The sequence below is a fragment of the Lepeophtheirus salmonis genome, chromosome 3 (genome assembly GCF_016086655.4).
Source record: "Lepeophtheirus salmonis chromosome 3, UVic_Lsal_1.4, whole genome shotgun sequence".
In the NCBI taxonomy this organism is placed as follows: Eukaryota; Metazoa; Arthropoda; class Copepoda; order Siphonostomatoida; family Caligidae; genus Lepeophtheirus; species Lepeophtheirus salmonis.
In genome coordinates this window covers 33,243,183-33,315,271 of record NC_052133.2, presented here as the reverse complement: position 1 = coordinate 33,315,271, position 72,089 = coordinate 33,243,183, and the positions used below count along the sequence as shown (strand labels likewise).

The window sequence follows — 72,089 nt, the reverse complement described above, 5'->3', positions numbered from 1 at the left end:
TCTTTAATTTGTCTTATATTTTGAAATTTTGTGGAGATATCGACCAAAAAGTTCCTTTTGATAACAAAAAACAAAGAAACAAAAAAAATTGTGCCCTATTGATCAATGTTTAGAGGTTGAGCACAGCCATTGAAGTGGTAAATTTCACAATTTTATGACAAAATATAATTCTTACCTGAAAATAGTCTGCAAATGTTCAAATAGAGCAATTTATAGCAAATGACTATTTTAGATGAATAAACAAACTTCCAAGAATTAGTAAATAGGTTTTTCCGAAAATGGTTATATCTTGTTCAAAATGACAAATAAAATATATCCTTCCTTTTTTTACCCATGACATGTGTATAAAATAAAATATTACTTTTTTTTAAAGCGTTTTTCTAGGGGAAATAGTTTATACTTTTATTGAATAATTATTTCATGACACCCAACTGGAATAGTTCAATGCTCCTATATGGCTAAATTGAATTCCTTTAACGTAAAAAGTTATAAATTTTTCCTTTATAAAACAAAACAAGTATCGCATAATCAACTGAAATTTCTCCCCTATACATTACCTCAAACAAAAATCCTGTGGACGCCCCTTTATGTATATGTGAATTACACTTAATTACATTTTTGTTCTATAAGTTTCCAAGTGGAAAAAGTACGAGAATTCCGATTCCCTAATTGGCATCGTGACAACTCTAATAGGTACATACCACGCGAATTGACTCGTTGTTAGTGAATAAATTAATCATGGATGATGGAGAAAGATTTGTTTTCCTACATAAATACCAATATATTATATTAATTAAATCATAAAAATATCATTTATTTTTTGTCAAAAACAATTGACATAAAACTGTCATTATTTTAATCACAATATAACAACAATGTGTAAAAGAGAAGAAGTGAATAGAGAGAGAGAGAGAGAGAGAGGAATAAGGAGGAGAGGGAAGAGAGAACATGGTTTTCAACAACCATTCAATGGTTGTATATATAAAAGGAGCAGGTAAAATGAACTACAGGATGTTTCTTTTATATTTTTTTTTTGTATTCATACAAGAAGGAAAGGAATTGAAAACAAATCTATAGACATTCATAAAATTAAATGATTATTATATCTGTATATGTACATATATACCATATTTATTTATTACTCTTTCTCTAATTGAGAAAATCCTTGTGGCCATAACTGACTGACTGACTGACTTCGGAATCCATTTTAAAATAATGTTTAAAAGCCTGTAATTAGGAAACGGACCCGGTATCAGACAGTGTGTGTTGTAGGTATCTCTTTTCTTAATGTATTACTGGTTATACAAGAAACAAGGACTGTTGTAACATTTGGGTGTCTTTGATGTAAGAGTTGGGCTTCTAACTGGCCCCAAAACTAAAATCCTGACTCACCCCAACATATTGATACCAAAAACTTGCTTCTTGAAACGCTATAGGCATTAAAAGATCCTATAACTGTTTTAAGGAAAAACTCAAATGGATTTGAAGATTATATCGTCTGTAAAAGTGAGCCCCACCGAAACCAAAAATTGGGATTTACTTTGGTTTTGAAAAGAGTCTCACATTAGACTTAAACCTTGGATCTGAAGCTAATTGCTCTCCTAAAGAGATGTACATGTATATTAAGGAGCGTTTAAGGGATCCAAGATCCCCTCTATAAATATAGTTGAAATTGTACAAAGTAGAAATGGGCTTTGATATTAAAGCCCAGAACAATTGCGCAGTTAAAGAGTCTTATATAATGGGTAGGTTTTAGGGACTTCAGATACCTCTCATAATTTTTAAGATCCCCAAAAGCAGTGAATATTCTAAATATAATAGAAATTTTACGAAGTCCAGCCTAATTTTTTGTTCTAAAACCGTAATTGATATTATATAACAAGTCCAATTTTTAACTTTTGACCTGTAAAGATATTACCATTATTTGAGGGACTTATTTTTCCCATTCCAACTACTCTGAAAGTTTTTTTTGTATGGAGAAAGATTCCTAAGAAATTTCTTTGTATTTAGACAATCCAATTGTCCGAATTTGAAACATTCTTTCGGAAAAAGTATTTTTACATGAAAATTTAACAAAATTGACCTACAAAAAGAGTACATTTATCTGCATCATTGAAGGGGCTCCTCTGCCCCTCCCCATTTTGACTACACTGTATATGAAAATATATTTCTACATTATGTTTATCCAATAAAAATGATTAAAGTTGTAGAACATACGAGTTAAGGCGAGTGCAATATTAATTTGTAGTACAACCTGAAGAGTTATTACTTATTTTCAAAGCTCTTTTCCTTTTATTCTTGAAGAGAAAACATCCAAGTTTCAGTGATCTCTGCAGCGTGGAGGGTTTGTTGTGGGGCTATAAATAAATGTTATCCTTGTTGGAATCAAAGTAAATAATGTAAAAAAATATATACATTTATTTTTTTTATTTTCAGGAAGTTGAACAACAAGATTTTAGTCAACGGGTATGGTTAAAGTTGTATAAAGTATGACCGGCCGGAGTTTAAAAATAAAAAAGATAAAATGGACATGGTAACCCTGAAAATTGGAATTGGTAATGTTTGGGAGAACAGGAACTTTGCTCTCATGACGTTTTATTACATTAGGTGTCATTATAGGAAATAAATAAACACAAGTCCAACTCCGTATCAAACAATGACTTACTATGTTGTCAATCTTTAATTCTACTCTGCGCCCAACAAGGACTCAGACTCGCGATTATACTTTAAATGAAATGTTATCTCCTTAAAACAGCATTAGAAAATTTAAAAAAAACACTCTTCACAGGAGCTTCCGCAGGGAGAGGGGGGGGGGTATGGTGATCCCCAAATTGGGATTTTTTTAATATATAGTTATCAACTTTTCTAAAAAAAAAAATTAAATATCCAATTTTCTTTAAAAAAACGTTTTCAAAAAAGTTATTTGTCAAATTTAGTATACATAAAAATGCAAAAACATGACAATAAAATTGTCAGAAATGCCCAGATCAAAGTAATGTTTTATGCAACTATAGGTGTAGCATATTCTCCTTGTAAAGGTGACAACTCGAAAATTTGAATCCTCTTTGGGGCCGTTTAGACTCAGTTCTAAAAGTCGGACAATTTTGTACTGAGCACCATTCGAAAGAGCTGACAAAAAGCTACAAATTGATGTTTGTATTGTTTTTGTGCGATTAAAAATGTCCGGACAACAAGCAAAACGGAAGAGGGTATGTGATCAGGTCATGGTCCTCGGTGTCGTGGTGTCCGACAGCAGCACGATACCTCTCTACTTCTTCAAGGCTATCGAGAAAGTCAACAAGGACGTCTGTTATAAGTTCCTCATGTACAATGTCTTGCCAAGATTGAAGAGCATGTTCCCCAGGGACAACTTTATGTTTACCCAAGACGGTACACACGTCCAAGAACCCGCAGCAATTCTGAAGGGAGAGCATGATTACCTTCTGGCCGACGTGAACTCCCTAGACTTCCTTGTTTGGTGCGTCTTGGAGGGCAAAACCAACAAGACTTTTAGCCTGAATGTAGATGCCCTGAAGGCCGTAATGACAGAGGAGTTGAACAACTAGTCCTCGGACTTCATCAAGGCCAGCTGTTTCTCTGTTCGTCCCTGTTTTCTCATTCAGAATGGAGGAGTACATGTTGAATAAAAACTGTAGAAAATTGTTGAATCACCAACTTTTGCTTTCAAATTTTCTCATTTTTGAGTCCTCATCCTGTATTATTGACGGCCCTGATCGTCATTACACGTCAATTCTCTACTTCTTTCTTTTAGATGCTCCAAATTCATATTTTTTACAACTCCAAATATTTCCCCATTTAACACATATTATATATGAGCCTGGTTTTCAGATGTTATAATCTACGTTCATATATTATTATTTTATACGTCATATCGTATTCCTTCAGCTGATCCCTTTGAACTCCCGCTGCGATCTCCTTTGTGAGACTCACTCACTCTGTAGTGTATATACAAAAAGTACTGGGAACATTCTATGTAGTACTAACAGAATTTATTTTTTTACAACTTTTTGTTTTATTTGATTATTTGAGCACTTAATAAACGTACTCTACTAATTATAAATAATGAATTAAAATAATATATAGCTTGACTTTTGTATGTATGAATTTGTAACTAACCAAAAAAAAAAAATAAGTAAGTTAGAAAGAGATTCATTCAATGTTGAAATATTTTAAATATTTGTCTTTCTTTTTTCACTCTTTTCTCTCTTCCCCCCTTTTTCTCCCTTAATAACATCAATAAATTTAAATCATCATCACCAGGACTGTCAATAATAATAGGCTTATAATCTCATCATACAGAAGCATACATGACTCAATGCATAACAATTCATAGTGAGTAACTGTTTGTTCCTTCCTTAGTCGTTGTCATATTATGATATTAGGAGTGTCCATTTTTATTGTAGACATGTACGAATAGATAGATAGATAGATATCGACAAAATAAGTTGAGTCATTAGCTGTTTTCTATATATGCATTATTGTCACTGAAACCAAAGGGGCTTTGTTGCTAATTGTAATATTCCCATAATAAAATTGTAAGGTTGTGTTACTATTACGTCACTATTATATAGTTTGCCCCTATCAAAAATGACTCATCCGGACACCTATGATGACGTCAACATTATATAATTCCCCGAACCCCACTTGAAAATATATTAGAGCGCTAGTGGGGTGTTATACAACAATCTGGAGTTCGGGCATATGCCCAAAAAGGTAGTTTAAAACCTGATACTTTGTATTTCCCCGATTAAATCTGTAAGACAAACTTAGCTTGAGTAGATTCATGTTCCTTCTGAAATCTTTTTCCCATGTCAGATGTTGATTATTATCATACCAAAGATGACGTCACAAATCATTTTTTGTCATTCTCCCTATTGCCGTATGGAACTTTTTGATTCCTTCGAAGACTGTAACTTTTTATAAATTTAGTTTTAATGCAGAATTCATGAAACTTTTTTCTTTTCTTTTTTGCAAAATGTATGAGTTAAAATTTTTGGGCAGGCCCTGAATTTCACCAAAATATCCCCAAATTAAAATCTATCCTGCAAAGTGATAATTTTTGCGTGATACAGACAACAAAAATTCCTTGATTTTGTTTGGGGGTCGGATCAAATCTCTCAAGCCCACCACCTGCGGACACTCCTGAGAACAATTGCTTGTCAAAGAATACAAATGTGGAATCCATTTTCAACTTTGAGATGAATCATTCTATCTTTCTTTTGTGTTGACAGGCCGCCTATATAATATTATTTTTGTCTTTGTTTTGTGTAATTATCAATGAATCGTTCTTTATTTAATGTACTCTAAGTGCAAACGTACTCTAAGACTATTTTCTGAATAGGTTGCTCACATTTCGTGTCCAACATGGATATATTATCATATTATCTACAGTAACTGTTTAGCAAGTATATGAAGGATCTTTAGAAAGACGAATCATATCAAGGACCAAGGATTCTCAAACTCTCCTCCCATATACAAACATGGAAAACTTACATCTTTTTTTTAAAAGATACATGTTAAAAATCTCCAAGGTGGGAGCAAATTTTATAAATATCCAGCCTCGAGGCGGAAATATTTCCAGATGTCCCATCACCCTTGAATGTCAAGTTACTCCCCTCTTAAGTTGTATCATGTCTCTCTTACACGCAATTGTTTGAAAAGTACTGTCTTTTAAACAAAATAACATATATTCTTAAACTTTTTAGCCCTGCATTGAATTTATCAAGGATGTCAAATGAAAAAAAAAATTATTTGCTTGAAAACGAAAAATTGTAATTTTTCGTTTTCTTTTCAAAAAATGAAAGTTAATATTTGGTAGTCTTGGGTTGCTAATACTTATAGAATTTAATTTATAGCCCTATTCCAAAATAAATTTGTCCCCTCCAGCCCCCTTCCCTGCGGACGCCCGTGGAATGATACTAAAAGGGTCAAGGATGGGGTTTAAAAGGATACTACAAATTTATAGAACACATCGGTCTCTCGCCCTTGGTAATCTACCTTTTTAATACGCTCTTGGACAAAAGGAACTTGCTTATTTCTATGCTTCAAAGTTCTCTTAATATGACACTTTTGAGTTACTAATCCCCCTTCCGAGCATAAAGTACTGTAATTCATTTTTTGTTTCAAATAATTTGAAATGTGTTGCCCATCAACACAAGAGCAAATTAGAACTATTTATCTCAAAATTCAAATGGTATATCAATAAATTATTCTGATTAACTTTTCTTCGCCACAGCAAATTGGACTTAAATAGCAAAAATTCGCTCTTAGCATAAAATCTAACTATATATTTGAAGAGGCAATATAAAGTTTCATAAATCAAGTAAAGATTTAAACTATAGTTGGTATTCTTAGTTATTTCAACTCATCCTATAAATTTGAATACAAGGCCTATAAGTGTTGAAAATATTGAGTTGTATTATATATGACACATACAAACGTATGAAGAAGAAAAAATATTGGGTATTTCTCACATTTTCTTAATATGTGTTCAATATTGTTTTTATGCTAACTCACCACATTGACAGAGCAGGGGCCCAAACACGGAATTAAGCGACAAGTGGAACACAAAAAAAACTTGTGTTTTATCCCATGTTTCTAAGTTGGAAAATGTCGGAAAAACAACACAAAAAGCAAAGCGTGTGTATTCTCTTTGCTGATAGTGAATCAGCCATTTGGCATGTCCATCCTGACTGCCTAAAACAACAAAAAGTCCACTACAGCCCCATACAGACAAGAAGAACCAAAACTTCTGCAGCAACAATATGGCTGACTTCTGGTCAGCGCCCACGAGGCCCTTCTCCGGCTGTGTTTCAAGGCTTCTTGGAGAATAATGTCTTCTGTGGGTCTCATCCAAATTTGGATTCCCTCCGAGATACCATCATGACAATGGGGTACGCCTAGACAGGGTTTTTATCGTTTACAGAGCTGTCAATCAGTTTACAGGCAAGTCGCGGCTGTTATTGATTGGGAAGGAGGGAATTTGTTTGTGAGTTGTCTCCATGAAAGTAACTTTTTTAGTGCCCTCCTTCAAGTTTTGGGTCCCCACTCTGTATACATAGATTTATTCTTTATGTATGATCTCATCATGGACATGGTTGGTTATGATGACAGGTTATAGGCAAGGTGGCAAATATTTGAATTTTTGGGATTACTCATTTTCCTTAGATTCCATTTTATTGTGTCTAGTAAATACAAAGGGGATAATATCTAAGGATTCTTTATCTTTTCATGTTTTTTCGTTATTTTTGTTGAGAAAGCTAAAAAATAGACGACGAGAACTCTTGTTCCATCTCTCTCTCTCTCTCTCTACCTCTTTCTTCTGTTCCTTCATACATACAAATAAATAAAATTATGTATATTATTTTATGGGAGTTTGTCTCTATTAGGGAATCATTGCTAATGATGAATAAAATGACGAGATTTGACGCGTCATTGCCACTAGTAATATGTGTCTTGTACATACATACTATGTGATGAAGAAACATAAAAGGCGCTATAATTCCATCTTTTGTATCTTAACAGATACCCTTTAATTTATATTAAAGACATTTTTCCATTTACTTATTCTGGGCTCAAATATTCAAGACCAAACTCTTTTAAATTGCAAAAATATGACATAAAAAGACTATAAAAATATAAAAAGAAGTGACTTTGTCTTTAAAAAAAAAAAAGTTAATTAAAGCTCTATTAGATAAACATGATTAAAAATTATACTAAAAAGCCTGTTCGAAAATATTGCATCAAAAAAAAAAGTCCATTATAAATATTTGAAAAAAAAAAAAAACTTTAATGAGGGAAAGTAAAAAAAGAAGCTTATATATTTTCTTCAACTCACTCAAAAACTGGGCTTGTTTAAAGTTATTAGAGTATAAATTTATATTCATATTTTGTAGAGAAGCTGAATTTTGCTTTTCAGTAGTCTTTTTGTTTTTTAATGAGGGAGAAAAATATGAATTTGACTCTTTTCCTTGTTATTTGTAAATAATTTCCTTTATATATTTTTTCTCACATATTTGTAGAATGTGTTTCTTTTCTTATTGCAGAGCTTTGGAGTTTCTAAGTTAATTACCTGTTTAGGAGAGGAATAAATCTTCTAATGGGTTTTTAGATTTTAAAAAAAAAAACTCCAAAAAATTAATTTTTTAGTAAAACAATTTCAAAAATCCACAGCCGTTGACAAAAATAAAAAATTTCGGAGAAAAATTTCAAAAATTAAATTTGTAATAAAAAAATTTTTGAAAAAATATTCGCATATTAAATTGTTTGAAGATAAATTTCAAAAATTCATATTTATTCGCAGAAAATTAAATTTTTTTGTAAAACAAATTGAAAAATTAAATTAAATATTTTGAAAAAAAAAAAATATTAAATTATCTAGTAAAAAGCACAAAATTCTTAATTGGGGGAGGCTACATCCCCTCCAGCCCACCCCCTACGGACACCCCAGCTAATAGGTATTTAAGGAACAAAGGTTTCGCATAATTCATTATAATGTTATTACTTAATTATAATTATATACATTGATTATTGAAAGGGCATGATTGGGCATTTCTTATGTATTTTTTACCATAATCCCAAGTGTTCCTTTACAGTGGCATTTAATACCATAATGTTTTTGGTGTCTAAGGCACAGGCCCGGAACTCTGCAAGTGACCAGAAGGTGGTTTCTAGAGGGTTGGTGATGGGTGAATACGGGGCCCTATTTCTTTTGACCATAAATGGATATTATTGCTCAACAATCTTTGATCAGCTTTGGCAGAATTGTAACAAGCGCTGATTGGTAGCAGGGACACATCACCATTCGGGAAGATAGCCTCCATATGTTATTTCCTAATCAAGAGCAGAAGAATCTTCACGCAATTGTTACGTTCTGACCCCATTTTTTGATAACTTTAAAAATATAAACAAATAAAATTTCTACACAGTCTTATGGAATGCTCAGAATGACTAGCTTCTTTTTTATGTCACTCTCTGAAAAATCGACCAAAACACCGCAATTTGCCCATAACTTAGGGTTCAGATTTATAGGGCCTGTACCCAGTAGTAAATACGGGATTCTAAATTATTTATTCAGTTTCTGGTTTTTGAAAGTGGAAGGGCCATTAAATGTATATTATGTATATATGTTGGTAATCAACAGGCCTCATTTTCCAGAGATTTTTTATAAATTCATACAAAATCCGGGTTTTTAAGGGTTAAGTTGATTTTGAAGATGTAAAAAGAGAACGGTTGATCTCTCTAATTTAATATACAAAAGGAATTTCCTGTAATGATGAAAAAATATAAAATCAAAATGTAATCTTAAATTTTACAAATTTCAAAATATTTACCTTCTTCTCCCCTAAGAATGGACCTAACTTGGCCACATGCCCTTTTTTAAATCAAAATATGAACACTCTAGCTATATGATAATTGTCATTGCGCCCCTGTTGCACGTCCTCTGTTATTATATTTTGAGTGTTTTTGTTGAAATATTTCTAATATGGACCTGAGCCGGTTTTACCGTGTCTGGGGTCTAAGACAAAGCGAAATCTATTATTCTATTTTGTTTTTAAAATATTTTCGACCGGGGATGGTAAAGTATTCCCAATGCCCCTCTGTAAAATCAACATTGATCAACTATTATGAGCCAAGGTCCAGTTAGACAAATTTTAATATAGGCATAGGCCAAAAAATCTGCCTGCGAGTTGAATAGTCATGTAATTAAGCCATTGTTCTCCAACGTTTGGTGTAAGATTTACCATTTAGTAGTACGGTTGTTTTTATTTCTTTTAAAGGTCACAGGTAATAAAATATGCCTTTTATTGATAAAAAGGTCAGCAAATATTCAGTATGGAGATTTCTGCTGTTTTTTTTTTCTTTGAAGTAAAAAGAGACAAAAAATCATCATTTTTTCTACTTTTTTTAGGACATTTTTCGTTAAAGTTTGTTCTTCCTGACATAATATGTACATATAACACGGCGTTACCTCACTAGCACAAACATGTACATGGTATATTGTTGCCCGCAGTGGATGTTTCTGCTTCCCCCCACCCATAATTCTTGTTCTGAACGTTAGTTGAATTCGAATGATCTCTTGTTAACCTTTGTATAATTACCAGCAATTATAGAATAATAATTCCTTAGTTGGTAAGACCTATTGACTAACCAGAACCAAAGGTTGGGATTTGGACTCGATACTCACAACATGTCTACTTTAACTTGAGTCTATATTATGAATGAACTTTATCTCACAATCAAAGACTCTATACTTGACTCAGACTAGATAAAAATATTTACGTACTTGGACATGTGTGCAAATTACTTGAGGCTCGATTTGGACTCTATAGCTAATTTATACTGAACTCAAGGAAATATTAACACTAATAAGGACCCTATATTTTAATTACAGGCTTGAAATGAGTTCGAAAGAAATCTGAGGCCCCATAAAAATATTTAAGGACTCGAACGGGACATAAAGAAAATAATAAGTAATTGAAATAATTATTTGTCGATCTTTATTTAAGACTGCATATCAATCCTAAAACTGATAAAGTTTGGGTCTTGACGACGTCATACAACTTTATTTCTTCTCTTTTAATAAGTTCTAGAAGGGATAATATTTAGATAGCGGTCCAAGGTCTGGCAAACCCGGTTTTAGGACTGCACTGAACTAAATAACTAAGGACTGGCACAACACTAAATTGGACTCAAATGGACTTTTGAGCAAAGACTTGAAACTCAATAGCTAAGAATCCGGACTCGACCACGATTCGTTAGCTGATGTATACTTAACTAAAGAAAAGCCTCAACACAAACTATGCACTTGAAATTAACTTCAAAGACATCTGTGGGTTCAATCTGGACTTGAGACTCGGGTTGATCTTGCAGTATATGGACTTAAACTACCAAGCTGGTGTTAGGCCTTTTTCCTTTGTTCTTTTTTAAGGGGGAAAGGTTGCGGGGTACACATCAGTTAACAGCGTTCTATGTTTGTAATTGTATATAAATCAAATGAACCTAAATCCATTTTTTAAAGCAAAAAAACAAAATAAAAACTACAAGTTGTAAGTTAATGAATGTTTCATGTTCGATCTTCTCTCGTTCTTGTTTCATGCTTTAACGCACTCCTCTTTCCTACAGACTACAGTGTGTATATATATGTATATATTGTGTGGATAATAATAAATAGCTCAAGGTTTTTTTCTATTTTATTTTTTCTCTTTCTCTCTCTTCCTCGCTACTTCTTTTATCCATTAGAATGTGCTTATAAGTCATATGTTGTAGGACTAGTGACTACACACACACACACCAACTATTTCACCATCATTATATTATAATCTTCATTATAATCTGTATTAATGTTCATCATTCAGTCATATTTATAGAAGGACTTTAAAAAATAGCACTTTTTGTTCAAGATATAGGATCCAGTGTTTTCAAACTCAATGCTATGTAGTGTAGAAGTGTCAATTTCGTACAATTTGTAACTTGTATAACAAACAGATAGTTAGGAATGACCTAGGGGCACTGCAGGGGACTTAGGGTCTTTGATTAAATCACAATCCTACTCGGATACTCAGGGCCAACCCTAGGCCATTTCAGTCCTTGTGACCTTCGCACTTTACTCTGGCTCTTTGATTGAAAATTCTCTAGTACACTTTAAACCTGAAATTCCCACAGTTATTTTTCTAAATAAGTAATTTTATTAGACAGAAATTATATGTTGGTAATTGAAAAGACTGACGTTCTAATTAAATCAGACATCATATATATTAATTTCCAAATGTACAAATTATACACAACATATATAATGTCTGCTTAACCAAAAAGACATGTCTCACTCACAGAATAAATCTATACATATATATTAAAAAATGCTGAATAGGATTTAGGGGATTTTTTGAATCAAGGCTACAAAATAATATTTTAGAATCTACAAATATGTTTACATGGTGAATTTTGCCATTACAATGAAGGTCTGTAAATGACAATCTCGATTGTAGCAGTGAAATTTGGACTGATCCGGAACAAAACAATGGTTAATTGTTTATTGACGCATATATTCACTCATACAAACTTATACAAGTTGAATACTAATGCCTTATTTAATTACAACAATAGTTATTTTAATTACTGACTTTATATTGATACTATAATTATTAATGATTGATTAATTTTACATATTTATTATTAATGATTACTTTGTGGTCTAACTGAACTTCCATTTGAGTGTTCTATAGAAAATGTATCTTTTTAATTTGTTGCTTTTGTTATAAGTAAAAAGTAGTTAAAAATTATAGCCTTAACATATCCAACATCTACTAGGAATAGTTTAATCACAAGTGCAGTATAAATTATTCTTTTTATAAAAGCTTCATTTCGTGTTTTTTATTGCAACTTGTATAAGCAAAAGTTACAATTTATTTCTTCGTCTTCAAATGCTTAATTTAATCAATTGAATGGACACCAACTAATAATTAATTAATGCCATCATTTCATTTTGATCTATTAAAATTACTTATTTATTACGTATTTAGAAATAATATAACTGTGAGCAATTCAACTGAATAATGATTAAATTAGTCATTGTCATCAAAAGTGTCCTAAATTACAGCATTAATATATTGATGACCATCCTTGGAATTATTACATTATCACAAGGGCTCTAAATTCTTCATTGCATTTTTGAGCTTCAACTTGCACAATTTGCTCGTACAAATTAGAACGTGTATAGAAGATATATATATATATCAGTAATAGTATATTTACTATATTTGGGAAGTAAAGACTCCACCCCAATATTTAAGAAAATCAAATTCCCTTGAACCACCCTGTCGCGATATTAATTTATCAACAATTTTATTATATCTGAATTATTTTAATAAGTATGGAAATAAAAGAAGATAATTCCGATTCTAACAAATAAAGAGAAGAAAAAAAGAGAGAGAAAAAGGTTATTTTTCTTTATTTTTCCCGGTGCGCCTTCTCATAGTGTAGACATGTTGTGTACACATATCATTTAATAAAATACAACTATACATACACTGCTTCCCTACTTTTTATTTTACTTTCTGTAAGTTACAAAATAAATATATAGATGGATGCAATTGCATTTCTAGCGTGTGTTTAAATGAAAACGCAGGATTTCTGCTTTGATCTGAGAGGAGGTGTTTAATAATGGCCAGCAGTCTAAATATCTCATTATTTAAGTTCTTTCACACATAGATAACCAGGTGGTTCGGGTATTATTAAAGCACTGTTATACATCGCCTCCAGGGCGGAGAACCTTTTTCTTTTCTTTTTTGAAATAGAAGAAGCGATGTCAAGTGTACATAGAACATATATTTTATGTAGGAATCGTTGGTTCCCCCTTCACTCAGTCTTAATGATACCAATATATTGAGAGAGGAGAAAGAAAATATGTATGTTTTAATACTTCTTTTAGTCCAGTAAAAGGCAAGAGATGTTGTAAAATAGCAAAGTCATTTGAAAGTCGATTTATTATTTCGCTTTTTTAAAGAAAACAAAAATTGTAATTTATTTTGTGTACAAATTTTGTAAAAGATATCCAGAAACGACTGAAGGAGGACAAAAGTGGATTTGTGTTCACGTTCATCGTCATTCTTGATCCTTTTGGATAGTGGATTTTTTGTACAAATTGACGATTTTGTAGAAGTTGTCAATATAAATGCAAGCTCTTTAAATGAAGAATGCTCAATATAATTGTATTAAAAACTAGAGCTAGTTGTTAGGTGTCCTCAACGTCTTCCTCAATTTGAAAAAGAGGACTTGTTCATCAGAACTGAGTCGATCTTTACAGTAAAACAAGTGATTTCCATGATTTTAGTCTCAGATCCTAGGACTTTTGTAATTGTGTTTAGTGCATTGAGCGTAGTTCTTCAAACTCATAATAAATATGTATGACATAGTACAAACTCATAAATCAAAATGAAATGATGGCATCAGTGAATTAATGTAGATGGTAATTAAAATGGCGTGGGCATTTCAATCACCATAAAACGACAAACATATTATAATTTGTATATCTCTACAAGGAATGAGACAGTTCCGTAATGGGAGCTGTATATATTAGGTTGGGGAAAAAGTAATTTCGTATTACCCACCTTTTTTTTAACTAAGTACTGGTGTGCGCGTCTAAAACTGAACACTCCTTTAAATTTTACGGCTTGACGAGGGGTTCTCTTGTAGACCTTAAAGCTAAGATCTTTCTTAACTAGCCAGTCCATGGTCCTTCTGCTGACATTGCCTGGAGAAGCAGCTGACCTTGCCTCTCTTGTCCTCGACAGGCTTTTCCACGGCAGCAACCATTTTGTCCGACCTTCGAGGCCTTGACTTAGATCTTATAGTCGCCTCAGGAGTCCCATTGGCTACCACACTGTAAATGGTGGTGTAGCTGCAGTTTAGAACCTCGGCAATTTCAATGGAAGTTTTTTCCCGCGCGGAAAGTTCCAAAATTGCGACTCAACGGCTTCCATATTATCGGCTGTTGTTTCACTGTTTCTATTTGGATTTTGTTGGAGTTTTGTTTATAACTAGTCAAGACCCGTGTCTCGAAGTATAAACCGGTTTCAACTCAATGAAATCACGAATATGTGCATGGTGTAAAATTTAAAGGAGTGTTCAGTTTTAGACGCGCACATCTGGATATCTTATTCATTATTGGTCACATCGGACAATACGATAAAGTGTTGTAAGAATGTGAATGTATACTTTAAATCGTTTTTGGACAGTATTACGCTTGGTCGGTTCAGACTTAAATTATCGAGCGTCGAGTATGGAAATCTCAAATAAGGAAATTTGTCATATTTCCAAATTGAAATGGAAAAACGCGTTGGTAGGTCGGATGGGTAGTTCTTATGTGACTACCGCTAGCTTAGGTATTTGGCTAACGTGATCGAAGTTGCAAATTTGGTCTCAATAGAAGCTTGTGAAAAATGGTTGTCCAAGTTTTTTGCTAATAGGGACAAGGGCATTATGAAGTTGGACTCTAGTTAGCAACAAGTTATCAAATAGAACGAGACTTTAATTGAGTGATTGTAACACTTTTTATAAAACATTGAAATGAAGTGGAAAATACGAAAATACTTTTTCCTCAACCTATGACGATAACAACATTGATAAAGCATAATAGAAATGAATGATAATAGGAAGTGCAAAGATTATTATTTTTTTTTAAATATTTTTATTTATCCTCTTTTTCAAGGACATTCAAATGAATTAGTGATGTGTAACGTATAAAAGCTTGTCACTCTAGTATATAAGGTTGTATTGCTCCAGGTTTTATGACTTAAAATCGGCCCCATCCCTATAAATGCTCCTTAAAAACGTCAAAAATTAAAGAACCCTCTCTAGAAGGCATAATTTTTACATTCTATCATTACTATTAATTTAATTAGAGGATTTTTTATTCCTATAAAAACTTGGGAAGATTAATTGATGATGAGGTCACTTCATTAAGCAAAAGTTGTTTGGGGGTTAAGTCCAACTCCTCATACACTTAATATGTAGGACGGAACGTCAAAGTTGTTAGACCGATAATTCCTCATGAGTTTATAAAAATGATTTATATTGAGAAAAACTTGTCAAAATGGTATTAGCGATAATTGCTCTATATTGGAACTCAAAGCTATTATAAAAGATTGACAATTTTCCATATTCACAACCTCAAAACAGTGGAGGATTCTTTGTCATCAAAAATGTCATTTATTCAAGTAAAATAGCTTTTAATATTCTCCTCATAGAATTAAAAAACTTTTACAAAATATCCATTGTAAGTTTTAAAAATAAGTTGTGAAGGAAAGGATTATTCAAAAAGAAGTAAAAATACTAAGTAACCATGAATTTTACACGTCAATGAATAGTTGGTTTTTTTAATTCACAAAATCAAAGGATAATATCACTAACTTTTATGGCTTAATATTTTTAAAGTTCAACTCTTTGAACATAAAGCTTTGCATAGAAGTAAGCAATTAGTTGGTGAATAAGTGTTTAGTAGTAGATTCCATTATTCAAAAGTGACCCCCTCAATTATGTGGAAACTATAAATATTCATCTGGTCATCTTTTTTCTGATGGCCCCGCGCTGAATGAATTAAAATATATACACTAAAAAGATTTTTTGATTAAAATTTTGAACATATAAAAATTAGTAATAGGATCGGCCTTTTTCAAAAAAAAAAAACATGACTTTAAAATGAGAAAAAAGTCATCAAAATGCTAAAGCATAGTATATTAAACTTTTGCTTTAAAAAAAAGCTACATCAAAAAAGAAATGAATTTCCTAAAACAAAGTATAAAAAAGGTGTTTTTTTTTTAAATGACACAAATATTCAGACAAAATTTGAATGTAACCCCCCAACCTCCATAAAAAAATAATAATAATTATTCTCCCCTACGCCTATTCTTAAAAGTAACTATTAGTTTACTAAAATTAGTGTTTTTGACATTGAAATTTAGACTAGCTATTATGAGTTACGAGCCAATATTCGTTTATTTGATACATCTTTTAATATTTAATTCATACAACTCGAGTGATTCAAAAGTAACTAATTGAATTTGTCAACGAAATTGCTGTCTCCGAAGAAAAAAAAATATTAATTACCCAAGTATGACTCATTAATACAGTTTCTAATAAATCACCGAGTTCCGAGTATTGAAATACTAGACTTTACAACAAACGAGTTGACTTTATACATACTTCATAAAACTTGTACCTATAATAATTAAGGCAGAGTATAAAAATCACGACAATTCACTAAAACGATTAATAGGTATACAATTTGTGATGAAAGGTGTGTGTGTTTTGAGCATATTTAAAAAAAAAAAAAAACATCCGAAATCAACATGTTAACTCTGACAATTTGCAGAATATTTTAGAGGAGAGCCGCTTGGCTGTCATGACGTTTCATTAGATCAACTAAGAAAAGCAGTGACGAGGGAGGAGGGGGTGAAGAAGAAATAAAACAAAGACATTGGCAAAATAATTACTCCGATGTCCATCCTCAATTCTACTCTAAGTCTAACAAGGACTTGCAATTATAATTCCGCAGCAAATCTCAAGGTTATTCTCCGTCTTAAATAAGTACAAACCAATGTTGAATGAGGTTTGCTATATAATTGAATGTAGTGGAAAAGAAAGTTCACTACTCAGGAGTTAACCAATTTAAAAAAAAACCGGGGGACCTAAATAAATATACATGGTCCCTTAAATCAAAATTTTGTTCAGGAAGATAGACATTCTATAAGTGAGAGTTTTCTTTAATCTAAGAACACAATTATATGCTATATACATATATTTGAGGGGAGGAGTCCAACCCCCCTAAACTCCTTCATTGCAATATAACTCATTGATACACACACGAGTCAGTTTTTGTCGGAATTTTGTATTTAGAAACTTCATAAAACTGTATTAATTAATAATATGAATAATGAAATAATGATTTGTGTTCAAAACATACCTGAACAATGTAAATCACTTGAGAGAGCTGTTATTGCATTATTCCTTGTCGGTTGTTTCAGGAAAAATCTGATAATCTTACAATATTATAAATAGGAAAGAAAAATATTGCGTAAATTCACCCAGCAACAGCTGACATGAATTCAGGACGACAATAGCACCATGAATAAAAAATTTGTCAATCTAAAATTAGAGTCCACAAGATCAGACGAACAGGGAATTTAATAGTTTTTGCTTCGAAAGTGCTTGAAATTGTTTTGCATCATTCTTGGACTTCTTTTGCAGTGTGCCCTGGAATCTATTTACAAGTTGAGGATTATATAATGGTGACGTCATAATACACATAGTACACATGAATTGGGAGGGTGTGAGGGCTGTTGGGCATTTTGTACAATTTTAACTGGATGTTTTTTTTATAATGCCCAAATTTTCAAAGACTAAATTCGATCAAATAACCTCATAAAAAAAAAAAAAGGTAAAATTTTCACCACAAAAAAAAAAAAAATATATATATATATGATATTTATAATGTTTTATACAAGAGAAAACACTATTTATTGAGATAATTCTGGAAAAGTAGGGTGCAAATTGCCCATTGGCCCGTTTTGTTCTGGCATAACTGGCTGCGACTCCATTGTCACAATATTGGGCCCCTAAAGTATTGAAATGTCTACACACAATAGTATTAATTTATTGAAATTAATAATACTGTTAATCTGAATCACTCTGTATATATATTTTATATTAGAAACAGAGATGCAACACGTCGTTTAGGCCTGGCTCTAAATAATGAAGTTTATTCAACGAATATTATGACCGGGTATGTATATATATATTTTTTATTTTTATTTTTTTGTGTGTAGAAATAGGAAAAAACTATTTTGCTTTATATAAAGAGTATTACTCAGAAGTATTACATAGTTAGTTTTAAGTTCTATTACAAATCCATGAGTGAAAGAATGCGCGCGCGCGGATGCATCCACTTCTCAGGGACAAGAAAATAGAATCCGCGTTTATGTCTATACACACTGAAAACTGAAAACTTTAACTTTACCCTACTAAAAAAAGTAAAAAATGTATCACTTATTAACAACTGCAGACTACAGAGTGGCCCATCAGCGCAAAACTAAGCGAAAAGGATTTTTTTCCAAATGGAGTATGGGTTAATATGTACTCCTCAACAAAGTATCGTCAATTTCTATGATCAAATGATTCTTATTTATCCTTTGTAAGCGGCGTGAATTGAGCTTAAACTCCCAAAAATCCATCCTCACTACTAAATAATTAAAAAATAACAGTTTTTATTTGAAACGGGTCATCTCGGGGCACATATATCAAATGAGTACTTGTAACTATAGTTAAGACTTTGAGTTTCTTAACTCATCCCAGAAATTTGAATACAAAGGCTACAGGATTGCGCAGCAAAACCTGGAGACTCGAGCCTCCTGGCCTTCATGACCTCTGTGGGAATGTTGCATGGGATCCTTGTGTATAAAGGAAATCTGAAGTCGCCCTTCTGATGGTACTAACAGCCTCGGAAAGTCGTTGGTAAGACGATTCATCGATTTGGTGTCGTCCTCCTTGATCTTCTTCTCAAGGCTGGATAACTAATCCGGATCCTTCTTTAAATAGTTCCCTCCACTTGCTGTTTTCTTCGAGAGATCTTCTCTATCCGTCTACATCTTGGCCACCTTGAAAACCAGTCTCCTGGATTACTTTACAATGTCTATAATCCTCCAAATCTCAACTTCCACATCTAGGAGATCTGAAATGTGCTGCCTTTTGGCTATTTACTCACTCATGATTACGTGATAACGAAATGTATATTATAGTTTCTGTATGCAAAAAGGATGGCTTAACCAGAATGTCAAAATATAATCACTAAACCCTCCTATATTAATGGAAAAAATTAAAATTAACTAACAGTCTATAAAATATATGGCTGTATGATGTAAAAACATTATTGGACATGATATCTTCCCTTTTCCTAATTTTTGATCAAGATTGTTTTTGTGTTAATTACTCACATATGTGCTATACTTATATTGCTCAATTAAATCATTGACTAACACTAACAGTTTTTTTGTTTTTTTTCGTGTGTAAAATAAGACAAGGAAAGGAAAGGAAATCAGTACTCTGTAGTAAAGGTTGCAAATGAAGTATCTAGAAAAATAAATATCATAATATGTAAGTGGAACGACGGTAGGTGAGAAGTAGGAGAAAAAGAGAATGAAAAGGGGGCAAGGGGGGGGGGGACAATGAAATTGCAACGTCATTATTGCATATGTTCCCAACGAGAGAAAGAGAGAAAACGTATATATATAAATATAAGCTAATGTTAAAAAAATAAATACTATGTACATGCAAAACGATAAAAGAGTTTTTAACAAAATCACTAATTCTTAGAATTATTTCAACACTCACTGGTGAGTGAGTTCATTATTGAATTGATTAAGAAGAGACGAGAAAAAAAAGAAGTAGAATTGAAATTGTGTAGATTTTATGTGACGTCAGAGTATTGTTGATTTCCGCCATTTTGGGGTCCTAAACAAAGAAGTTATTTTTATTTTTTTTGGTACTATAAATTTTGTCCGAATATTTAGGAGTAGTTTAATTATTATTTTTTTTATATATAGAAAAGACGTTTCTTAAATGACCTTTCTTTTAATAGACATTTCTAGGTGACCTTTATTTAGGAAGGTCAAATATTGGTTGAACGTAGCCTAATGTTGCTTAATTTTCCTAAGTGGGAGAGGGCAAGTACCCTATTCCCTGCCCTCATGTCCCATGACTTTTTTGTGAGGAAAAATTAGAGCACTCAGAGAAGGCGCGAGCGCGACATAGCGTACTACTGGATTAAGACCTTTGTTGAATCCAGCTGCCTGTTACAGGATTTTTGAGAGAGAAAATGATTAGCTAAAAAAAATAACATTTTACATTTAAAACAGCATTAGTATTAATATACATTTAATTTATTATGCATCTTTAAAAGAATTTACAACAAGGATGGACTTATTAGTGATTAAAATTGTGTTTATTTTGGGCATGTTAAAAAAGGGAACAGACAATCAACAAGGTAATCCTGACAATTTGAATAATGTTGTTTTGGAGGAGAGCAGCTTAGCTGTCATGACTTTTCATTAGATCAGCGTCAATCAGCTGTAAAAAGGGAGGAGGGGAAATAAAGAAAAACATTAGCAAGAATCCCTCCGACGTCGATCCTCAATTTTAGTCTGAGTCCAAGAGGGACTTACAATTACAACTCGTCAACAAATTCGAGTTTTATGAGTGCACACGAAATGTGCAATCAGGTTTTGATCATACTTGAATGTAGTAGAATAATAATGACAACACCTGAAATCCATTTGATGAAGTTTTATGAAGATTTATTGGAAATATGTTCATTTTATGAAGTAAAAACAATATCAACTATGAGCATTGAGCCCTGCAAAATGACGTCGTCACCTTCAATTATGATGCAATTTGTGACATGACCAGTTAAAATGCTCTATATATCATAATTCAAATACATTTTTTATGTTCAAAAATGTATCATTTGGCAGAAAATAATAAGGGATATTATTGTATTTTTAATACATACATAAAAAATGGAAGGAGGGTGAATCAACTACTGACTCTCTTTTTATATTTTTCTCCCCCTCCTTTTTTTTTTTTTTGTTCCCCTTTTCCACCAAAAAAAAAAAAGACGAAAAATGTAAACACAGTGTAGTAGTAAAGTAAGAAGGGGGAGAGAGAGAAAGAGAAAAAAATAAATGAGGGGAGGAAGGACAAATGCACTCGCCCATTATTCATTTGACTCTAAATATGCATTTTTACACGTTGAAAAACGCTTTTCAAATAAAGTTTGGACTTTATGTTATACATGTCGTGTACAAGTTGCAATTTCATACAAATTCTCACTTGTAGACGTAAATTGTACAAGTAATTACCAGTTACAACTTGCACAGAATTTGCAACTTGAAGACAGCATATATAGAGAAAAAACAAAAAGTGGGTCCCATATGCAGTTCACCAATACTTTTATTGGTCATTTTTGTATCAGAAGTAATCATCTAAACACTTTTGAAAGATTATTTATTCGTCTAAAATAGTTATAGCAAACAAGTTTGCTCTATTTTGACTTTTATTGACTATTTTGAGGTCAAAATTATAGTATTTTCAAATAAAATGGTTAAACTAACAACTTCAAAAGCTCTGCGTCATCTCGATTTAACATGGGTTAATACATTTTTGCAATATTACAACGCCCCAGACAGTTTCATTTTAATGCAAGGACTAACCTTGGCTCAAGACAGATCTACAAATCTGACCAGGCTAGGATGGTTTGGCCCCCAACATTGTTAGACAGAGAATAAGAACCCGTCTGGCATGCATATTAGAATATGGGCAAATAAGTAAACAGGCTCATGCCCCATCGTGACGAAATTAAACATACAACAACATTATTTTAATCATCTCCAATACGTGTGGCATCAACATAAAAAGAATTTTGAAATAAAGTTAGAAAACGAGATAATTCTAACATATTTTTGACTTCATGTATACTTGCAGCCATGAGTATAATTTGAGTCAATTATAGACTTTGTTTCCAAATTGGAGGGATGTGAAATTTTAACCATAGCTTAGAACTTTTATTTAATTTAAAAGACTTATATCAATTTATCAATTTGCCATTCTTTTATTGTGAGAATTAATTTTTCCTTCATCAAGTACAATCTGCGACACCCTGAATGAGTTAATAAGAATACTTTGTGGATATAATTCAAAGATTGTGATTATAATCCACACTCCATTTCGAGAAAATCATTTATAACTTGCATTTGTGTTGACGAGCCATAAGTTGTTGTGAGTTTTTAGAGAAAAGAAGAGACACACACAGCTTTGTGAACTGATCAGATACTAACCAACACCTGCATAATAATATAGGTACAAATCCCTCACCTGTAGTTCATTTGTACTTTTATTAAATATCATCATCATATCTATTTCTGTATCGATTATTATTAGTTCTTAGTTGCATTTGAATGTCCTGGGCTATTACTATTTTAGGTTATATTATATAACAGCCTTGGATTGAATTACTTTGTAGTTCATAGTAGATTTATATGATGATGAAATTCAATTCTTTATTTATTCATTTACTTACATCCTTGTGTTAAATATATATATATATTAGTGTTGTATTCCAGTATATACCAAACTACAACACGGCAAATAATCTACTCAATCAAACAGACACGTTTTCCCACTTTGTGTAAAAGCTTTAGGGAAACCCTACTAAAGGTTTATTATCAATTTGAAATTTAAAAAGTGACTACATATCTGGGCCCTTAAAGCAACTTTTGTTTCTGTCAATATTTGATTTGGGAACTTTTATTTCCTCTATATGGGCTCCACAGAAATCCGAACAAATTTAAACACCTCTGTTAGTCCCTCGTCAATTTCTTTGTCCTATTTTTGGCGGGGCATTTTTTATTTACAAGTTTTTGACTGGCTTATTCAGATAGTCAAACTGACGTAATTGTTGAACTTATTTATTCAATGAAAAAAATGTTTTTATTCCCCTAAATCCTGTACTCGAACTCGATTTGACTTAATGTTTGAAAATTTTAACTCAATAGTTATAATACGAATCCATCACTAATAATATATAGTAAATACACATAGTTAGAAAGAACGTGTTTAGAGTAACGCCCAACAAGGCTTAATAATAGGATTAAGTAAATACTAAATAACACATTCATGGGGGGAGGGAAATGAATTAAAAATTGGTCAAATTGATAGCGCCACATCAGTTAAAAAAAAATAAAAAAGAAGACGAAAAAACTACCCTCTAAATACATTGAGATTCTCTCTTTTTCTCTTTCTTTCTTTCATTCTTTCTCTCTCCCCTCCCTCGGTTTTCGCCTTCTTCTTTTTCTTCTTCCCTTTTTTAACAACCATAAAATAATAATACAAATTTGCACCACCTCCCGATTTTTTATATGTATTTTTTTTTCTTCTTCTTCATATATTGTTACTTATTCAAAAAAAAAAAAAAATCCTGCTCCCCTACGATTTCACAAAAAAATAATTATATTTATAGTATACATATTAAATATATTATATCATATAAACTATTTCGTTTCTGTCTTCATGACATTATGCGAGTGCATACATGTACGTAATTAAACTCGTTCATTATGAAAATGGATGATTGCTTGTAGAAGGGTAAAGGATATAGAGAATTATTTTTGATGAGGATAATGCAGTAATTGAATATTCCATGAATTTTATCGATATACTAAAGGAATATGATTAGACTTTTCTGATGAAAATTACCAATTAATTAAAAGTATTTTGTGGCATATTCTGTAATTCAAATGTCCAACAATATCGTAAATACAAATTGCGTAATTTGAATAGATAGCATCAATTAGTAGTAGGTAATTAAAATGACTGATGTACTGTTTAGATAAGGTAATAATAGTGGGATTTGAGGGGGGTTTTACACAACCTTGACTAAAATTAGTCCAATTAGTCGTTAAAACTGTGTTGTTTTCTCAAAATGTGGATATTTTTTATCAAAACTGTCTTTCCTACAAGAGGTCATTTCCAAAATATGGTTTTTACCCATAACATAATGTCAAAATTGTCCAAGTCTTGAAAAGGGCATGGTAATAGTGAGACTTTGAAATTAAAACTAGTATAATCTGCTTATACAAGTTGTAACTAGTACAAAATCGTAGGTTCTATAGTCATTTTGACTATTTAATGAGTTTGATCTTGTTTGCTTTTGATAAGAGGTATTTAGGAGTAGTCGATTTGTGTGTGTTTGTTTTTCATGTTATTATTTATTGTGATTCTTTGTTCCTGAGGATGATTCTTCCTTCTTACTTCTTCTCCTCCTTTGCTGCATCTATTTCTCTCTTTCTTTTTCTTTAGCTGCTAGTATAAAGTAAAATAAAATTTCCATTATGGAATGAGGAAGATTCCTCATTCCCTCTCAATGAATCTCCCCTTCCTCCCTCTCTGTTGACTGTTTCTCTCACATTATTGTTATATACTGCTCCATAAGCAGCCCCTTCAATCACGCAGGATTATATATATATATTTTTTTTTTTTTTAAGGAGGATTGGTTTCTGGGAATTTTTTTTTTAAATTGAAAAATTATGGAAAAAAATTTTCAATAATACACTTTTGGTCAAAAAATTTTCAATATTAAATTTTCGGTAAAAAATTTTTCAATATTAAATTTTGAGTAAAAAAATTTCAAAAATCCCCAGCTATTCACAAAATACTAATTTTTTTGGAAAAAAAATCAAAAATTTATAGGTATTCTGGAAAAAGGAAATTTTCGGGAACGTTAATTTCTGAAATTAAATTTCAAATAAAAGATTTTTGGAAAAAAAATTTGAAAAATTTTCAATATTAAATTTTTGGTAAAAAAATTTCAAAAATCCACAGCTATTCACAAAATACTAATTTTTTTGGGAGAAAAAAATAAAATTTTATAGGTATTCTGAAAATATATAAAATATTCTCTATTAAGGGTTTTGATTCTCATTTAAAGATGTTTGTATCAATACAAACATCTAAGTACTGTTTTTAAAGATGGACAAACTGGCACAGTTACATATAGTTGAAGTGGGACCAATATATAGAATTTATAGTTATATTGAATATAAGGATTGGGTCCAGTGCAGGTTTATGGGAGGAAGCAACACACATATGTGTCCAGCCTATGTAAATTTAGAAGATTATCCAAAATTGTTGATATAAATATGAAACATAAAAATCTAGCCCTGTCCTAGTTTAAGAGAACTGTGTTCATTGTTCAGGCTCTAGAGATTATGAATAACAAAAATTGTGAGCCAATATCTAGAATTTTAATAATATACTTCAAACAAGTGTTAAGATTCTAGAAATATGGAATATTAATTTACTTTAATAGGCCACCTGTCGCACAAATTTCTATTACCAGAATCTGCATATCCTGAAACCGGGTACCCTCTTTCATATTAAAAACTATAATAATTTGACCGACCGGTTTCTTTTTCCGGTAATGTCCTCCGTTTATGTAATTTACGGGCTTTTTTCCTTTTTTAAATTTTTTGTAAATTCATGAAATATACCCAATATTGACCCAAATATATAACAGATCTTCACTAAAATATCTCGCTTTTTCCCTTATAATATGTAGCTCAAGTAAATTATAAAGTCAACCGTTGACTTTATAGTACATATATTCTTCCCTTAAGTATTTGAGCCAGTCGAACATTGCCTCACTCTACAATACATATACAAACACGTGTTGAAATTTCCTTTTGTTTTTTATTCAAGTTATTGCCATTGTAAAATGACATAATGGATGCAGCATTTTATCTGACTAACGTTATCTAATGCATAATATACTATAAGATACGCAGTTTTGAAGGCGTGGCGTTTATTGTCTAATATTTTTATTAGAAAAAAATACAAACTAACAGCCAAATCTTTTAGGGACTTGGTTTTGGAATTTTTTTTTTAAATAATCCAAAAACTACAAATATTTCAAAAATCAATAATACCTATTCAAAAAAATTAAATTTTTTGGAAAAAAAATTCAAAAATTATATTTCATATATTCAATTATTTGGAATTTTTTAATTTTAAATCTATAGCTAATTACTGGACGTTTAATAGATTCATAAAAAAGTTCATAGACAGGGTTTAAAAAGAGTACATATATGTTGATGTTTCGTTTTTATAGAAACAAAGAAATATCACCTCAAAATATTCACTCCATTTGGATTTGTTGGATAAAATATATAAATAAAAGTGGACTTCCCCCCCCCCTTTTCTGGGCACTCCCATTCCTCTCTTCCCCACATCAACCAAAACTTAGGGATACCATATTTTCATTTTTCCATATTAATGTAAGGTTGTATGTTTTGGGTTTTGTTTTTTAAGGTAGGGATTAATATTTAAATTTAAGAACAAAGTATTAATTATTCTTATCTGTAGTATTTTACAAAAAATATTTTGTGTTTTAATTTTTACAAATGATATATTTTGAACTAATATATGTATATATTTTTAAATATTTAGAAATGAACTCCGTATTAAATTTAAAGTTGCCATCTATTTAAGTCGATTTTCTGTCAGTTCCGTTACTAAAACCTTGTTGTCAAAGTTTATTGAATAGATAACGTTTTTTCCATAAAATGGGTTTGTTTTTTGTCACAATTTTGAAATAGCAATCTCGTCAATTTTTTTTTATTAATTTGTCTTTTTTTAAAAAATCAAAAAATATTCTTTCAAAATGGACAAAGTTTTCTTAAAAAAGAAAGATCATTTTTTTATGTAGATATATTTACAAAACATAAAATAATATAATATGAAATTGCTAGAAGGAAGTGCGTTCTATTAACATAAATAAGCATTTTAGCTTAAAATTAGTACACTTAATAATTTAAAACATAAAAATCAATCTATTAGTTTTCCTCAATGAACACATTCATACCTCTGGACAATTGCTTTTAAAGTAATTTTGTATTTACAATTGACTCGAACAATTTATATTTGACAATGTCAATACCTTGGTCCCAGGAATCACGGTCCATTCTTGGTATTTGCAATGCAGAAGCACCATATCTTGCCTCAGAGGACGAAACTATTGCTCTCAAGATTTGTCTAAAAATACTTTCTCCACATTCCAATTTATTTGCAATAAAAGTATTGGCCTTCAAAAGAGCGAAATCCCCCGATTTTCTACACTTTTTCGTCTTTGCCTTGTAGGCAACCCAAACAAAATTGTTGCCATTACGGCATTAATGTTTTCCACCTGCCTATTTAGAGTAAACAAAATCAATTAGAAAGAATACCAAAGGGTGCTGGACAAACACATGCAAAGTAGTATTAAAAACTTTCCACAATACTTACAGGGATCGTAGTGAACAATACAGTCTGTCGAAATCTGGAATTGAGACATAATTTATTTGGCTTCAAAAGATCATTGTAACTGCCTTGTTTTCAGTAGTGTCCATCGGACATTTCATGAATTTATAAAAAGTCACTGGAACGGATCTAAAAAGAAGACATTTCCTGCAAATAGAGTGCTTGATATTTAAAATATATATTTATAATAAATAATAGTGTTTTGTCAATCTTTATTTAGGACTGAAGATCCATTTCAGTTCAGTCTTGGTCCGGTCCAGTTCAGTTCTAAAACGTATAAAATTTGATCCTTGATGAGTTCACTCAACTTTATTCCTTCATTTTTAACCAGTTTTAGTACTGAGTGTTGGAAGGACCGGTCTCAAGGACTCATAGGACCAGTCCTAATACTGGACTGAACCAAATAAATAACTAAACTAATAAATAATACGTCATTTTTCGGTCAAATGGTTCTTAATATTAACACTAATCATTAATGGAGGATGGAAGATGAATTGTGGAATGTGGAACGAGGTTCCTTTTCTGTATTCATTCTCATATGTTTCAAAAACAAAAACAAAAAAGGGAGAAAAAAGCACCCAGAGAAGAGCAGTTTTCAAGACGTTCTTATATGCTATGTACAATATACATATTTTGAGGGGGGGAAGACCACCCTCTGTTGAGTGTTTCCTTCTCTTCCCAGGTAGGTACTCACTACTCATATATACATATATCATTAACCTTATACTCAATAACAACAATAATAAAAAATCATCAATTCTAGTGAAGAAGAAGAGATTTGAACATTGATCATTAATTAATTGATTTCAAAACTTCCCGCCAATTCTTCTTTCTTTCCCTTTTCTCCCTTTTTTTTTTTTTTGCTCAAGCAGGTGTAAGAACTAAGAAGCTATCTTTTTGTTGTTGATTTGCTGTAATTTTCCTTCGTCTCTTCCCTCCCCCATTCTACACATAAGATCTATAAATATCTATATTTATATATTAGGTGAATGAGTCAAGAGTTTGGACATGTTGTAACTAACAGAGATCTGCAATTTTGGGGGCTTTACAATCAAGCTTTATGTGAATAAAAACTCTTATTTTTTCGTGTATTTATAAAAGGGAAAATGATGGGCCATTGCCGATGTACTAATGGGGCCAACAAAGAAATCAAATCAAAAATATATCCCTCTAATCCCTAGTTTTATTATATATCAGATACCCATAAATATTTGTATTGAAAGTATGTTATCAAATCGTTATACAATCTTATTTACATAGTGTAGACCATTATTTAACTATTTCCATGGAATGAACAAGACATTTTTCTTAAATATTACCCTCCTTTTTCACCCCAAATCGATCTGCAAGAAAATTAAATATATGAATCTAGACAATTCTAGCCATTTTATAAGTCAATTTTCATTGATTTCATGATATCACTATTTATCATTGGCATGGAGTAGACTATTCAATCCAAAGTCTTTTAATACTTGATGGAATTACATCAAGATTTATTGGAAATTTGTTCATTTTATATATAGTAAAAACAATATCAACTATGATCCCACAAGATGACGTGGGTGTCACCTTCAATTATGATGTAATTTGTGACGTCTATACTACGAGTACAAACTGATATTACGACTAATTTTAGATACCTTTTACTATTGAATTAATGATTGATAAAGATCGGCCATTGTAATCACTATTGACGAATATTAATTCGTGATTTATATTTGCTTTTATATTTTTTAAATGGACTACTTATATCCCACAAAGGGTCCACTTGTAGACCCTTTGATTATTATATAATGTGCCACATGATACTTTTTGTATCATTTGATATTATATTTATGGACGTGTGACCATTTTTAATACATATGTGATGAGTGAATACAAAAACAAGAAATGTTCAAGTTATTTCATATATTTTTACACCCTAATATTTCAGGGACATATTTTGGTTAATTATAAACTTGATATAATTCAAATTTCTCTCATAAGTTGAGATACTCAAGAATATCAACTACAGTTGACAATCTTCATTTGATTGATGATACTTAATTTGAGCCCGAAATGGTCCTTCAAATTTATAATCTATTTATTTTTTAATGTAGGTTTTTTGTGACGATGAATTTTTGCAACTAAAAGTGCAACAAAGAAAGAAATTAATCCGAATAATTTGTCGATAGTAAAGTACAATAATTTGTTAAATAATGCAAATGTAGAATCAGGACTCAATTTTGATAAAAATTATTCCAGTTTGTTTTTGTATTTATGGACCACATATATGGTCTAGGAATTTTGTGAAGAAGTTGGGATTTTTTACTTTGATATGATATGTAGAACAAGCAGGGTTGTGCAAGTTACAGATTGTAAGTTCCATAGACTTAATTATAACGGATTATAGCAATTTAATTACCATCGATTAATAAACCTTATTATCCCATCAAAATTAATTCTTCATTTAAAAACGCTCCATTTTATTTTGTGTTTGCAACGTGTACACAAAGTATCATTGTCTACTGTTGTTCGGTATACTACCGCTATACTGATGCATTTAAAACGGTGTCATACTAAAAGGATATCGGAACCGATTGTTGCCACTTCACTTTATTTAATAACATCATCCAATTATGCATGTCAATAGCTCTTAACTACTGGATCGATCTTTGCTCTACCTCTGGATACAAGATATATCCTTGTTGGGGACGTACCTTGGTGAAACCCGATGATCTTTAAGTTCCTCGACGTTTGGAGACATCTCACCAAAAGAAACCCTTGTCAGGTAACATGAATTGTCTTCTACAGACAAGAAGCAATACACAAGAAGGGAATGGAAGAGGAGACCTCCAAGAAGAGGACCCAGAGAACTCTGCGTTTTCAACGTGCTGTTGTGAAGCCAGTCTCAAAGAAATTTTTGGCTTAAAGAAATCAGAACTGGGGTAGGCACAAAGAGAACAACCCATCAGAGCTGCTAAGGACTAAAAAAAGGCTACCAATGCCACCAAGACCCTAAAAAGTTAACAAAATCTACTCCTCACGTTGGTAAAAGCAATAAATAATTAGTGATGTTCACAAATCTATGAAATATACATTTAAAACGGGGGAAAAAAAAATATATATACACATATATATCGACCACTTCTCGTATTTGTACATATATGTATTATGGATCATTCACTATGTGAATTGACACATGTTAGTACACACTGTATTTAGATACATAAAACAACATCTAAGACCCATGATTGTTTAAGAGATAAACTACCAGAATCACTGTTTTAATTTAATTCATTTTCTTTTGTAGTGATAGTTAATATTGACTAATTTAAGTGAAAAATTAGTCGGAAGAAAGGTTCTGTGATGATTTTTCATAATGTGTGTATGTATGTACGTATTTAAACAGATGTTTTTATTATTTCCCCTTATTTTTTCTTCTTCTTTTTCTTCTCTTTTGAGACCCTATAATATAATAAAATGTATGTGTATTATTTTTATATTGTATAGCTATAGAAATAAAATGTGAGAAGAAGGAAAGAACCGTTTTTACAGAAAATGATTTTATTTTTTCGTTTTAACAAATTATAAATTCATTTAATAAATGAGCTATTTGATGATGGACTTTCATTACATTTGTTTTTCATGGTTGAATCTTGAGTCATTTGAATGAGCGTACATGTATATATAGATGCCGTGTAGATGTTGGGAAGTTATTGTACAAGTTACAGCTTGTACAAATATATTGTACAAGTTGAAAAATAAATATATAAAACATTTTTCAGTCTCCAATAGATGTAATATTCGACTTTTTTGAAGTAGCAAAATTTGGTAGTTCAAATACCTCTAAATACATTAATCGTTATTTGAATAGATCATAATGAAATAAACACATCAATTAATAGTTGGCATCAGTGCCGTAGCCAGAACTATATCTAGGGAGAGAAACTCCAAATTCTAGAAATAGACAGGTTTGTGAATAAGGGATTTTCCTCTGCGGTTTCTTAAGGTTGAGACGACATTTTTTATTATTATTAAATTTTAAATGACTTTTTTTATGAAACCACAAAATTAGAACTTTCTTTTGTTTATAATGGCCCAAAATTTGAATCTTTTTTTTTGAAAAAACAATTGATTGTCACACCCCTTAGTAGTAATTACCGGAATTGATGACACATTTAAAAATACATGATCGTTTAGCACAATAATTTAGAATGTGCTCTCAATTTTGCAGTTTTAATGAATACATTTTAGATATATTTACATTTACGGCATTAATTAGTATTGAAAATTTTAGAATCAGAGACTTACAACTCGACTTTATCTCATAATCAAAGTTGAGTCAACATTAATAGAGCAATAAATACTAAGACTGGAAACATTATTGAGGATCCAGGCTCTCCCTGGTGATTCCGGTCCTTAAACATTCAATGAGTTAAACTTCTGAGCAAAGTACTAAGTTCAAATGTCCACAGTCAAGTGTTTTGTAGATCCTTATTTAAGACTGAAGACTACTATCCGTCCAGTTCAGCCCTGCATATCAGTCCTAAAAACGGATAAAGTTCGGTCTTTGATAACGTCACTCAACTTTATTTCTTCTTTTTTAATCAGTTCAACTGGAATGGAACCTAATAAATAGGGACTAATACGTCACTACGTCACTCATAAATACTCCATAGTCATATAATCTTAATAGATCAAAATAAAACAATTCATAGTTGGTTCATTAGAATGAGAGCAATGTTGTAATTAAATAGGGTATTTTAAGAGGAAGAAATAGCAACTTGTACAATTTGCTTATACAAGTTGTAGCTTGTACAAAGATTGCAACTTGTGTATAATAATCACATAATGGTCTCCAATATTCAATGGTGTACCTTCTACAATCTAATATTATGTGTTTGGTTATTCCCCCCCACTCCTCTCTCTCTCTCTTTCTTTCCTTCTCCTCGACCATGGTTGCGTTCAACCTCTCCCCCCCCTCTCCTCCTCTTCACTTCACTTTTATACAATGAATATGTACCATATAAAAGCGTGTATAATAATTATGGTTGGTTCTACTTCTTCTTATTCCAAGTTCTAAGGGGTACAAGGGATCATCATCACATTCAACTCACTCCATTTGATTCTTCTTTTTCTTCCTTTCGTTACTTTTTTCATTTTTGTTGTTCCTTTTCTCTTTCCTTCTTTTATTTTTGTTTTCTTTTTATTATTGCTAGTATGATACTCCACCAGCTACTACTACTACTAGCTAGAATGATTGATTCTCTACGTATTATTATTATTCATTAGTCGTCATAATATGACGATACAACTATTTATTTATTCCAAAGCAAAGCTATGTTTTTAACAAGTAGTCGATCCTTATGTAGGACCTGAGACTGGAGATCAGTCCAGCATACTTATATAAAATACTTGTGTCACGTAGTATCCCGTCAACCTTTGTATACCCCCCCACCACTCTAGCAGGACATACTTATAATTACATACTTATTATTTGGAAATCAAGGAAAAAATAACTATAGATTATTATAATATGTAGAGCATGAATACCCCAACAACAGCTAACGCCATCTAAAATAACCTCCTCAATTAAAATTTTGTCGCTCTATATCTCTTTTATGTCTGCATATCGGTTCTAAAACTTACAATGTGATGACGTCACACAACGCTATTTATTCCTCTTTTTTTTTTGTCAGTTCTAGTACTGAGAGTCTAAAGGACCTAGGGCTTAAGGACAGGTCCCAAAAGCTGATAGGACCGGTTGTAAAACTAGACTGGATTGAATAAATAATAACTGCCACGATATATATAACAATTGGCGTACTGATACCTTACAAATCAATATTTGTACAAAGTAGTGGGCTTAGCAATACTTTTTTGTATCTGCTGGAGTTGTTGAGTATACTTTGACTAACTATCTAACACCCTCCATTAATATATCCTTTTAATTGAGTTACCTAAGTCCATTTTGACATAAATGATTAAGTGATGTCATCTGTGCACTCGTAAAAAGCGACACCTTGTGTTGGGAAAATATATCAGTAAGAAAAGGAATCTATTAATAGAGGCGTCTGTAGAATTATGTATACTTATTTATTTTTAGGAGGGGGGGGGGGGCTTAATTTTTCACGTGCTCACAGCTGTTGACAAAAAAATCAAAATATATATATTTCAAATATTAAAAAAATCGAAAAATATATTTCGAATCTTAAACTTTTTGAAGAAAAGTTTCAAAATCAATATCTATTCGTAGAAAATTAAATTTTTGGGAAAAAAAAATTGGAAAAGTGCTTTAATTCCAATCACTTACTTAAAAAATTACCATATAATTTCTAAGTACCGCCCTAAATCTTTAAGACACGTCAGTAATTATCGCAAAATCTCTTCCCCATGAGACAATCTTTGCTAAATTATGTCATCATAAGGATAATCAATCAATTAACCTTTAGTGTAATATTAGAGAAACTGTTTTATAATTTAGGACTTTTTCCATGGACTAATAACTTAAAGAAGTTTCCTATTTTTTTAACAAAAAGTCAGATACTTTGGCTAAAGAGCAAATAATATAATTGATAAGGGCTCAGGGATGAACGGACAGATAGAGACTCATATTTCATTTTGAAATGAAGGGATTTCCGGTATCTTTCAGTACAAATTATATACATATACAATGGTGTGTCATGAATACAAAAGAAATCTAAAACGAAAATCAAGATGGTAATGCTTCATTAATATAAACTAACAGGGACTGGTCTCGACAGCTAACTTAGACATGAAAATCTTATTTTAAACTCAACTCAAGGAAAGCCTTAACGCAACGGATCCTATATTTTAACTAATGACTGAAAAGGAGTTTTAAAAAAATCTAAAGACTCGAACTAGACTTGATGGAAATAGTTATGGACTTGGACAATTGGCGACTTTGAGACGCCTTGAGACTGCAGTATTAGGACTTTTTCTCAACTCTGTATACTAGAGCCGCCGGACACATGTGGATTTTTTGTGACCGAAGTCAATTTTTCGTAGGAACAAAACGGATATCCGATTAATATTGAACAAAAATCCAGACTAAAATTGATAAAAAAACTTATAATGGATTAATCAGGTGATTTTTTAAATTTGACCATGCAGAAGTTCAAGACTTTTCTCATCAACAATAAATTGTTGATTGGCGTGCGGTACGTGAGCTCTTATAGAATATTTATACTCTATATAGAACCTTCATTTGATTTATGAGACCTTTTTTTGCAACTTTAATTGCAACTTTTGCGACTTCTAAGTGCAAATTGCGGTGCATTTGAAGGATAAATCAGTATTAAATTTAGTAGAATATAAAGGGAAGGTGATATTTAGTTAATGTAATCCAAACAACTTTTTCTGCTTTTGGCCACAATATATTTTGTAGGTCAATCCCTGCATTATGTTACTCATCTAAAAAAAAAGAGTTTGAATATTATTACAACTGTCCAGCAAAAGTTGTAACTTGATATTCTTCTGAGGCACATTTGATAGTCCAAGGATTCAAAGTTGTTGATGTTTATATAGTTGAATAGATAAGAAGATACGTAGAAATTGCAACTTTTATACTTTTTATGTATCGAATCCAAAATTTAAACATTATGTCCCGTCCTAAATCTTGAAGAAACGTTTGAAATCTGAAGAATCTCTGATGGAACAACCTTTTCTCAATGACGTCATGATATATATCAGCCATCTATCTGCACTATTTCTCTTTGCCAAAGGGCCCGTTCAAGTTTAAACAGTTCCTGGGTATAAACATCACATACTATATGAATAAAAAATATTAATTTAACAAGTCTTAATGATGTAAAAATATTTACAAGCTATTCTCATGCATAAATGACGTTAATACCTACTAATTGGTTAGCTTGAGTTGGATTTTATTGTATGTAATCACAGTGAAAAGGATACCCCGTTGAGGGCTCTTTAAAATTTGGAACATTTTTCAAGGACAGTAGTTTAATAATTTTTTTGTTATTAGGGGTCTGATTGGAGTGACTAAAGATGATTCACAATTCATAGACCCTTGTATACTACTATTGTAAAACTATTTGGGGTCCAATTCCCTCTGCCTCTCCCTGTGACTAGTGGCCTGAAGTAGCCCATAAAAGAATTTATTTGTAATTAGGAGGGGCAAATTATATTATAGTTATATCATCGGGAAAGTATTGAGGAGGGGTGGGATTCGGATTTTTTTTTTACAATTTTGTCAGAACTTTTTTTATATGTATACCAAATTTGTCTAAAAACTAAATTTTGAAGGAATAAGCATTGTTTGAAATTTTTGTATTGTGATATCTTTAAAAATCTGAACACCCCCTATGGTTTTCTGTGCCACTGCCCTAATTGGACCAATATGTTGAGAAGGAACTCATAACATAAAAAAGTCCTACGTACTTTGTTGTCAGCTGTCGATGCGTTTGCTTCTTTTCCCCTTATCAAAGTTATGAACGTTGATTGGTTGAATTTGAATAGCTCTTGTTAATCTGGGAACAATTATTAAGTAATAGTTTTATAGTTGGGAATAATTAGCAAGAAGGAAATTGATTTTGGGACTATTTGCGTTTCTTTTTAGAAAGAAAAGTAGGGATATATAATAAAGACAACGACGTGCAATGTCATAGACCTCCTTCACAAATACAAATGTTTAAAGTGTATTTCCTTTATCAGCAGTCGATTGTTTCGCTTCTCTTCCCAATACCAAACTTATGAACTCTGATTGGTTGAATTATAACTAGCTCTTGATAGACTCCCTTAAACTCTCCACAATTATTATTAAGTAATTATTAAATATTTTGGAAGAGTTATTCACCAAGTAACTTGTCACAAACTGCGCCGTTTTTTTTTAAAGAGGAAAGGTTGCGAGAAAGAATAAAGGTAACCAGTTGGACTGATTGATTGTAAGTCCAATGATATTAAGGATGATCATTACAGAATCATGAGCCCATGAATAACCATGTACAACATAATACAATATATTAATATTATATAAAATAAAAATATCCCAAATAAAGACTTGTTGATGAATGTATAATTAAATAAATATTATGTGTAAAAAGAGAGGGGGGAGAAAAATAAACACACAACACAGAAGGAAAGAGAGAACTTGCGTTTAATACTTAGAACTATAACTCACAAGTATTTATTATCAATCAAAATTCGTCAAAAAGAAAAAGAAGGGCAGGCCCACTATTTGTACGTCACTCATGTTATACTTTAGAGTCAAAAGAAGGATTTAAAAAATAAATACATGTATATAAACATCTAACGGTTGTTATCACATTTTGTTTTTCAGAGAACAACTTCCTTCTTCTTCTTTCTGTAGTCGTCTTTTTCATAAGAATCTCATCTGATAATGTGTAATAATAATGACGCCTCTACATTACACTACTTACAAAATGTGAACATACACTTTGAGGGTGAAAATAACAGGCATGAAGTTAATTATTTTGCATAATATATTGAACATTATTAATAAAATATAATGTAGAATGGATTATTAAATTTATTTAATTATATTATTGTCAAATTATTATAAGAGGTTTCCAAATACATAAATAAATACTAATGAAAACAATAATAAATACGAGTGCTCGCATATGGTACGCTAAAGGAGCGCTTTTGTATCAATAATAAGCGCGCGACTACTCTTTTTTTTTTCTTTTTTTTTTAAAGAGATATCTTTGAGATTTAAGCAGTCACAATTCAGACAGTAAGCGATTAGGTCAACTGTTGATACATGGTAATTTTTTTACTTTATACTTGCAAGAGTTGTTAATGTGTCAAATGTGATTAATATATTATCTTGTTAGTAAAAAAAAAAAAAAAAAAATTGAAGGATACAATTTCTTTGATTTTGCCATGTGACAGAAGTGAATAATATATTAATTATTCCCTTCAATTGTAGTTGCATATTCTTCGTGATTATTTATTAATTAGTGTTAATTAATTTAAAGTTAAAAAAAAAGACAATATGACGCGAGTTACTTATTCCTCATCCTGTGTCACGGAAGAAGAGGACGACTTCCTCCATCGCACAATCCGTCGATCCGCAAAGCCCCTCAGCATGTTGGGCAATAAAAAGTTCAAAGCCAAAGAAGAGAGGAAACGTGTTCTCAAAATGAGTGTTTCTAAACTGAAGGACATTGACGATCCTGAAACCTTTCTTCGTCGCTCTGTCCTTATCAACAACACCATGAAAAGACTTCAATCTGAGGTACGCCTCGAGAAATCCGGTGTGAAAAACATTTTCTACGAAAGACTTTTGACTGAGGAGAAGGGAGGTGAGCTTCCCTCTTCGAATACACCCTCTTCTTCATCATCCTCTTCTTCGTCCTCTTCGTCATCTTCATCATCCTCCGAAGACGAAGAAGACGAGGAGATTGATGTCTCTTCAACCCCACTACACGAACAACAACAATCTCCAATGTCGTCCTCCCTGGAAATCTCAACCGAGAGCGATTCGGATCTACTATTAAAAGAGGTTTATATGCCTCCGCCGATCTCCCCCGTTCTGGATCACGAAGTTCTGCAAAGACGGTGGTTCGAGTCAGCCTCATCGACCTCTACTATAGCCTCCACATCCTCATCTCTAGATAATAATATTACTACTACAAATAGCATCTCTGATATTCCTTCTGCCTCAAATAACAACACCAACAGCGGATATCTTCCGGACAAAACGATATCCTGTGGACAATCCTCGCTCTTTGGAGAACTACAAACCGTCGTATTCAACAGCCTCATCGCATCACTAGAAACTTAAGGGTTGTAATTATTACACAACAACAAATACTACATATTCATCGATAATTAATTAATTAATTAAATAACTACTGGCATTTTCTTTCTTAATTTTATTATATACCATTATAATACGTCTATGCATATTACTTTTTGAAGGAAAGGGATGATTTCCTTTGTGTAACCTTTGGGTTCTACACTTTTACAAAGTTGTGTGTTAGTTCTTAGTTACTCATGTTTTGTTTTTTTAAAGTTAAAAAATACAAAAAAAATTAAAAATAAATTAGGATTTGATGAGTTTCATCATTATTATTATAACTGCAACAACTTATGTAAAACTATTATATTATATATTTAATATTATTACCATATAAATACATTGAAATTCTTTCTTCTTATAAATATAATAATTATATTTTTTAGTGTCTCATTATATATTACTACTATCTATGAAAAATTGCATAGATGATATGTACTCATATATGTCTATAAATATATTCCAATATTTTGTGATGAATACATATAAATAAAACATTCAGAATAAGGAACAACATTCTTCTACATATCTCATTTTTATTTCCATCATTTCTTGTAATGACAAGAGGTTGCGTGAAGTGGTTATATTTTCCCTCCTTTTATTTATCTTTGTATATAAATTTACGGATGTGATAGAAGGATAGCATTTCTTTGTCATTATATCCCAGTTGTAACTTGTATAAACAAGTTGCATCCTCAGACGATTAAAAATGCATTCATTTTCACAACTCTACATAATATTGTCATTTATGTTGAGCTATAGCGCGGTCCTATATCCCATACTCATCTACAATTGATAGGTATCATATTGTAAGCTCTCAACTCTCCACTTCCTCCCAAATTAGTAGTGCTCTGAACCTTGATTAGTTCAACACATATTGCTACGAAGCTGTGAACAATTTCCTTGAATGAATGAAAGTCTAACTACAAGCTCAAAATATATAGAATGAGGCCATATCTGCCTAATGTAGTATATATATATGGTTGAAGATGCAACAGAGATCGTTTTGTGATATTGTACTCAAATACAAATTCGTGGATTTTTCAAATATTCTTGACCCTTGTAGTAAAAAGTGTTTACAACACTAATTATTTGGAATCGAATTTGTCCTTGCTATTAGATGACGAATAGTCTAACATTTGGGAATGATTTGCTAGGTCATAATTGATTAAATATCTTTTTCTTTCTTATTTATAAAGGTAAAGTTGCGCGATTTTATATCAATTATAAACAATTAACGTAATAAGGTTGAATTCAAATTCAATCTTGTTATTTCGAATGTACCATTAAATGAGCAATAGTCCACCATTTGGGAATGATTTACTAGGTACAAAATTGATAAAAGATTTGTTTTTTTCTTTTTTATATCGGAAAGGTTGCGCGATTTTATATCAATTATAAACAATCAACGTTATTGGTTGAATTCAAATTCAATCTTGTTATTTAGAATGCATATTTTTCTAATATTAAATGATGAATAATCCAAGATTTGGGAATGATTTACTAGGTACAAAATTGATAAAAGATATTTTTTCTTCTTTTTTATATCGGAAAGGTTGCGCGATTTTATGTAAGTTATAAATAATTAACGTTATTGGTTGATTCTAATTCAATCTTATTATTTAGAATGCATATTTCTCTAATATCAAAGGACAAATAATCCAAGATTTGGGAATGATTTGCTAGGTATAACTGGATTAAATATCTTTTCTTTTATATCGGAAAGGTTGCGCTATTTTATATCAATTCTAAACAATTAACATTATTGGTTGAATTCAAATTCAATCTTGCTATTTAGAATGCATATTTCTCTACTGTTAAATGACGAATAGTCCAATATTTGGAAATGATTTGCGATGTACAAATTGATTAAGGATCTTTTTTCTTTCTTTTATATTGGAAAGGTTGCGCGATTTAATCAAGATAGCATTTTGTGAACAATAGTTAATTGAACTTGAATTCAATCGTGTTGTATAGTATGAATATTTCCCTACTATTAATTAACGAATAGTTCAAAAGATGGAAATCATTTGCTCAATATAAACTCATTCAGGATCTTTTACATTTCTCTTTTTGGAAGAAAGGTTGGTTGATTTTATAAAGGTAAAATCGTATAAACGTTAATTGATTGAATTCAAATTTAATTTTCTTACATATAAAGAAAATTTCCTTACATTTAAATGAATTCCCCTTAATTAACAAGTAAAAATATCGGAGATTTAGCTATTATTATAATCAACTCAGAAGTAAAAACGATTTGCCAACAAGGGAGGAAAATATACCAGGTGTAGAAAAGATGTGTTACGTGAATCAGAGTGGAATGTTGTTGGTGATCAAATTTATTTTTATATGATGTAACATATTATTAGACAACAAGGGGTTCATAGCTTCTATTCGAGCCCGGTTATGTACCAATTTGTATAAGTTATCGATACGTGAATCAAATTAGTATTTTATAACAAAAACAAGGCTTGTAAAAAAAATATTATTTCTAATGAATATGTATCTAATAATAATAAGAGATATAATACTCCAAAGGAGTAGTAGGTTGCGCGGTTTTATACTATATTATATATAATGTTTACATTTAACTACCTGTTATTTTTACTCCGAATGACGTCATATAACCCAATTTTCATTATATAATCTTCAAAAATTGGTCTTTAATTGCACTACTCTAATATCACCCAATCTATAGTTTAAAAGGAAATAATAATTTTAGTTCTGACTCTCCAAAATGTCAAAATACATATTAGGATAAAATAGAGAAAAATTATTTTTCTAATGACGTCATTGGGGGTTAAATCTAAAAATATATTTAGGGTAGACTCTTACATAAAACTACATCATAAATAAGTGGCAATCTACTTCCTCCGTATCTCTTTTTTTGATTATTTTACATAATAATTTAAAAGAACAATGATTATTTATTTCACAGAAAATACTTAGGTATAATGAGGAGTTACAAAACTATGAAAGCATATTAATTGATATTTTCACTTTGTAAATTTTCTGTGTACATATCAAAATCTTAAAATGCAAATAAACATATTATGTATACTTTCGATGTTGATAACGGAAATTGGGACACTCAATCAGCCTTCGAGAAAATAGACAACAAAAATAAAGTTATATCTAAAAGCTTTGTTAGATCTTATGATCGAAGAATTCATAGTGTTTTCATTGACGTCATAAATTGCATCATAATTTAAACGCCGCGCCGTCTTGGGGGATCATTGTTGATATTTTTACTACATGAAATGAACAAACTTATAATCGACCTTATTTAAACTTCATCCAATAGTTTTAAGAATTAAAAAAGACTGACAAACTATATTTAATCAAGGACTACAAGTATATAATACTTCGATTACAGTCATATTTGAATGTAATCGAAGTATTATATACTGGAAATATCTAGATTTTTTCATTATTGTTATTATTTTTTTGATCGATTAGAATAATTAGGGAAAAATAACTTCTTAATTTCCATTATAATAGTTCATTTATTGTCTACACTATGGAAATAAGATTGTTTAACAATGTAATAAGTAATAACATATTTGTAATACATTTTGTAGTCAGAAAAATACCTAATGAAACTAGGCCATAGAGGGACAGGTTAACTATTTTCCTTCATATTAATGAAAAAATGGTTTTCATTGTTATAAAAATTCCTTGTTTAGGTCCCAAACATGATCGACAACAGCGGCGTCTAGAGGGGGTGCCCCTCAATCAAGGAAATTTTGTATTTATTTCCTATACTTATATTATTATTAGAGACGTGTAACAACTTGTCATGTCTACCTTAAAATAGAAATGTGATGTAATGCAATAATAATAAAAAACCGACTAGTGCATGAAGGTCCTAGTGTTTTTACTTTTTTTCTGGTGAATTTTAAGATATGGTCGTGGGAGACAGGAAATTTCATGACTTTCCAACATCAGGATCGTCTAGATCCTCAGAAGAGGCTTCGAACCCAGAAGTTTTGGCTGGTACAATTAGGGATTCAATTCTGGGGTCGACTTTCCGTAGTCCTTTAAGAGGTGTGATTCCGACTCTCTACTGTGATTGGATTGCCTCTGGACGATCCTTGACATTCATTGAGGAGTTTATCCATGAGCATGTCCTCCCTTCTTATGGCAATACACACACCATTTCAACGGCATCCTCGCTTCAAACCTCTCTCTTCCGCCACGAGGCTCGTGAAACCTTCCGTAATGCGGTGCGTGCCTCTGAATCGGACGCTGTTATATTTGTGGGGTCTGGCACAACGGGGGCGGTGCACAAACTGATTTCCGCTCTGAATCTAAGTCCCTCTGACCCTCCAGTAGTCATTGCCTCCGTCAAAGAACATCATTCCAATCTCTTACCCTGGAGAGAGCTCAACTGCAAAGTGCGACTCGTCCAAGAGACGGACTGTGGCTGCATCCATCTGCCCCACCTTAAAGAAATACTTGAAGAAGAGACATCTAATAATCAGAATGGCTCAAAAACACTGATTGGAGCATTTAGTGCCGCCTCCAATATAACCGGAAAACTCCATGACGATTTGTCTATCACTGCCCTTCTTCATTCTTATGGGGCTTTAAGTTTTTGGGACTATGCCACAGCGGCACCCTACACCAATATTGATATGAATCCCAAGGTGCCTCTTGATACAAATCGGCTTTGTTATAAAGATGCAGTTTATTTCTCTGTACATAAATTCGTTGGAGGTACACAAACTCCTGGAGTACTCATCGCCAAAAAGTCTCTTTTTCAAAAGAAAGTGCCTCATTGTGGAGGAGGTGGCGGGAGTGTCTTCTTTGTAACTGAGGAAGATCATGTATATCTCCAGGATGCTGAAGTAAGAGAGGAAGGAGGAACACCTCCAATTGTTGAGACCATTAGAGCAGGCCTTGTCATGCAATTAAAACAATCCATGGGGAATGCCTATATCTTGAGGAGGGAAAGAGCCATTGATAAAATGGTGTATTCTAGATTGAAGACGATACCTAGTCTTATACTTCTAGGTGATAACAAGAATAGGGTTCGCCATACTAATACTTTACCCGTCTATTCCTTCCTCATTAAGAGTCCTTTAGGGACTTATTTGCATCACAACTTTGTCACTACTTTACTTAATGATCTCTTTGGTATTCAGAGTCGAGGAGGATGCGCATGTGCAGGTCCTTATGCACAAAGTCTGCTAGGTATACCCCTTGAATTAGCTAAAGAATATGAAAAGTTGCTATTGGAGGACTCGAGGCTCGATAGAGAACACTTACGACGGGGACAAAGAGAATATTCTAGCTATGAAGCTCTCAGGCCAGGCTTTACTCGACTTAATTTCCCTTGGTTTTTTGATGATTCAACTGTTGAAGGGATTTTGGACGCATTAGAGTTTGTTGTAGAGCACGGTTGGAAATTTTTGGTTCAATACATTTTGAATAATGAAACCGGTGAATGGAAGCATCATACTAATTTAGTCTTCAAGGAGCGTAAGTGGCTGGGTAACATTTCGTATGCTTCTGGTAAATTTGAATATAAGCCTGGTAAGGCAGAGCTCTCTGTTTTAAACAGTAAAATGGATGAAAGCAGTGATGCTGAAACTATTCTAAGCAATGCAATTAAAGCTGCTAGTCGTCTTCAAGTACCTGATCAGCGTTTAGTGTTTAGCGAAGTTGATCATCTTCTTTGGTTTACACTACCCATTGAGGCCAAGGAGTACATTCAAGGAAAATCTATTAATCCAAAGAAACCCATATTTGAACCTAAATCTTATGCAGCTTGCTGCGGTGATGAGTGTTTATCAGGATCGTTGGATGCAGGGCAAAAGGAAGGATATTCTCTCTGTCAAAAGTATTTGACCCAAAGCTTCAAAACTTGGTTACCTAAGGAAACAATTGTCCAGGAGGATAAAGTACGGGAAGAGGAATCATTATCTTCTGAAGTTGAAAAAACTGTGTGCATTACTCCACGTGTCGATAATGTAAAACCTATGATGGTTGAATCAAAGGCAAAATGGCATGCTCCTCCATCAAAAGAAATATTCAAACCATTTTTGGAGGCTATGGAACAATTTTCTATGATAAAAAATGGTGATCGTGTTCTCGTATGTCTATCCGGTGGTAAAGACTCATTAAGTCTCCTTCACACATTACGTCAATATCGTTTTTATGCTAAGGAAACAAATGGGATTGAGTTTGATCTAGGAGCAGTGACTGTTGATCCGGGCAGTGATGCTTATGATCCAAGACCTCTCATTCCTTATCTTGAAGAGTTGGATATTCATTACCTTTATGAAAAACAGAATATTATGGCCGCGGCACTAGAAGCTGATTGTACTTCCATTTGTTCGTATTGTTCAAGAATGAAAAGAGGTAGAATATATGCTGCTGCTCGAAAAGAAAAATATAATGTTCTTGCTATGGGACAACATTTGGATGATCTGGTCGAGAGCTTTATTATGTCCATATTTCATAATGGCCGAATGAGAACAATGAAGGCCAACTACTCTGTGAAAGAAAAGGATTTAAGAGTTATAAGGCCTTTTGTTTATGTTCGTGAAAGTAAATTGCGAGAATTTGCACAAACAAAGAAACTACCCATAATTCCGGAAAACTGTCCTGCCTGTTTTGAAAGTCCAAAGGAAAGACATCGTACAAAGCAATTATTGGCTGCGCAAGAATTATTGTTTCCACGATTATATTGGAGTCTCAAGAGTGCGATGTTTCCACTAATGAATATTCAGGCAACTGGCATTGAATCCAAATTATTTGGAGGTGGAAATCCCGAAACTGAAGAAGAAGAGGACGAAAACTTTTAGACAGCTTGAATCTAATTTCATATTCTTATTCAACAATTACTTTTTGTTCGTGTTATTTTTGAGAATTTTACACCGAATTCAAATTATCCTTATGTATTAACTTAAAACATCGCACTTTTAAAAAATATAATACAATATAATAGTTTATCATACCTCACATATATATCATCATACTTATCATTATATTTATCACAATTCAAACTAATCAAGTGCTTACAGTATTAATATATTCATGCTTTCATAAACTTATCAACCAATGATGTGTCTTACTCGGATGTTTGTGGATTATTTCTCATATATGTTGGAATTAAATTCCTGTTTTACAAAAATTTAGTAACAAACAATTCTTCATAGGAAGATAAGATTCGTTGGTTCAAAGATCATTTAACTTCCAAAAATATTTGTTTGCAAATGAAATGGCCAGTCATTTATGTACTATAAATGTAAAAAGCGTTTTTACTAACGTCATAATTGAAGGCGATGCATTTTTATACTACATAAAATGGACAAAGTTCAAACTAATCTTGATATAACTTGGCGAAATGGCTTTAACAATAAAATAAATTAATACTAAGAGTACTTGATGCCAAGTATAAACAGATGGAATTAAATCCAAGTAATATGCACTAAAAATCCCTAATAAATGGATAGATTAATACCATAGAGAAATGAATTGATTTATCTATGATTTGTACTATTTATTGTCTTCACCAGCAGTTCTCAAACTTTATACAGTCTGAATACATTATCAATACTACAATTACTAGCTAGAACACTGTATATGTTAAATAGAATGAATATCTTTTAACCAAGTTAAATATAACTAACATCAAATAACGCATTTAATAAAAGAATAATGAAGATATGAAGCGTACTTAGTCTTTTTGTTTAGTAAAGAAAGGCAATAATATAGCAAAGTCTAAATAAATCCATTCAATTAATGGAATATGTCTATTAAAGGGAAACCTTGGCTATTAGGTCTTCCCTTCCGTCATTTAAGAGCGAGTCAGAGCAGCTCTACAACTTAGCGTAGCTGCTTGCATTTAATATCAGAACTGGAAAGAAGAGGTATTTGAGGAACGCCACGGAGTGCACCGGAAAGAGCTGTGGGGCAGTTTTTAACACCACTGGCCTACACTTTTGAAATAAGAAAGACTGTATAACGATGTAATAACATATTTTTAATAAATATTAGGGTCTGATATTTAATCAAACAAGCCATTAGAGGAATTGATTTGAGATAGACGGTAAGGTATATGTACATTTTTATTTGTTGGTATCATTTTGACAGACAAATAATTCACTTAAGTTCACTGTTTTCCTTAATGGTAATGAAAAAATATCTTATATCTATAGAAAATTTGCTAGTTTAAGCCCCGAAAATGGTAGATATCTATATATGATGAAGTCATATGAAAACGCTCCATAATTCGTCGTATCAGCATTGAACAAATGTTGAATACTTGATTCCTATTGACATGAGATAGTTTTAAGTGAAACACACCTTAACATATACGTAGACTATATTAAATGAGGCAAAAAAATCTCTTTTAAATGACTCAAAAGGTCGATATCAAAGCAATTTATTGAAAAGGTGATATTAAGTAGCAATGCAATCATTGAAAATAAAGAAGGTTGAATGTTCTTTTATATTTTTTTACAGGTAATTATCCCTCCATCGACCTTTTCCTTCCTCGCAGTCGAATTTCTTCGTATTTTTTTATTACATCCTTGGCTTGTTTCCCCAACTGAGAACGATATGACTCTAAAAAGATGTTGAACAAATCCTCTGTGTATTGAGGATGGGTACTTAGAAGAGCTCTCTCTAGGACATAGACATCAACACCCTTATCTTCAGCGTTCCCTTCTACTTGTCCCAATCCAAAGTCAATAAGATAGATTTCTCCATTAGTGTCAACAAGTATATTAGAAGTAGTTAAATCCCCATGAATAATATTGTTTTTGTGAAGATTACCAATGACAAATCCCATACTTTTAGCTAATTTTCCCAACCCCTCACTGTCATTCGCTTTAAGATACTTATCCACAACGTCTCTACATCTGGATGCTGTTTTAAGATATTCCAAAACAACAAAAGAGTCATCAGCGTAGTAAATAGTAGGGGTGTTGATTCCTGCATTTTGGCATCGTATAAGACATCGGACTTCAGCTTTGGAATGTTCTTTTATAAGGCGGGAATCTAGATCGGGATGGCGATATTTTTTAGAGAATCGATGTTTGATGATGACGTCTTTTCCGAGGTAGGATCCAAGGTAGAGCCTTGATTCGGCACCTTGAGCCATTAGAGAATAATTCTCCAAATTCATTTTGAAGTTTAATTATTAATAAAAAGTTGCCAACCGAGCCAGGCTAGAAATAAATCATAATTAATAAATTATCAAATGCGGCAGAGTGGAATTATTACCTCCGTAATAGCAAATGATAAAAGCAATGAATGCTGCGGGAAGAAGAAGAAAGAGATATGGGATGAGGGTTATTGAGCCCGTCTTTGCGTCTTTTGGGTGGAGATGTAGAGAACGTTGTTGCCCCTGAGGAAGCAATCCCCGTATTTGTTCTTGAGTTGTCCCTCACAATACTCCTCCGTCTGCTCCAGAGCAATGTTCATGTGACCATCCAAACAACTCAGCACTCCTCGGTAATCCGATCCGCTGTTCAACTTCACCAACACGGGTCGACCCAAAATCTGCTTTAGAAAATCCTTGGGTTTTTGAGCTCCAGTTGAGGAAGCCATTACTTAGTACTTATCACAACGTACAGCTACACGCTTAAATAAAGAAAATAAATATCTACGTCAACAAAAGTGTAAACAACAAAGAACAGGGGCACCAAATGGTTCAAAGGAAACCTAATAACATTGATATGTGATCCATCACACGTAAAAACAAGAAAGAATGATTTTTCTAAAAATTGAGTATGGATTACATTTGTACTCTTTGACATATTATCGTCAATTTCTATCAGCAAATTATTTTTATTAACCCTTTGAAGAGGCACTGCAAGTTCCACTTAAAGTAGCCAAAATGAATCGTTACAATAAAAGAATGACAAATGGATATATTTTATTTGAAAGGCCATATCTGGGTCACAGTAAGTCTCTTAAATCAAATAAAGGTTTTTAACTAAAAATTTTGGCTATCTTAATTCACCCCACAAATTTGAATAAAAAGCCTCTAATGGACTAAAATATGTCTATGAAATATGACCTGTATGTATTATTTGAAGTACAAAAATTAATTTGGATTTTCTCCTTAACTTGATTTATGTTCAAGATTGTTTTTATGTTAAGGCAACACATGTATATGCCGAGTACAAGTTGTGATTTTGTTCAAGTTGTTACATGAAATAAGCAATATTGTACAAGTTTCTTCCAAAACATAAGATGAAGAATTTAAAAGACAAATGACAACTAATGAGGATAGTTTTAATAGAATAATTGAATATTCCTTGGATGATCGAGGTTATTAAGAGTAATGAGCATTAAAAATTAAAACTTTCACAAACTGCTTTTACAAGTGTATTTAACTCTCTATCTAAACACTGCAATAGTTATAAGTTGTGATTTATTATTCATCAATAGAGATTCAAATAATATTAAATATCGGTACGTTATAAAAAAGAAACCGAAAATTAACATGAACAGGAATACAATTTCTTGTTGATCCCGTATTGTTCATAAAATATTGATATTGACCATTTTATTACACAGACGTCCTTATCTTTAGGGTACCTCGCAACCTTACTCCAAAAGAAACCGAAAAAGGCCCAACATCATCTGGTAGTTAGCCAAAGATTACCAACCGCTATTTATATCTTTTATAGTTGCAGACTATCACTGTCATATCTTCACCATTTTAAAATAAATTACATATTATTAAAATCCATAGTATTTTATTCGATACTGTATTATAATATTGTTTAGTAACATTTGATTAAAAGAGTAGTTATGATTAGTTATTATAGTATTTTTATGAAGAAATAGCCAAAATTTCTTCATAGAAATAATAAAATAGCCAATATATATATTTTATAAACGACGAAAGATCAACAAAAAATTGTATTCCTGTTCTTTTGGAAACGGAGCATAAGCATAGAATAACTTGTAATTTATAAATTATGAAATAGCCATGACGTATCAAGAGAGAAGAGGGAATCGACTGCTGACAATAAATGCATAGGGTTTTTTGTGTTAGCGAGGTATTATACCGTGCCTGACAATTTGAAGAATGTTTGGGAGGAGATCAGTTTACCCTTCATGACGTTACATTAAATTTAGCAGATATGAGATGAAAACAAATAAACAAAAACCCCACTCCGTCTCTAGCAATGATATAGACAGAAATTATCGACAATATTACTTTAAAAAAAAGACTTACTCATAAAACTCCAAAACAAATCCTCAGAGTACCTCTTCGTCTCTAGTGATTATTATTTTCATTAAGAATAAAAGAATAAGGATGGAGGCTTTGATATATAATTATTTTAGTAAGATAGATAGCACTTGCCACTTACTAAATGAGCGCGATCTTCAAACTTCATACTTTTTTAACCTCTGTTTATCAATCATAATTTCATGAAGATGTACTATTATCATTTTTGGAAAAACTTCAATAACTTTATAGTTTAGGGGTAAATTCTTAAGATCAGATTTATAAACATAGGAAGTAATGAGTTTATCATCTGTGTTTTATCCATAAATATTCTGTAAAAAATTTGAACTTGCTGTTTAAGTGATGAGGCACAATATTATGAAGCTATGCCTTGAATTTATATTAATTGTTCACTTAGCAGGCAATACCTTCCCACGAGTTACCGTTAAATTATGTTTTTGTAAGATAAGGCTCTCAGTAAATTTAATTTGGTATATTAGTATTATGCAAGATTGGACATTGAATGGAAAAACGAACGGCGTTCACTCTTTCTGTTTATTTTTAGAACGAATGAACGACAAACGGAAAAAAATGAATGATGAACCGGGGAAAAAAATGAACGGCGTTCATTTTCTTATTGTCCTTAAGAGATAGCTTTATGACTATTTTTGCCCAAGATTACTACATCTTTATTTTTTGATTATAGGTATACTTATAATTATTATCTTTGATGGTGCCCAAAATATGGATCATTTAGTCTAATTTTATTTTTTTCAATCCGTTGCCTTGTTTGATTGCACCATTCACTAGAAAATATGTCATCTCAAGACACCCTTCAAAAATACAAATGAGTTGTAATGGATCAAATTAAAGGTTAATTCATTTATTTACCTAGTATCTTGTAAAGTTTTTAGTTAATCTATTCATGAGAAATACATCAATTTTAACCCAGCATTAGCACCTTCAATATTTATTACTGCACAATATGAAAGTACTTTGTTTTAATTTTTAACCTCTCTCTTTTTTTTCAATATCCATCATTAATTGTCTGGAGAGCGTTGGAGGATATTCATATACTCGAATTTTATATTATACAATACAATTGCTGGTATTTAAAATATCAACTTTTGCACAATACTGTATTCTATAATTCCTGAAAATTTTATTCAATTCTCTTGATGTTTAAGAAAGATGTGTTGTTTTATCGAAATATCAAAATTTTATTGAATCACAAGGTTAATAAAAATACAAGTTTAAGCCATCATGTAATTGGGCTTGCTAAAATTTTCAATTTAATGTATCGTACCGACTGCTGGGCAAGACAGGCAGATTTTCATCAAACACACAACCAATCATACACTATGACGTCAATGTTAAAAAGCGTAGTGGAAGTCAAACATCAGTCATTCAAGCGTTATCATATAACCTTGTATTTCTATTAACCTTGTTAGATCACAGATTTTGGGGTAGGAAATCCGAGCATGCGAATATCTTCCCACGCTCTCCAGACAATAAATGAGAATTATTAAACAAAAAAAAAAGGAGGTTAAAAATTAAGACAAAGTACTTTTATATTGTGGAGTAATAAGGATTAAAGGAGCTAATGCCGGATTGAAATTGATGTACGTCTCATGAACAGATTAAAGGTAAACTTTACAAGATACTATATAAATAAATATTTTCAAATCCATCATAACTTATATTTGATCAAAAAACCCCATTTGTAATTTCCAAGGCTATCTTGAGATGACTTATTTTCCAGCAAATGTTGCAATTAAACGAAGCATTGTATTGAAAGAAACTTTAGACTAGGCGAAATATTAAGAATTTATCTACATTAAATATAAATGACATGAATTTGATTTCCCCATTTAAGTAATGAAATTCCCCCTCATGAAAGTTTTTTTCTCTCCGTAAATCGGTATTTTGTAACATAAATACTTTATTTCCTCTATTTTAGGGGAAAGTATTATATATAATTTACACTTACATATAGATTTTCATCCTGAACTCCATTCCAAAGTAATTAATTTACTGAATCTCCAAAACACTATGAAATCAAACCGCCATATATTTGGGAAGTTGCCCACCAATAATTACCTACCTATTAAACTTAGAGAGAAACATATGTTTTTAAGGCCCCGTAGTATACAGTATACCAGTTTGATATTCAAATTTTTTCGAATTTTGATTACAAGTAGTGGAGAAAAGTTTTCATATGCTAACAAAATTACGAATGCCAAATTTCATGTGTATATCCACTTATTATTTTCATACTAAGAAATGAAGTTATTAACTGGTCGGAGCAGTGCATTTAGCCGAAAATATAAATAACTGGTCGGAGCAGTGCATTTAGCCGAAAATATAAATAAATGATTTGGGAATAATGTTATCCTCTCACGCGTCAAGCATCCCCCCACCCCTAAGTCTTGTATTAATGTCTCTAACAATAAATAATAATAACAAAAACAGAACCCACATGTCTGGAGAGGTTAACACTATAGACAAACTAAGATCACTTTGGGTATATCAGAGATGAACTCACAGGAGGAATTTACAACCTTTTGAAAAAATCAGCAAGACAATTAAAAACCAATCAGAGAGGCCTCTCCAAAAAAATTCAGCCAGAAAATAAAAAAAATGAAACCCGACTGTGCATGCCAATTAAAGACCGACCAGACCCTAGTTTTATTGGCGCAACTTGGCTCAAAAGTCGGGTTAGGTTCGGGTTTACCTTTTTTTTCTTTCTTCACACGTATTATGGAACCCCTGAATGCACACTAAGCATTTGCCTATATTGTTTATGCCACGGGTCAACCTTTCCATTGAGTAAGGTAGTTCAGAAAAAATATGTCGGTTCAGCTATTCTGTTTAAGGAGGGAGACTGTTCAAAATAAATAGGAGGTTCCCTTGAATAAAAGAACTGCCTCTATTTTGAGGCTATTAAAAAAAGAAAAACAATTTGAAGAAATTGAACACCATTGTATAAAAATGGCGAGTATCATTTTAGGAGCCCTGGGATTGCCCTTTCTGCTTTTAGTAAGCTACGCCCTTGAGGCTCATTTTTATGTATTATATAACAAAAAGGGTATAAAAATAAAATGAATAAAAAAAATTCAAAAATGAACGATTGAACGGAATAATGAACAAATAAACGGCGAACGGAAAGTTTCTACAAATGAACGATTGAACGAGTACAAGCCTGATTATATCACAAATCTATAGATTTGGGCCTCTTTAAATATAGGTTTAATCTCTTTAGGTAACTATAATTTATAAGTAATAATGTTATGAGTCAATATAATCATCTGATACAAAAATATGTTTGAAAGTTAAATATCAGAAGAGATGAAGTTGGCATCTTAACAATTATTTTTATTTGATACAATTTTACTTCCCGAACATTCTCATCAAACGAATAAGCTACGACACGAAATACCTCATTAATTTAATAAATTATATTTATGGTGTTGTGTACAAGCTACAATATGCATTGGCTATAATTTATGTACGATTTTTCATATACTGTAGTGTTTGTGAAAAATTGTTAATTATTTAATTCCTAAAAAATTATTATATAACAAATTAAGGATTGATATTTTTGTGCAGAATAATTGATTTGTTACTTGTTAATATTTACAAGGTATCGTAAATAAATATGGGATTTAAAGACCTCAAGAGGAACTGTGAATGACGTGGAACACATATATTATATTAATTAATATTCACAACATTATATTTTAAATATAATTTTAGATGTTTAAGTTTTATTTATTCTTGAACTTTATTTCTCCTCATTTTTTGGAATTAATAATATATATATAAATTCAAGGAAATTAATTGCAATTATAAAGAGTAGTCAAATTCAAATACTTCTATACGTGCAAACAAATGAGCGCCGCTCATTTTTAAGTGAGCGGGAGAGAGCTCAAGGCTTTAAAAAAAGAGCTGGAGCGAGATCGCGCTCAGGATTTTTAAGCAGGCTAATGCTCTGGTTATGTCCTTGAGGACATCACTCAACTTCATTTGAGTATCATGTATAAGTTGGCCCACACGTCATACTTTCTCTTTCTATTCCCAAATTGGAGACAGGGACAGAGGATAGTTGAAATTCAACTATTGAAACCTTTTAATAAAAAGGAAATTAATTTGGAACGTCAAGCGTAGGGACACGAAGTGAAGCGAAGAATACATTGACGGACAAAAAAGATCTCGATTTTTCCGAGTTATTCTGTTAATTTGTACTTTGAAGGGTTACAAAAGTAAATCGAAGGTATCATTGTGTTGAAGAAGTTGTGAATTTGGCTCTTATGGAGTGTTTTGGTTTCGTGACTTCTTTTCTACCTTCTCATCTTTTAGTTATTGTTATTATTGAATATATGTATAGAGTACTAACCTCATTATTCTTCTTATAAATAGTCATGCATTGTGTATGTTTGTCAGAGTAGTAATGATTATGTATCAATAAGAATATATACGTTTTCCTATTAAATCACATCGTTGCCTTATTCCTTCGCGTCTCTTTCTCTCCTAATTTCTCTCGGTCATCCTGGATTCCTTTATTTAATAGTTTATGTCTCTTCAACTTCGTCAAGACACAACATTAAGTATTCAGGGGGGGGGGGGGAGTTCTCTATGAGGCCATCTGTTGACTAAGATGGGAGGCCGGAGAAGATCTTATCTAATTATATAAGGCATTACGACATTTTCTTATATCTACCATGAATATGACAGTATAATTAATTTCAGGAATACTTTACACGGGAGTCGTAGTGTGCAAATTCGTAATAGCGTTTTTCTTCTTGGACATTGATCAACTCGGATAGGAGTGAATTCAAAGCATAATTGAATGATTTATTAATAAATAATTATGGTACTTATTCAAACTTAATCATTTGTTAACTAATAATAAGTCTTAATATTATATTACACTAACTATCATTTGATTTTTTGATGATTTTATCGATCATAATTGTTGGGAAAAGTTTAGAGGTAGGATTATACAATCATATATTACAATAATAGTCAATAAGCAATAACTAAAAAATAAACATATCTATTATTAATAATGTAATTTAAAATAAATTTCTTATTTAAAAGATATGAAAAAATCAAATGTTACCATATTGACGCAGACTTAATTAAAGGGCGTGCTTAAATAAAGAAAAGAATGTATTCTATTAATAAATATAGAAACATTTAATAACTATCAAATACAAAGCAATCACAAGAAATTAATAAATTACAATATATAACAAATAACACTAAAATTATAGAGAACAACAGATAAAATCATATACATATAAAGCAGTTTAAATTTCCAATTCGTTTAATTTGCAATCCTTCCGAAAGAAAATGTCTTTGTTTTAATCCAAAGCTATCGAACAAGTCCAATTGGGAATAATATTTCAGATATACTTCTTCTCCTTTTTGGATGAGAGTAATGGGTATCATTGTGAGGAACATATATCCCATGAGATTAATTTTTTCAATTAAAAACGAGTCTCGTAATCACGAAATAATGGAAACTGGTGTTTTTCAAGAACAAAACTCAACTTTGAAACGCCAAACTATTCGAGTAAATCTTTAGGAATTCTTAAATAAGAAAACTGCTGTAATTAAACGAAAATTCATTTTGCACTGATAAAGTAGTTAGAAAAGCTATTGTTTGAATGATCAAACTGCTTGAATCACATTAAAGTCTTTAACTATTACACCAACTTCTACCAAACCAATTTGCAGTTTATCAAGGCTTGGAATTTTTTCTAATCGCTATCAACTAGGACAAAATACACTTCTATTATTACGCACAAATGTCAATTTAAAGGTTCTAAAAACTGAAATATAAAACTAGTTTGAGTTGATAATTTTCCCTATAATTTTTTAAGCATTATCGATTTCTGAGAATCCCAAAAAGATTGATAATTTATCATCACTATTATCAAGTTTGTCTTCTATAAAAATTGGTCCCTTTTTTTAAACGGTCATCTTGCTAAACCGGTATCAAATTCATGAAGTCCTACTCAAATAATTTTTATTCAAATTTTCTTTATTTTTGTTTTCAATATAGTAAAGCATAACCAAAAAGGTTTCAAACAAGATAAATGAAAATATATTCCTAAATTATTACCACTCCCAAATGACCAGTCAGATTCCAGTGGCCTATAAAAACATAAGTAAAGAGATACGGGTACAACTTATTCATTTCTAAAATATCGGATTGGATCGAGAAATACTTTTTTTTTAAATTGGATCAGATTGCAGAATAAATTTTTTTATATCGGATCGGTAATATTTGATATCCGCCAATGTCAAACTAGACATTGGAAGAGGGGAAATAAAAATGGATTCAACATTTTTAAATAATGTAATAAAATATTTTTTATTTCCTTCACTTCCCATCTGATTCAAGTGCGTCTGAACGAAAATTTATTCACTATTTACATCATCAACATTGGGAAAATAATGTTTAATTTGCGATTCAGATTCTTACTTATTATTGGTATGTTACTATTTTTTTAATTTTCTAAGTTATGAAAAAAATACCCCGCCCTCCTTAAAAAAATGAAGGAAGATTGCTTTTTAGTAGAAAATTTAATATTTTTGATTTTTTTTTCAAAATATTTAATATTCAAAATTTTTTTTTGCAATTTTTTTTTGGGGAAAAACTATGCATTTTTGAAACTTTTTTCCAAAATTTTTTGAAAAAAAATTATATTAGAAATTTAACTTCTGATTTTTTTTTTTAACAACTGGAGATTTTGGATTTTTTTTCCGAAAAAAGTAAATTTTTTGTGAACATTTGTTAATTTGTGAAATTTTTTTCCAAAAAATATAATTTTTTGTGGGCCAAAAAGGCCAAAAATAAATGTGGATTATAAAAAAATTTTAATATAAAATTGTATATTTGAATATTTTTTGAAAAATTTAATTTTTCAAATTAAAGTTAAATAATTTTTGGAAAACAAATTAAAAACCAAGCCCCTCCTTATAATTTAATCTGCATCAGAATCAGGAATTTTTACTGGAAATAAAAAGAGACAATTGAAGAATTACTCTTTAAACTCTCTAGTCTTGTTCATTATGACCAGGGCTTCACCTGCAGAGGCCCAGAATGTAAATATAGTTAAACTTGTATTAAGAGGTTAAGCAAGGTGAACATAAAAAGTGACCGCTTAATGCAGTTTCCTATTTTGTAACAATTCCAAATTTGAAAACTAGATAAGGCTTCTTAATTTTGGGGCACAGCTTTAGAATGTGGTTGACTAATATTTGCTAAGAAATAACAAGGGTTAAATGTAATAACATACATTTATATTGAAAAGCCACAAATTTAATGGATTTTTTGTCATGTAGTCGTGGAAGCATTCATTTTTACCTTACTCACAAACAAGGTCTTCTTTTATGTTTTCGTTCCACAGGCCAAAAATGAACGAATGAACGGAGAAAAAGGGATGAATGAACAACGAAAGAAAAAAAATTCTGAAAATGAACAAACGATCGGAAAAAGGTTGAACGGGTCCAAGCCTGTAATTTGAAAGATTGAAATGAATTGTGGTTATATCTAGTAAGTATATAATATTGATGCAGAGGTTGGTTTTTTTTGATTTTTAATCCGATTCGCAAAATTTATTTTTGCAATTTTTTTTTGGGGAAAAACTATGCATTTTTGAAACTTTTTTCCAAAAGACATAAGGTTGCACAACGTCTTTAGAGTTGAGAAAATTACTATTTTTTTTTTCTTCATTAGTATCCAAAACATTGATATACGACTTTTTTAGTTTGATAAATAAACTAGAAAAAGTATTGTACAAGTTTCCTGTAAGATGTAATTTTTACATTACATATGATTAAAGGATAGTTGAAGGAGAAATAATAGATGACTAGATTTAGGATTTTGGAGAATTTTTTCTGGCGGAAAAAGCAAACAAAGAGCACTTAATTTTTGAAAAATGAGGACCCAAAACATCAAATTCAGCTTTTTGCAATTAAAGAAAAATACAGTTTTACAAGAATAATTTAAAATAATCGGCGTTGTTTTATATTCATCATAATTTGTTGATAAATTTTGGTATATTATAAACACACATCAAGATTTCAGAAAGATTTTCTTCCTCTAATATCTGTCTTCGATCCGTATTTGTAATTTTAAACAGACTAAAAGACCGTTCAACGTCTATATTAGTAGTTGGAGCAAATTTGAAGATGGTGATATCCTCAGGAGTCATGTGAGACGGAGGTATCTCATTATCATGACCACTGATTATAAGTCCAACCTTTTTCATAAAAGGAAGATCAGGATATTTGTGAATGACAGAGATTATGTTCCTCTGAAGTATTTCCCCTTTTTCTACAGGAATTATTTTAATCTTTTTTTCGGCTTCAGAAAGTATATTCAGAGAATCATAAATGGGCGTTCCTTCTGTTTCAAGTTTTGTGATAGCTTCTGGTAAAAATGACATAGATTTGGAAAAAATTATTTAAGGTTTTTCTGTAGCCTTTAGCATGCACAGAGCTCCATCAGTGAGTAGTATCTAGAAATTTTCTTAATTTTTACCAGAGAGGACATTTTGGTAATATCTGAAGCTTTCGGTGGATTTTTCATCCACTCCACAGTCACTAAAAGAGGGGGATGATGTGATTGGCTGTCTAGATTTCCCAAAAGGATAATGGCCACAAAGCCACCTCTGAAATCACTCGTCTCGTCATGGCACATCCAAAAGGCATATAATCAGTCCAACAGAATTTTTTCTAAGAGCCGATGAATCAGAGACGGTGACACCAATATGTTTTTTAAGAACATTATTCAATACTCTGTTATACAGTAATGGGATGTTTGCTCCTAAGAATACGTTAGTCAAATCTGCACAAGGAATATCAAACTTTCATTTTGAGGTTTTGGTTTTAGAGTAATTCAATTTGTGATTGTTTCTTCTGAAGTTGAATGTTGTTTTTGTTCTGGATGGTGAACAAATGTCTTTTTAGGTTAAAGCTTCGATTATTTTTTCCAAAGAATTACACAGTCTGGAGTGAGAAAAAAAGGAGTATTTATATTTTCATTGAAATCACTAATCTATTTAATTTGTAAAGATTTAGACATCTTGAAATCAGAAACTAACTTAATTTGACAATTTATTATATAATTTTTTCAAGATTCTAATTATATTGCACAACCAATCAGAGTTAGGGAAAATTTGTAACAAAAGTATTTGTTACAAGATTCAAGAGGGAGTATTCAACAATCAATTTTGCCCCAAATTCCCCCTTCTTCTCATTGGCAGTTATCGGAATCTTGCTTCCTCACATATTCAATCATGTATTCATAACCCTGATAGCATTATTTATATCGTTTTCCGTCCAAAAAGATAAAGGATTTTTTCTATTATTTTCCTGCCTAATGAAGGAAGGTTTTGCAGGTGGATTTTTACTCCAAAAATATTGTCAAAGCTGTTGTGTAACCTAACTAGAACCTTAATTTTCTCTATTTATTTCATACCAGCCTGTAAAAATGAGCAATTATCAAACAATAAAACGCAAAATCAGTGATTTTTCTCTAAAAGGTCAAAATGAGCAATTTATGAGCGATTGATTGATCGCTTTATATATCAAAAATAACACACAAAAACATTTGAGTAAATGGAGAGACTATTTTTAAATTTAGTTATGCTTTTCATTTGCAAAGATCGATTTTCATTCATTAAAGATGGAAAAACTTCCATGAACTTTCAGATTTAGATATTTGGCACTGGATGGGAAATATTAATTAAGAAATAAGAACTACAAGAATTTGATGTTATTACGGTAAACTTCAAAATATATGAAAAACAAGATATGTAAACAATTAAATTATTCTAAGAGATACAATTTTATAAATAAATGTACTTTTAATTTGACAGGTGCTTAGGCCCTAGATCAGTGGTTTTTAACTTTATTGGAAGTACTGAATCCTGAAAGCTTCATCACCGAACCCCTTCGTGATTGGATGAATATGATTTCTTAAGAACATAGGTAAATAAATTAATGCACAAAATGAACCATACATCAGTTGCAATCACAAATCAGTGTGCTCAAAAAGCAAAACCAACAAAACATGCATTTCACACAAATGCATAACTCAATGAATATTTGGTGCAAATCAATGTGTAGCTTGCTGTTGCTTTTCAGGCACAAGTTCAGAAATGCGTGGCTTTACCTTGGCAAGTGCTACTCTCATATCGTTTTCGCAACAGAATCTCTTCCTTTTTTCCGTTTTTATGTCGACCATCCTTAAAAAGGATTTATCTAAAACATCTGTTGTTACAAACGGTATAAGTATCCCCAGGGCTGTCTTTGCAATAAGAGGGGATGGTACGATTTGCTGACACCAAAAGGTTAACAGTGTTATTTTTCTGAAGAGTTGTTATTGAAGCTGTATCTGCAGAAGCTCAATGTTTTCATCAAGATATTCATCGTTCACGTTTGCTGTCCCAACACTAAACGTGAAATCATGTCTCACCCATGGGGCATATGATCCTGGGGTGTGGAAGTATCGGTCGAGATACGTTGCAAGCTCTTCTAAGTGCAGGACAATTGCTTGCTTCAGCTCTTTAGGTACAGAAATTTCTCCGATTCCAGCCATGTCTTCGATCTTACTAAAACAGTCTTCCTTCAGGGGAGAGTTTGCGAAGTTATCATTCTCTGTTCGACGTTTCCGTAAAGGTTGCTTTTTTTTTAAAATACCTCCAGATTTTCTTCCGCTTCGATGAGGTTGACTCCATCGCCCTGCATCTGTCAATTTAGGTAATCGAAAATATTTACCATGTACGCCAAAGTGAGAATGGACTCAGAATTTTCAAAGTAACCTACTTTCTCTCGCAATAACATATCTTATTCCACACGCATGGCAAAAACACGATTCAGCACCTTTGGATAACCCTGGATGATCACTGAACATTAGAATGGTACAAAAGTACTTCGAATTCTGAGCCCATTTCATTACACAGTTTTTGAAGATGCAGCGATTTATAGCACTATTTCTCACGTAGATCACACATTTAACAGCACCTTTTAATACTTGTGCTACTGTTGGAGTCAAGGTTTTGTTGCCAACGAATTTCTGTGTAGAACACAGTGCGTAACAATGATGTGTGGTGCATCAGATTTTACCAGCAACTTCAAAATCAGAGCGTCGTCCCAGAATTCATGTAGCTCCGTCCGAACAAACTGCAGAAACCATATTCTATGAAAAATTACTGTCTCTGAAGAAGTAATCCACGAGTTTCTAGACATTGTCTGCCTTATTTGTTGTTGTACAAGGCTTAAAAAAAATAAAAAATCTTCTTTGTCACGTCTTCTTTCATATGGCGCACAAATACAAGAAGCTGGCTTAGATGGGAAATGTCAGTGGTCTCATCAAGTTGAGGGCTGAATTTTGCAGGGCTTAAAATAAGATCTGCAACTACTTGAGGCAATATGTCATTGGTTATGTCGTTTATTCTGCTGCTGATAGTATCATTTGAAAGAAGAATTTGTGATACGTTATCTTCAGCAGCTTTTCCCGGCATAATATTCGCCATCTTCAACGTAGCTGGTGAAACAAGTGTTTTGCCAATGGTGTGTAGTTGCCCTACTTTGCGATGAGGTAGGCAACTCGTACGATGCTGTGAGGTTTGGTTAGTCGATGAGTACAAAGCCGAGAACTGACAGAGTAGCCTTTTCATCAAATCTGGCTTTCTTCCCCTTGAATTTAGCAAGTGTTGTGTTCTTGTTTTTCCAATCTCTTGTTTTAGGAAGTGTTCCTTTAGTTCTGATGTGCAAGACTAGAATTGTTCAACTTGACAGTGCAAATCATGCATTGTGAACGCTGATTCCCATCACGTTCCTTTATACCCTTGAATCAATATTGTGCGTATTCGTCAAACCACATTCTTTTTTTGCTCGACATAGACATAGAACATAGAAGGGGTTGAAAGATTAAAAGAAAATAACAAATGACGTACAAACACTACAGACAGAAGTTGACTACTGAGCGCACCAAATTCCCTGCAGCACAGATATCAAAGCTTAGCAATATTCCCTGATCACTTGCAGCCAATGGTGTGAAAAGTGGAGTATAGCGTCACAAATAATACGACGGGGTTGTATTTATTTTGTGCAAAGCTTTTTTCATGTTGGTATCACCCCCCCCTCCCTGCTCTGAGAGATGCAACACTGTTGCGGCATACTCGCACTGAATGCAGGTTGCCCTGATTGACAGTCACATCAGTGGATGCGGGGGGCGAACCCCTGAGAGTGTCTCACCGAACCCAGTTTAAGAACCACATTTTATAGATTATTCTTTAATCTTTAAAATCAGAAGAAGTGGACTTCCATGTTCTCCAAGATGATGGACGAAAGGAAGAAAGGGTGAATCAAAGGAAGATACTTTTAAATAGATCATCAATTGCAAGAGATGTTCGAATTTGGATTCCGCATTACACGAGGAACGATAGTATGAAAGTTCGTCCAAGGAAAGCTATCAGACCTCATAAAGAAGTAGAGTCCTTCCTTGGAAAGGAGGTACAATCTAAACAATGAAGATATCCATTGCCGATAAGAAGATAATTGTAATATTTCAAATAAAATTAATAATTATTTTTCATTTTATTAAAATTTATAGGAAGCACGGTATTATATTATGATATTAATTATTATGGGATATGACTAGTATTTACTAGTAAACCTCCATAAAAAATGGGATCACTTAAAATATACAAAATCTAACAAAAATTCTTGGAGATGCATACTTTTTAAATCGTTCTTTTTTTTTAAAATTAAACATTGAATATTTTTGTATAATAAATATATGCTATGAAATTCCTTACCACTATGGATGATGGATAAGTAATAAGGGTCCTAGAAATACGAGGTTATACCATGTACGTTGTTTGACTTCCACGACACTTTTTAATATTGATGTCATAGTGTATGAGTGGTTGCGTGTTTTGTCATAGTCAGTCTTTCTTGCCAACAGTCGGTACGATACATCAAATTGAAAATTATACCAGGCCTGATTACAAATGGTCTAACCTTGTATTTCTATTAATCTTGTAAGGGTCTAAAGAAGAATGTCGTTTTCATCATTTTTCAGCCTAAAAATTGAATTATATCGAGTTCAGAACAAGATACAGAATCAATAAAACACTTTTATGATCATAAAATACCTTTTTATATAAGTTTTAATAATCGTACTTTTAACTTGGGGATTGTCTTGATGGTAAAAAATGAATCTAAGCAATAATTATCCAGAATTACTATAATCCCACATATTTCAGAAGTCAGAACACTAAGAGAAAAACTGAGATTAGTTTTGGATTCTGCGCTCAAAGATAAATTAAATTATTGGCTTCAATTCATTTGAACAAATTTTGTCCCTCTTATTGTTCCCTTGTTTTATTTATGAGTCATAAATAATTAATAAATTATGACTTTGAAGCAGTCTCCTCGCGAACTCAGTAAAGAAGTGGTTGGCGGAGAAAATCGAAGAAGAAGGAGGGAAATGTGACTCATGATGTCATACTCATACCAGAAGAAAGTGAACTTTTGTCGGAGGGGGAGGATAATCTACCTGAAGGGGTGTTGTTCCCTTTTTACACCAGGTCTGCTTAGAAATATCAAACTTTGATAAATTCAGTTTTTTTTCATTGTTCCTAGCAGAAAACAGGACAGTCACATTATACAGATAACTTTCATTAAAAAAAAAGAAAAAAAAGATGCAACTAGATAATGTAGATGCCGAGATAATAACGGACCAAACACTACTGCAACATACAGAGGAAGGAATGAGCAAAACGGCTGGTATACGTCTTGTATGTATCTTAGAAATATCTTGAAACAAAAGTAATTTCACCACATGAATCTATGGAAACAATAAAGTATAGTATAGCTATATATTTTTAGTATTCTAAAGGAAGGACCATTTTGGTCTTTAAATTTTAGGAGGTTCAATTGACAACCAATTTCTATAAGGCAGTTGTGTTGGATCGGTCTAAAAAAACTAAAAATACTGCAGTACCATCAGTCCGGTCCTAATAAAATTTGTCCATCCTAGGACCTGCCCTTATCGATATTTTATGAAAACTACGCCAGTTGAAATTAGTAGTTACTGCTAAACTACGTAATTTCAGTCATTGAAGTTTCATCATAATTCATAACCTCTTTCAAAGAGACAAAATACCAGAAGTTTAAGGTAGGAGATGTGCGACTAGAACGTATCTAACTATCATTCAATATTTTGTTCGGTCTTATATTCTTAAATCCTAGCTCGGAATGAAGAAAATAAAAAAATAACTAGGACTGATATATCGGTCTTCAAAACTTTTGAATGGTAAAAAAGATCGGACCAATCAAATAAAGAATGAAATGAGAGGAGTGGATTGATTTGAAATCAGTCCTAGAACAGATCCAAAACTACAAGGCAGGCTGTACGTGTTTACACTTTTTTCGTTTGTGCGTTCATTTTCAAATTGTTGCATAGAACAAATAATATAAATCATAATTAAATTAGAAAAATAAAAACATTTGACAAAGTGAATCAATAATAGATTTACAATATTGATTGTCACCCCTGTTCTGTTTCGATCACCTACAAGGAATCCACCTCAAGTACATACTTCAAGTAACTTCAGTAACAATATATATTTACATCTAATTTAATACTTAATATTTTGATGATTTATCTGATAGGGCCATAATCTCTGGGTGAGGGGGATCCCCAAATTATTTTTTCACTAATAGCATTTATCGGTATATTATAAGTGAGTCAACCCCCCCCCAAATAACGGCACTGTATAATATTAATATCATCCCTTGTGTAAACTAGCTCAATTTATATCTAATATTTAGTGATTAAAATCGTGTCTAAAAGTTTAAAAAAAAAAGATAAAATCAACAGTGTGACCATGACAATTTGAAGAATGTTTTGGAGGATATCAGCTGTGACAAGGGAGAACATTGACAAAAATTACTCCGATGTTGATCCCCAATTCTACTCTAAGGCCAACAAGGACTTTCATTTATCAAATTATCAAGGTCTTTTATGTGCACACACGAATGGTCAATCAGGTTTTGGAATATAGTTCAATCTATTTAGGAAAGGAAGTTCGCCACTCCAGAATTAAATAATAATGACAACTGTTATGAAAAGAAAATTTATTCTTCAGATTACCAATTTAAAAAAAACAAAAACAAAAACGGGCTAGCTCAAAAATACACACCCTTACATCACTGCATGCCAATATATTGATATCACTCCATCCCCCTTCATACTGATTATAATGCCCACTCAGTAGCGGCCGGGCTCAAAATTCTTCACGGGGGAGGGGCATGTGAAAATATTAATGCTCCTAGACTGGAAGAACTAATTTTGATGCCCTTTTTTTTAGGGTTAATAAAAATAAATTCTTAAATTATCGACCTCCTACAATATACACATCTGGGATATATTCTGCAATGGGTGCCAACTCCCTGCTAGGCCATCCCTGGAGCCACTATTTATGAGCAATCATTGTCCTTCAGTAGAACTTGATCCATTGTTTTCTCTTCTGTTTTGAACAGTGAGGAACAGTGTGTAAATAAATTCGCCAACCAAAATATTGGTTGAGATCTCATTGCTTCTATACTATTGTTTCTTTTTTTTTGTGATGACGTAACTTCAATCTAATTGGTGTGTTGGTAGACACTTATCATAGTTGACACAAATAGGATTTGCTGGTATGCTAAAAAAACACCGAAAATTAACAAGGTCATCCTAAAAATTTAAATAATGTTTGGAGGATAACAGCTTAGCTGTTATGACGTTTTATAAAATCAGCTGTCAGTAGCTATAAGATGAATGAAATAAACACAAACTCCACTCCGTATCTACCAGTGATATAGACAGGAAATAATCTGATGTCGATCCTCAATTCTCAATTCGAGACCAAAAAGGATTTTCACACGTATAACTTCACAACAAATTATCAGATTTCAAGCAATAGTGATTAATTTAAACATATTATCCCTTTCAGAATAATGATAACCGCTTTGAAAAATAAAAAAATACCTGTTCAGGTTGCAACTACAACTTCTCCTCTTCCAATATCATGCTTTTTTCATCTCTGGCTATGAGTATGACTAGGGAATACAATTAAGTATTATTTACATTATTATAGCAAAGTGTATTTGTATGTATGAATCTTCGAACCAAATGACGGCAATATGACAATGACAATCTCGCTGCCGTTTAGCATAAGTTGCATCCAGTGTGTTTAAAGGGCGCAACATACTATGTGTTTTCTGATGTATATCATATTTCAATATAGTATGAAGCAAAAAAAGGAGAATAATATGCAATATAAAAAGATTGAAATCTCGTAGGCATTTAGTTCAACTCATATCGAAAAAGAAAAAAACGAAAGTACCTTATATAAATTTAAAAAAAAATGAATATGACTTTAGATGAGCTTAGCAACGATCTAAGGTACTCACTGCCTCCTAAAATCATATTATAAAATTTTTCTCAAACTGTTTTTATTATTTAGGATAGAACGTCTAAGTATTGAGTGAGTGGCTACGTGTGAGTGTGCTCACGAAAAATGATTTGTTGGGGAGATATTAAAGAAAATTTTGTATATTGGTCGACGTCTAATAATACCGGGCAATGCCGGGTATTACAACTAGTACTTCATAAAGATAGAGTGGCTGGGGGAGTTGTGGCCGGGTACGGGGATATTTTGTTTTTGAAGGGCGGGGGACTTAGTTTAATTTCAAATAATACATTTAAAAAAAAAAAAAAAATATTAATTGTTTAAAAAAAAAATCATTTAGTAAATTTTCTAGTAAAAAGCAAAAAATCCTTAACTGGGGGCTACAGCCCCTCTGGCCCAGTCCCTGCGGAAGCCCCTGTTTCTTCTATAATTATATTTCTAATAAAGATTATAATAATTTATAAGTACTGTATTTATATTACACACACTTGATAAAAATATTATCTTATATCTTGATAAATAAAATGTATCTAAATATAAATCAAACATTTACTTTTTTTTAAAAGCTGAGACAATGCTTTTTGTTCGTAGTTATTCTGTTTGAAAGGGCATTCTTCCAATAATGATGTAATAATGAAAAGTACCTCCTATTAGAGTTAGATTTTGATCTGAGCAGGTATCGTAGTTAAAAAAAAGGTGTAGATCCGTTCCGACATTTTTAATGCAATTTGAAAAGAAAAAGTAACTTTATTTATATAAAAGTAAAATTAGAATCTACGATTTGGTGGAGTTGCACTGATTAATTATAATTAAACATTATAGTATTATAATTACTTCAATTAAATATAAATGTTGTGGGGAGTCCATACACATAAAGTAAAATTTCTTTCTCTAGAAATCACCTTGGTGGGAACCTACGCACATTAAGCTCAAGATAATACTTTATCCCGAGCGTGTTGTCCATGAGCTTTGGCGATTCCATTTCTACAAAAGGAAAATTTTGGCGTACGACTTGACATGTAGATCCTTTTATTGTGTTTTGCAACCATTCCCTTCGAAAAAAGAAACAGAAAAAAAATACATAAATCAGCTTTTAGTTAGCCAATTCTAGTCCTATTCTTCCCTACTATGGAACTATTATCCATTAACTTGCAATGTTGTTGAAAACACTGATACGAGAAAAAAAAAGCAGAATCATCAATAGCTGACAACAAAAGGAAGTGTACATACTATAGGGGTAATAAGCCATTGCTCCCCCCACCTTGGCGGAATTTTTAAAGTAATAGCAATGAAAAAAAAACCTCCTTGCCACTATACTTTTCAATCACAAAATTTTCAAAAATTTATTCAAGTCTTTATAATTTGTCCTTTGTTTGAAATTATTCGTTCCAATTACGATAAAAGTTAAAAAAAAAAAAGTTTTTTGGTTCCAATTTTGTATCTATAAAAAAAACCTTTTGTCGAAATTATGTCATCATTACATAATTTGCACCCCCATATTTGCAAATAAATTCCAGTAGTTTTGGTTCAGATTGGTTTAGATCAGTGGTTCTTAACCTGGGTTCGATTGAACCCTAGGGGTTAGGTGAGTCAGTCTCAGAGATCCGGCGGAGATCAAAACAAATATGATTTTTGATGATACGCCCTACTTGACCAATTAAGAAGGGTTCGGTGAATATTCATATGAAACTGTTGGGGTTTAGTACCTCCAACAAGATGTAGAAACAGTGGTCTAGACTGAAACAATCCCTTACCACCAAACCGGAGGAAAATTCGGTCTCAACACCATCTATGTATTTGAGTGAGTTATCTTTAATTTACAGTCTATCCCGAGTTATTAGACCTTATATCATATGTGGTAAGCCTCACTCTTAACTTACATAGTTTATTCACGCACTATTTTTATACCGTTACTTATTATATTATGCGTAATAATTCCTCTGATATTTGAGCCCGTATTGAGCTCTTTAAAAAAGGTAAGGGTTATTCTCAAAATAGATAAATTACCGTAAGAAGGCTCAGTGTTTATGTAGATGATGGAATTGCATTGTCCCTGTTTCCCTTCTACATACATCTCCTGATTAAAGATAGGCGTGATTTCAATTGAGAATTGCTTTAACATTCTTATTACTGATAAGCACACATAGGTAGTTAGATATCATGTACTCGTAATGTTAATAAATATGTACAATGTATGTACATGTACCGGGTGATAGATAACTATTTCCCCATTATTAAATGTCTATAACTAGTATTGTGGCAGTCTTTATTAATTTGGTTTAGTCTTAGGAACGCTCCTATCAGTTCTTGGGGCTGTCCGTAACAGAACTGATTGAAAAAAAGAAGAAGACAGTAGAATAGACACTCTGTAGAGAGCAAAACTTCTGCCTAAAATCAAAATGAGTGATGAATCTCCATTTGTTCGTAAGTTATGGTCGATTATGCATTTTTTTACATTTTTCTGTTACCTTGACCTCTTAAAATTCAATAACTTCTTACTCTGACCATATATAATATTTGTACAAAGTTAGATCATCTGTAACTTCTACCGTAATCCTAGTCACTAACAAACAAGCAGGAGCAAATACAACCTTTCTACTTCGTTGGCGGAGGTATTAAAGCTGGATGACGTCATCAAGAACCGAGCTGTATCAGTTTTAGGACTGATATGAGTGACTGAACTAGACGGGAATGCAGTTTTCTGTCTCAAATAAGGACCCGCACAAACATGGCTATAGTTAGAGACTACTTATGTCCATTTTTACTCAGAAACCCCGAAAAAGTAGACAAACAATGCTTTATTTGAATACAACTTCGATGTAATACAATCATAGGGAAAATGGAGGAGAACCATTCCTTTATGGAACACTTTCAACTCCAAGGATGTTACAATGATTTTTCTTTGGGGGTATTGGGATTTCTTTTAGACAAATTTGACAATAAGGGTGGGGGAGGTAACCCCCCTCTAGTTACGGGAGCCTCCTTAAACCCACATAACCAAACAGAGGTTATGAACAGGAAGATTCTGTACAACTTCCCTGTTAGTATAGTTGACATTTGTTTAAGAAAATAACTAAGTTTAGAAATTAGAAAAAGAAAAATGGATGATGCACGTATTTTTCTTCATTATTTAATAGGTAGTCTTCATTTCTCCCTCTAAAGTAAAGCTTTTGCTTATCTTTGGTCTAATTTAAAAAAAAAACATAATAAAATAAATACATTCGAATTCAAATATAATTGCAATATTTTCCCTACAGTAATGCTATTTTAAATGTTGTAGTTCTCTTCTTTATGACAGTAATTAATTTTCACCCCCCTTCAAAAAAAAAAAAAACATATCACAGACAGCTGATGTTAAGAAAGGTCTGGATTCAGGCGTACAATGTGTTTCGGTTTCGCATTTTCGTCCCGTTTTTTTCCATACAAATATGGCATCTCTACTTATTAGTAATGTTGTCTATACCAAGACGATAGCCTTGCTCACATTACCAATGTAAATCAACGCTTCCTTGACAATCACATGGGCACATGGGATTAGACAATTTGGCCACAATTTTCGTCGGATGCAAATCCACTTCACTACTATTTCTAGGCACAAGTTGAGAACAAAGTCTGTAAAATACGCCATCCCAATACCGGTGTTCTGTGGGAAGAGATGGACTAGGCCATGATAATGAGGGTCTGCATTGCCTTCAGAACTCATTCCGAGGGAATTATCAAGGTAGAGGATGGCTAGATCTTGATGAATTTTTGGATGGACGATGGGAAAATAATTATATGACACCCGGTACCCACATAAATATTGCTTTTAAAGGGTAATAATATAGAATTTATACGCATATTACTATATTATATCAAGTTTGGATTATCTCCAATTCTTATTCAAATTGTATCATCATTTAAAGGTAGCATAGTGAATAATATATTTATTAAGTAAGATATTACAAATTATTTATGACGCCAGTCTATCTATATAATAATAACTTAACTTTAAGTGCAATATCTAATACCTTTCGCAAATTGCTTATATATATATGAGGAATAAACATGAACAAATGGGGAAAAAAGGTTTATTTAAAATTTTCGGGGTTGCTTAACTTGGTCAAAAAACACAAGACTTATTGAAATATGAAGCTTCTTTTCAAATCGAATTGCAAAAAAGAAAGACAAACTTAGAATAATATACTTAGTGTTAGAACCCATATAACATACTCATTGCACGGGATTTCAATTTCAAATATTAAACTTTTTGGAAAAAAAATTAGAAATTCAAATCTATTCACAAAAAAATAAACTTTTGGAAAAAAAAATTCAAAAATCAATCACTATTCAGAAAAAAAAAATTGGAAAATATTTCAAAAATCCACAACTATTTACAAAAAATTAATTTTTTTTGAAAAAAAATCCAAAAATCCACAGTTGTTCACAAAAAAGTTATTTTTTCGGAAAAAAAATTAAATTTCAAATATTAATTTTTGTGGAAAAAAATCAAATTTATTAACAAAAAAATACACCTTTTGAAAAAAAAACCACAACTATTTACGAAAAATTAAATTAAAAAAAAACAAAAAAACTTTCAAAGATTAAATTTTCTCGTAAAACGAAAAATTCCTGAATGCCTTTGTTTGTTTGTTAGGCACCAGGATTACCCTAAAAGTGAAGGATCGATTTTGATCAAACTTGGTACAAAAATTATATAAAGTCACAGTAAGAGTCCATTAAATTTTGAGGTATAAGGTCAAGGGTCAAGCTCAATGTAACACAAATCGTAAAAATGCATAATCGACCATAATTTTGAAACAAAATTAAGATACATACCTCAATTTAATTTCAGGGGGGAGGTTTTATGCTCTACCAAGTGTTCATTCTAGTTTTTACTTTATTTTAATATTTATTGACTAAATAAAGAATTTATGCCCTTTTTTTTTTCAAAATTTGAATTATATGTGCGACTTAAAAAGAAGATCATAGAAGAATGAAATTTTGCTACACTTAATTCTTTTTCTTACCACATGACAACTTATCCTCACTAGTCGTAATTGAAATTTAAAAAAAAAAAAAAAAAAGTTGAAAAACAAACCGAAAAACCCATACACCCCAATAATTCATCGATATATTTTGATCATTTGATGGACTTTGTATTCAAATTTCTGGGATGAAATTAGATACCCAAGATTCTTAACTATAGTTCAAAATCTTTTTTCGATTTATGGAACTTCATGAGGCTCCTACATAGTCCCTTTTCAATCAAATCTATGAACTGCTAATTATTCCATTGTGACGATGAATTTTTGTAGCTTAAAATGTAGTTTACAACGCATTCAAAGGTTTAATCAAAATAATATGTGTATAGAAATTGAGGATAATGAATTTGTGGAAGAATACATATGTAATCCAGATTTCAAACTGTCGTGTGTACGCATTGACGCGTAAATACTGTACGTATCTTAGATATATAAAAAATAACTCTCAGAGTCAGATTATGTAGAACCTTACCATTTTCCACCCTTTTCCAGGATCTATTAGCCCTTTAAAAAAACCACTCGGTATCAAGGATATATACATCGATAAATTGCAGTCTAGTTAATTAGCGAGGAGGACGGGTTTGCACAAAATATGAGATAAATCAATACAGCTTGTTTAGTGTTAGAATTTATTATTTTTAGGATTCTAGCAGTGATTAATATGGAACTTAAAATCGGTGCCGTCTCTGTTATCACTCTTTATAAAAAAAATCCCAATTTTTAAAATTCACTCTACAGAGTATTAGTTTAACTAATATTGTGGTAAAGTTCTACTTCAGTTTACCAATTGAGTTAGTTTCCCAAAACTTTAAGTATATGTATATAAGAATAACTTGACATTATGACTAATTTAGGTCAAATTAAAGTCTTTACTATTTTTATAGAAATTAGTTTAAATTGATTGATAATGACGTCAGAGGCTAAAACCTATGATGACAGCATTTATCAAGGATTGTTCTATGGGAAGGCCCTTAGTTTTTAGGGTGGGACCGAACGTCAAAATTTTGGGAGCGATATATCCCTATAATTATTAAGGTATGTTCATAATTAATAACTTCCAAATCAGATCTGCCTAGAATACTATGTTATCAATCGAAAAATGTATGCGATAAAAATTAAATAATTATTTATTTTAAAGGGAAGGGGGAATTATAACATATCTTATGTTTGCTCCT

General features: G+C 31.8%; 3 protein-coding genes across 3 annotated transcripts; 2 read left to right on the top strand and 1 right to left on the bottom strand.

Annotated features, from left to right (window-relative positions):
- The first annotated feature begins 37,119 nt into the window (after nt 1-37,119).
- Nucleotides 37,120-38,720, top strand: LOC121114966 (uncharacterized). Its single transcript, XM_040709097.2, has one exon. The coding sequence runs from the start codon at nt 37,400-37,402 to the stop codon at nt 38,189-38,191; it is 792 nt and encodes a 263-aa protein (XP_040565031.1). The 5' UTR covers nt 37,120-37,399; the 3' UTR covers nt 38,192-38,720.
- Nucleotides 38,721-42,028: 3,308 nt separating this feature from the next.
- On the top strand, nt 42,029-45,275 carry LOC121114963 (uncharacterized). The gene has a single exon (XM_040709095.2). It carries the CDS (start codon nt 42,112-42,114, stop codon nt 45,016-45,018), a length of 2,907 nt encoding a protein of 968 aa, XP_040565029.1. The 5' UTR covers nt 42,029-42,111; the 3' UTR covers nt 45,019-45,275.
- Nucleotides 45,276-46,585: 1,310 nt separating this feature from the next.
- Nucleotides 46,586-47,835, bottom strand: Tcs5 (TP53 regulating kinase). The gene is made up of 2 exons (XM_040709096.2): nt 47,444-47,835; nt 46,586-47,388 (listed from the first exon to the last, which is right to left on the bottom strand). The coding sequence occupies exon 2, from the start codon at nt 47,343-47,345 to the stop codon at nt 46,686-46,688; it is 660 nt and encodes a 219-aa protein (XP_040565030.1). The 5' UTR covers nt 47,346-47,388; nt 47,444-47,835; the 3' UTR covers nt 46,586-46,685.
- Between the last annotated feature and the right edge of the window lie 24,254 nt (nt 47,836-72,089).

What these genes read in the sequence shown, in the direction of transcription:
- LOC121114966 (XM_040709097.2), top strand. Translation starts at nt 37,400, where the DNA reads ATGACGCGAGTTACTTATTCCTCATCCTGTGTCACGGAAGAAGAGGAC.
- LOC121114963 (XM_040709095.2), top strand. Translation starts at nt 42,112, where the DNA reads ATGGTCGTGGGAGACAGGAAATTTCATGACTTTCCAACATCAGGATCG.
- Tcs5 (XM_040709096.2), bottom strand. Translation starts at nt 47,345, where the DNA reads ATGAATTTGGAGAATTATTCTCTAATGGCTCAAGGTGCCGAATCAAGG.